Below are 71071 nucleotides of genomic sequence, written 5' to 3' on the forward strand. Positions count from 1 at the left end.
GAAGCTCGCATTGCTGGAGAACGTACCCCCTTTACATCTATTTTGTAAGTCAACGACCAAGTGTACAACTCCCTACTCTGAGAAGAGGTCGGATTTTCACATCTATGACCAACCACTTCAAAAGTTCTTCATGAACATTTCCACCCAAAATGCAATTCTCAAACACCAATGGGTAACAATTTCGCATCTAACCAGACGATGAGCACCAATTTATCAGAGTCAAATTACGTAAGGACAAGACTATCTGATTTACGCGAATGTAAACCATCACATTCAGTCAACCAATCTCCAACTTGCACAATGCATTCTTAATTTAAATCATCATATCCAAAATCAAGCATAGCCGATAAAAGAGAAGGCACAAATAAATGGATCTAAAAGGACGGGAGCCAAAGACAGGGAAAGGGTTAGTTTCTAACGGGTACCTGAGTGAATTCATGAAGAATGTCTCTATGCCTAGCGAGCTTCTGGCTGACGGACGTCGTCGGGGTCGCGGCAGCCGCGCACCTGCTCATCGCTTCATTTACATCAAGCAGTTTCTCCAGGAGAGACTCGATCTCCATCTCCATCGACTTCCACTGCATATCCCGCGCGTGCCCATCGGTCGGCGACTTCGAATCCGAGTATCCTAACAACATGGACAGAAAGATCCAATCTTTCTCATTAAACGGGCTGCGAGAATTCCCCTCGGGGAAAAAAATTTCAGACAAAGACCTCGCCCGATCCCAAAGACAGGCACGAAAAACTACCCCCGGATTCGAGATCAGAGAGAGAGAATGATACCTCCGAGTTTGGCATAGGAGGAGAGGCGAACGTCGAGGTCTCCTTCGATCCGCCGGGCCTCTTTCCTCAGTTCGGCCCAATCTGCGCCAACCTCCTCCATGTAGGAAGCATGTACCGAGGTCCCCTCGAGTGGTCGAAGATCTCGCCGGAGACTTCAGCACAACCGGGATCTTCTGTATTCGCAACCACCCAAAAAGAGAGAGAGAGAGAGAGAGAGAGAGAGGCCTGCTTGTAGATGGACTGAGCTGACCTGCGGTTAGGTTTAGCTCGAAACGGCTCGACCCTCGAGCTTAGTTGGCTCCATCACGCCTGCTTGGAAAGTGGGTAGGCCTTTATTCTTGGATGCACTCTGCGGTACACTAGGCTTCTTGTGAAGTGAACTTTTTACATGTGATGTGGCAAGAACTGAATCACTTCAAAAACGAAGAATTTGGTGTAGAAGCCCCACAGAGGCCACATTCCATTCATTACAACAATGGTCAATGAGACCGTTCTATCTACTAAGCTAAGTTCAAATGAATTTAATCTTTAGTTTTATTCCTTGCCAATGATAAATCTAAACATGACAATATAAATTATATATTTTCAAAAACGAACGTAATTGATAGTTCAATTCAATTGTTCTCTACATTTTTTTTCTCCATTTTACATATGCAAGCTGGGATATGCAAAAGCCTGGACCAGTTTATGTGAAACCATGCAACTGATTTATTTAAAAGTTGAAGAAGAAAGGATTAATCATTTAGTAGTTTACGAGGAAACAATTCTAAATCAGTGTCCCCTTACATTGTTCAAAACTTCATCAAAATTCTTGCCATTCATCGGGAATGATGCATGAAAAAGTGAATTTCGATCATGATATTAGGGTTTTGAGGTGTATGGAGGGCCGATAGAATTGAAATAAACAAATGAAACTGATTTTGATGCTCAAACCCCATGTACTTCATTATGCAAGTGATTCAGTTGCCAACCTAAGAGCTCAATTCTTAGATCCACACTACTATAGGTTCTACAATTTCAAATATTCTTCAAGTCTTCATCAAGGACTTCGAGCATGAGACAATTATTTAGGGCATTGACATCAAGTTTGCCAACTGTTATGAACAATTTAATGGCAATCAAGCCTGCGCAACCACATCCGGAGCAAATGGAAAGGGTTGTTCTAAAACCTAACGATTTTCGTGTCGTAGTAGGATAAAGCAGAGGTAAACTAGAATTTTCATAGTTGCCGCAACTTAAAATAATCAATGCAGCAAGAATTGACATGGGAATCCACAATAACAAAATGGACTAACCTGAGCTCCAATCATAACAATATATATATATATATATATATATATATATATATATATATATATATATATATATATATATATATATATATATATATGTGGGGTTTTAAAGTGGAACCAATCATGGGTAGACCCCCAGAGTGAAGGATTTCCCTTCTTTTTCTCTAACTTGAATCTTTTTCTACTTAGTAGATTGAAAGTTTCATTAAATGGATAATGGTAAGGGCATAGGGAAGAGTTTACACTGTTGAAGAAGAAATTCTAAAATATCTCTGCCTAGAATTAAGAGAAGGAAGTTACAGTACTCCATAAAGAGGAAAAAAGAGAGCGGGAAGAGTTTTGTCTCCTTAACAAGGAGAAGAAAGGTCCATGGCCTGCATGCTATGTTCATTTCTTACTTTTAAATATTGATGAACTAGGTGTAAGTAGAATGAATGGGTTGAATGTATGCCTGATCGAAGAGTAAGCTTAAGCATAGTCTATATATGCTGATGTAGCTGATATTGCAAGAAAGGCGTCAACTGTGCTCATGAAGTTTTAAAACCATGTCATTCTATTTTAATAAAATTTAAGTGAGATGGCTTAGACTAATGAAACTCAGTACCGGCTTTGATGATTTTCACAATCCACCTTATTTGAAAACGCTTGAATGCCTACTTTCAAATGGCATGATTGCATTTGAGAAATGATGAATGATTTAGCTATATTATTTGATCGAATAATGGATTTTGGTATGTAACAGCTAGTCAGGAGATACTGGATACGACATATATGTGTATTGTTGAACAATTGTATTAAGTTCAATTTCTACTGAATATTTTGGAAGGCTCTATAAATCCAACCCACTAGTAAAAATGAGATTGTGAAACGAGATTCTGATTAACCATAAAGTGGCTGGAAGTGCCGGCCAAAGTTTTTGATCCTTGTAATGGAATTTCATGTTCTTATATATGGACGTTTCTGAAATTTTGAAGATATATATTATACTTTCATACTGCACTATTGGTTTAATGTTTTTTTCTATGATTTGGTTTGAGTTCTGGTTTGAAAATGCTTCCTACTTCGCATATATAGAGGTCCACGCAAAATTTTACTTATCTTGCGAATTTTATTTCTCACCGATCGATATGATAGTGGAAAACATGTGTAATACCATTCTGGATTTCATATGTCTAGTATATCTCTAAATTTCGATGTGAATCTTATGTAAGTTCATATTTTTAAAAAAATTGAAAAAATATTGAAATTGGTCCAACGAAATTGGTTCATATCCGCGCAAAAGTTTTTACCTGGTTGATGGTGATTCTCGACAACACTATGCTAAAAAAACCCTGTGTCGGATAACCTGGGATTTGAGATCTGGGGCTGATAAGATGGAACTCACAAATACTCGATTTTGCCGGTTTGCGTAAAAGATTTGAGATTCTCAATGATCTCAAATCACCTCAAATTTCAGATCTGAGGCTATCAAACGACCGATTAAGATTAAGGGGTGCATCTATGATGTTTTATTTGGAATTATGAAATTACCACTGTTATTAGCTAGTGTTGCAAATGGCCATGTTCTTGTTTGAAGATTTTATCATTTCCCACCCAACGCCTTGTCATTTACTTCTGATCTATTTGCAACCCTAATTAAGGATCTAGGGTTTTTATAGGACACTTTTTGTTTACCAAAAAAATTAAAGTTCATGACTACATATGGCGTGCCGGTAATGCCACTAAAGTGGCCTTTCGCACAAACATTTCTCAGGTCCATCCATTTGGTGGGAAGGCCATCTATTTAAGCGCTTACATCTTGGGGAACAAAATGTGTGATCGAAACATAATCAGTGCCCGCGAATATGTTCCTTGAATGGTCCGACAATTATTCGAATTACTCACGTCAAGCTCCCAAAGCCCTTTCCAGTTAATTTCTTATCTGAACTTTCTCTCTTCTTTTTCCCTTTTCTTGTTTAGCTGAACATTCCTGATTGTGATCGTTTAAGTGATTTTCCGGATGATTCTTGATTTAGAATAGCATGTGAGAAGTTCATGAAATTATATCTACTCAATAACCTCTCTCTCTCTCTCTTGGTTCTGGTGTGTGTCTATATATATATAAAGAGAGAGAGAGAGAGAGTAAAGTTGGTAAACCAGAACCATTAAAGTATTTTTTTCTGCAATTTAACCTTATAGATATGATCTGGTGAGAAACGTATATTAAGTTAATCATGTCTTGTTTACTTACATATATTTATTAATAATAAAAAATGAATAGCTTTTAACATATATATATATATATATATATATATATCAAACAACCGAACCAGGCCATACGGTAGCGACAAGTCCAGAAAACTCGGCCATTGATCTGATCATCATAAAAAGCAATATGCGTGTGTTAGCAGCCTTAAAATATGCTTCTGACTAACTGTCCACATGAAGATTTTGTTCAATGCTGGCCATAATTGTACAAGTTAATGAAGTATTCTATTCTTTGTGGAAACAGGAAATTAAACTGGCGGACAAGGTAACGTGTTATGAAATAAAATTACAACTTCAAGTTAAGAGAATCTTTTGCAAGCAAATCGACGGTCCAATATGGCTCGAAGAGGACAAATCTTCCTTTCTTTCCAGGCCTTTTGACATGGTTCCCGGAACTGCAAAATCACATGATCTTTTCTTGTGAAGCCCAATTACTCGTACCTCCATGCAAGCCATCCATGTGTAAAGCGTTCATTAGAATAAAGAACTGTATGATTTTTCGGGTAATATTCCCCAGCTAGAAGTGATGTAAAGTTGACCAAAAGAAAAAGAGAAACTTTTTACCTCTATTAAATATGATCTGCTACAAGCATATGCTTCCCTATTACTTTGCATTTAAGCGTGCCAACATAGTTCTTGAGATCAAATTTGCTGGGAAAGATGCGAATCTGAAAAAAAGATAAGAAGAGATAATTGTCTCAAGAGGTATAACATACCTTGTCATAATAGGGTACATGCAGACAGCATGTTCTTGCTTCGATTCTCATGAGAGCTACTCCCTTGAGCCACAAAAGATACGGCTGAAGATTGCACATTGTTCATCCAAGCTGCAATGCAGCCTAGGACTCAGGAGGGCTGGAGTCAGGGAGAGGGAGGCCCCTGAGGGCTCTTCTTGTCTATTATTAACCTTTCAGCCACCCATAAAAGGAGAAGATACATGTTAATGGAAGCTGTAACGGCTACTGAAGATAATCAGGATATCAGCAAATGCAATGGTTATCGTGCATGCTTCTTGTAGTCGTGAAGAGAGTCAAGGCAATAGTGGCGTTAGCAAAATTAAAAAGATTATGCAAAACCGATGCATGCCAGATTTTCACCAGGTAATTACACTAACATGTCTATAATTATAAAGGAAAGTCTTGAACACCATCGATCGATTCTAAGGTCGATGGTGGCCTCCCATGGACTGGGAATGATTCCAGCATGTTAAATATTGTTTTCCTTGTTTCTGTTTTTTTATATTTTTTAACATAACTTTCCCTCTTATACACATTCTGGTTTATGAATTTCAAGACGATAAGCAATGTTTTGCTTTGAATAAAATGAAGCAAAGACTCTGAAAGGAGATTTAGATCAGGAAAGGTAGGACCCGTATGGAAACACTATAAGGGGAGGGAAAACTCGACTACTGATATCTTTCTAAAGAGATCACAAGAAATGCGTAAAATAGATGAAGTACAAGAACTATATGTCAGATGACTTAGATCTATTTAGCAGACAACCAGCTTGGTAGTTACCTGGTGACCATGGCCAAAGGAACCGAAGGATCGTTAGATGTTTGGCGTTTGATGGCCTTGAATTTCGGTTTTAGGATTGAAATTCTAGAAACCAAATTGCAGTTCTAGTTTTTCTTTGTGTTTGATACTCTGGAATTTTGATTTCTAGAATTAAAAATGATGAGCTTGATAAAATAGGAATTAAAATTCTAAAATTGATGAATATATGTCTTAAAAAGATGAAAATCTTCTAAAATTCTGAAATCATAGTTCCACCCTTAGAGTAGAACCACAGTTCGGGAATTTTGATTCAAGAATGAGTCTATAATTCCAATTCCAAATTCTTTGTTTGGTAACTCATTAACATTCTAGAATCCTGCAATTCCTTCCTCATCAGACACCCCGTGCAGCTATCAGTTTGGATTAACTTGTCAATCAGAATTAGCTGGAAAGAAAAAGGAAAAAAAAAAAGGAGCTGGAAAGAGAAAAGAGCATTAATTTGTTACCGTGCTGTCTTTACTTTTTACTTTGCTCAAGTATTAGTCGTCCAAAGTACTTAAAAAGCTGGGGAGGGGACCTTCTATATACTGTAAATGCGAACACATTAATGCAAATGCTTTAGAATATATACGCTTGAGTACATGGCGTATTAATAAGGAGTTGTGGAGCTGCCCTCTGTAGACACTGAAATTAGGGGAGATGGTTTGGGATCAAGAAACCAGTACTCTGCCACATATTTTCCCGCTGATAAGATCTTCAACACCAGCCATGGCCATGGCCTTCATCCAGCTTAACAATGCGGTTGCCATCATACTTTCAAAAATGGCTACGGATAGTGGGATGAGCCAGTTTGTGATGGTCACGTACAGGCATGCTGTTGCCACCTTGGTCATTGCTCCCCTTGCTTTCTTTATGGAAAGGTATGTAGAGACTTTGCTTCTCAACATATCATAATATATTCATACAAGATATGAGATGAGCATCATGGTAATTCATTCTTCTGTACATACATTGCACAGTGCATGGATGTTGGGCTCTTAAAACTGTGACCATAAATAAGTAAATGAAGTAATACTCTTTTGGGACTCGATAGGTTTTTAAGGAGGGCTTGGGTTGAGGCCTTACTGTGATCGCCAGCCTTTGCTTTAAGAGTGAGATTGAACTCAGGGAGGCCCGACTGGCTCCACTCTGTATGCACCTTGCCTAGCTATTCTGACCGGAAGCTGGTTGTCTGCACTATATGGTGTACAAAAAATTACTCATCCGAGAGTCTAACAACTAAAATACTCCTGGTCAGTAAAAGGGAGTGCCTTTGAAAAAAGTTAAGAAGTTCAAAAAAAACATTGAAAAAAAAGACAACTCACTCTCATTCTGATCTAGCCTAAAGCCAAGTTAAGTGGCTCTTAACTCGGCTTATCAAGTTCATTAGTTAGGACCCAGCCCTAGCTCAACTGAACCCATGAAAGTTGATCGGCTAGAATGGTGGACGAACCCCGTCATGACCTAGAACGCTGTCGATGATTTTCTTCAACGGTCAACCCTTTACATAAGGCTGTGTGAGGGGTATCTTTTTTTTTCTCATATTTCAGTGCTTAAGTTGCAAGAGGTTCAAATATTCCATATTACTTCCCAATTGACCAGATATATGTGCGTACTTTTTAATTCATTTCCTCCTTTGTTGGCAAAATGATTGAGGAACAAGTGCATGCCCCAAGCTCACATTTAGATTTGTGTATACTTTTTAATTCCTTTTTCCTCCTTTGTTGGAAAAATGATTGAAGGAAGAAGTGTCCCAGGCTCACATTTCCCATTATCTGCCATATATTTCTTGCCGGCTTAATTGGGTAGGCATCTTGGTGCCACTTCAAAGACAAGGTTCACACCATTTTACTCACCATGAGATTGAGTTACGGGCATGATTGATTGTTAGGTTGATGGCATCTCAGAATCTGTACGTTGCCGGAACTACGTACACTTCTCCAGCCTTTGCGTGCTCCTTCATTAATTTGAATCCCGCAGTAACACATCTTATAAACATCATTTTCAGGTGATCTTGCAGTCTTCCGGAGCTCTTTATTGCTTAATTTAGTTCAGGGCAGTATTCAAATTTGTCTTGTTGGCCGTTAATGACAGAAAAGAGAAGGTAAAGCTTCGGAGTGGTAAAGAGAGGGAGAAGCTGCTGGGCATATCAGCATGCATTGGTGGAGCTGCTTTCATGATCTTCTTCAGGGGAATTCTACTGAAGCCATGCGCTAGGCACGTAGCGATTCTAAACTCCAAACTGCAGGAACACAGCAGTAATGGAAATTGGCTGTTGGGTTCGGCCTTCCTCTTTGGCTTCTGCATCTCTTGTTCTAGTTTATCCATGCTCCAGGTAATAAACTCTAGTGCGTATATGGTATACCCTTCAATTCAATGCCACCCATTCACATTTATCCAAAAGAAAAAAGAAAATGAAAGATCATGTTAAAGTTAACGAATTTGTTCCTGCTTACAGAAAAATAGGGAACCAATAAGCTTTGTTTATCATCTTTTTCGTGTAAAAGCAGAGGAAGATCAATAAGGAATATCCAGCTCCATACTGCAGCTGTTTCCTTATGTTTATGTCTGCCACGCTCCAATCCGCAATCGTTGCTTACGTAGTTGAGAGGAGCAATCTGTCCGCATGGGTTTTGTCTTGGGAGCTCAATTTATTCACAGTCACCTACTCGGTAGGCAGCAGCTTTTCTAGGATACATCTTTTTCCGTGCGATATGCTTAACTTCAGGAATCTGCTTGGCATATTTACTTCAGAATGTTCAAGATTACTGAAGGATACAATCTTTTACTTCATAAAGTTTGCCTTTAGCTTTTTTTAATAATCTTTTCCTGATACTTATCCCATAAAAATGTCCAAAGCATGAAACTTCAGTTCATCAGGGTTTTTTTTTCTTTGTAAATGCCGATATAATTAGCCGCTTTTGACCTTTTAGCCAACCACTATATATGCATTATATTTACTACATTGGCTTTAGGATTGAATAATTAAGCTTCCTCAATGTCGACAGGGAGCGGCACGATTTTTAGCTTTTTCAGAATAATATGCTTCATCATTAGCCTGTTAGAATGAGGGGCATGCAGAGTAATGAACTTAAACCATGGTATACTCATGATGCTTCATCAACTTGATGAAATTTGAGTTGCCCTTATTTGTTTACTAACACAAGACATTAATAGTTGCGGAAAGTATAAAGTTAGAAGGAATTGGTCAAAAGAAGTCTTCTTTGAAAAACGGCTACAAACTTTTCACAAGCACAGGCTCCTGAAACACAGAACGTACTGTGGAACAGGTATTCTTGGTCTCATTGGAAATTCTCCTGCTAAAAGCACCATGAAATCTGTATGTGCCACCAAAATAATATGCATTTGATTCCATTTAGTTTGATCCGTTTTTTTTTTCTTGCTTAGGTGCAGCCCCATTATCTCTCTGTTAAGACCGTGCAACTTTCTCAGCCATTTCAATTAGTTGATTTGGCGCATCAGTAGTCGTCAAGCATAATTTGGTAATTCCAGTCTACCAAAAACTCTTTCCTTTTGTTTTCATCATAAGCAACTCCGTTTCCAACAGTCAAAATTAAGTTTAAAAAATAAAAAGAGAAACGACTTTTCCCGCTGCTCATCAGCCAAGAACAGCCAGGATAGCATTGTCCTTGCTGAATGATTCATTTCAATTGATTGATATTGAAAAATGTTACACCAAAACCAAGAAATTAGAACCGTTTCGCAATAATGGAATGTTATCATGCATGTCAACAAACTAGCAAACGAAGGAAGTTTTGGCATTTTCCGGCCAAAAAACCGCTGAGCTGAAACTGCCCATGGTGGTCGCAACCAATTCTATCGACCACATGTACCAAGGCATATCACCAAGCAGCATTTTTTGTTTATGTGAATCTTTTAATTCTGTATATATTATTAGAGGAGGTGAAATCCTCCGGCCTTCTAGCCCTCCATCCAATTGCATCGAGCGGGTATAACTAAATACACTGCCCAATGCAATGCATTGTGAGAGAAGCTGCAGAATTTCTCCGACCAAACTTGGACTGAGAAATCTAAGGATTATATATATATATATATATATTAAGGACATGATTTCAAGAGGAATATAATTGTTTCATTGCATGTAATCAGGGGCTAGTTACCATATTGTTTGGATTCTGTCTGATGAGATGGTGCACCTCCAAGAGAGGGTATTCCTTCGCTCCACTGTTCAGTCCACTCTTGCTAACTTTTGTAGCAATCTTCAGTTGCATGCTCCTGGACGAGAAAATGCACATCGGGAGGTAGATTCTTCTCTTCTCCTCTGTCACTGAGGCCTGCCTATACATTTTTTCATAAAGAAAATTTCTCAAAAAAGGCACGCAGAATTCGGCCACAATCGTGCAGCATGTACCGAAGTTTAAAGAACAGCACCGTTAATGAATCACCTGCAAAAAATATAACTTAAATTGTCTTTAGTCCATACTATGTTTAGTAACCAAGTAAAAGACCTTCAATACAGGGGTAGATTCCCTTTTTACTGTTGACTATAATTCGAGGTTTTTCTTACATATTTGTTCTAAAAAGAGCCCCCTGTTCATATATCTGTGCAGGAATGGGATATGCACGATGACAGTTCATATCTGCTTGGTTTTCAGTCTCTAAATTCCAGTCTTTGTGTCTTAACTGGAATAACCTCATCGTTAAATTCTAAGAACACGTGATACAGAGCTAAGCCTGAAAAGAACCTATCTGTTTCACTCTTTGTTCACCAGCCTTAACTAATCTAAGAAAATTTACGGCCCCTTCTTAACCGTCCATACAATTACATTCACAACATGGAAAATGAACATTTAAGTATGGAATTTACCACCAAGAAAACTTTTCCGACGCTTGCATTTAATAAAGATTTCCCTCCATGAATAAATTTTCTTGTCGGACTCTTCAGCTTGTGAACTGCATGTGTTGCAGCCTTATTGGTTCGATTCTCATTGTGGTGGGACTATATGCGATTCTATGGGGAGAGACGGACTCTGTTTGAAAGGTAAGAACATGGATCTGGAGCCACAATTTTGGCCGTGATATTCTCCCTGGCAATGCAGGAATAAAGAGCTATCCTTTCTGTTAGGTTCTGGCTCGAAGACGGAAGGCACATTGTCCATGTACTCATGTGAATTCTCTGACCAGACCGCTTCAGAGTGAAATCGATCAAAGCAGCTTGCTGAACTAGCCATTCTTTTTTTGTGTCAGGAAATGTCGCCTTCAGTGGATGCTTCTGTTTACAGCTCGGATTGTTTCGGTGGCTAATTTTTGTTAAAGAAACTCAAAAATCAGCAATCAGCCTGCCAATTCAGCATTAAGATCCGTCTCTGACTTCATGTTCATTACACGTACAACATTCGAAGCAGCCCCGAGAAACCACTTGCTGGATCACCAAGAGTTCGATACCAAATTAAGGCGCATCTGGTTTCCATAAACTTGTATATGTCTCCCCAACCTTGAGCTTGCCAATCGAACTAACAGTGAACAAATATGAATCTATGATCCTAGTTTTAGTTTCATTTTGTTGCTTAATGCTCTCTTGATTTCTCACTTGACATAGGCTACAGTAATCCGAAGTTAGTCTGTCGTATCTCGTCTTTCTGGCTAAGCATATGGAAGAGATCAATGATCTCTCACTGTAATTTTTTACAGACGACGAGTACATATAGTTGTGGCTTTGCCTCTAGTTCCGCGGTTAAGGTAAACACCAGACCCATGAGACCCAGTATTGAATTGGATACTTTGACCCTTCTGACATCACCATGCCCCCAGACAAATGGTGGCCCATTACAATGACCACCGTCCATTTTACTGGTAGATGGTCATGGCTGTGGGCATTCAGAATGGTCTACATTTTCAGAGGCTCCGCAATTTTGATGGAAGGAATGATGCTGGAGGCGTCAGATCTATCTAGCAATAATATGCAGGCTGGTTAGTAGATGAGAGGCTGCTATGTCAATACTGAATCCGACTTGAAGCGGATTTAAGTATTGTTTGTGGTCTTATGTTAAGGCAAGAGCTATCATCTGGCCACCAACTTAGACTAAAATTGGACCCTTAGAGAGCAACAACAGCTATAATTACACTGTATTTATTGAAACAAAATCAATGTGTATTCGGAATTCTAAGAAAACTTTTTTTTTTTTATCAACGGTCTTCTTACCATAATTAAAATGCCTGGGTGAGAGGTCGAAGCCTCCCTCCTTCCCTTTACCTCGGAGTTCAGAGCTGTGAATGGACTGAGTGAACGTACGGTTAATCTATTCAGCTCGATAGTATCCTCCGCCACCCTTTGTAGTTCAGAAAAGTAGTACCCACATGAATTGAATTGACGGTCGAACTCTCACCAACCTGTCAGTCCAACCAGTTTTGCTACACTCCTCAGTGCAACCAATCAATCATAAGGATCATTAGCCATTGAGGGATCTAGCTGGCTAATTCCATGAAACAGCACCTAGACATGGTGGCTCCAGCATTACCACCCGCCTCAGATGGTAGGTTTGGACTTGACGGATGACTAATATATATAGATTAGTTAATGCAATAATTGAGGAGAAAATCTTATGGGTATGTGGTATATATGTGGCATTAATAGCTGAACAACAGAGCCATATGGCTACGTCAAAGGAAAATGACAACTCCCCCGATGTCCATCCATCTTACCTAACCGAACCAGTTCTTAATTTCTATTTCAAAAGTTATCAGAGGTCACAGCCATTGACGATGGACAGTAATGGCTGACGAGGGAGCAGCGGCCCACAAGCCTGCAAGGTGATGGACATTGACAGGGGCACAAAAATGCTTGTGTCATCCTTTAAAATTTCCGTCAACATTTTGACTGAATCAGTTGGATGGTAACATCCCAAAACACATACTTGGATGCATTCTTCTTACCAAAGCATTAACATTTCATAAATACGCCTCAAAAATTCGGGAATCAACCTGTTAATCAATCCTCCAGCTAGCATGTCATACCTCCATAGCAACCTTCTCTAAGATCGTCAAAACTTGTGTGAATGTGATTTAGCTCCCAGGCCTGTGCTTTAGGGAAGATATTCAAGTTTGCATCGCCGAGAATCCAGCATGTATCGGGACAGTTTTAGTGAACTGATCAAATATCTTTGGCTCATGAGGAGCACTCTAACTTGTTTTTTGGAGGGAAACACACAATGAAGGGTCTTGAAGGACTTTTTGCCATGAACTGGATAGTTAAGTTTGTGAATGTCTTTAAGAAACTTCAAATACTTGGAAGATGGCACTTGGCAGGGTTAATTGATCCGCTAGTAGCGAAGATTAATCTGAATTTACCCACAAACACGCCTGAAGGTAGCAAGTTACACTAAAATAAATGCAAAACAATTCCTTGGCAAGCTTGCTGTAATCTTTATAGTTGTCAATAATGTCATTGAGCGCACCATATGCATTTGCATCTAGAAATAAGGACGTACGGGAGTCCCATTTCTCGGTTCAGCTCGTCTAACATCCCAATCAGCTTTTGAGTTTTGCCCCTGAACCAAGTCATTGGCAGGAGGGAATTACGCAACTTCATCGATTGAGTGCACGAATTACTGGTATGCAATCAAGGGGACCAACTCCAGCTACCACAAATTTAATTTCCTCCACCCATTTCACGTAGCCTCTAAATAAACAAATACTGGGAGAAAAAAGAGCAATCATAATCATAAATCTAGCAGAGGCCAACAATTTCATTGATCTGGGTGGCTAATGCTAGATTCTCAATTGTTAATTTCCTGAAATTCTTGAGCTGTGTAGCTATGCCGGTGAGCCGGTGAGCATGATATCCTGAACAACTGCAGGAGAGGCTCGCTGCCATTGGCACCGACCGACGGAGAAGGTTGCAGACCATTCAGAAATATCATTTGAACCAGTTATCATGGAGAAACTTGCGCTCTCAATCATCATGTTGCGGTCGTCTTCAACCATCAGTCTCGGCAACTGCTTCCTGGTTTCCATGAAGTTGTCCACTTGAGTTCCCAAAGAAATTAATTATACCCATCTGCTCATTCCTTGACAGTTAGCACGCGTTCGGTTAATCCCTATCATATTCATTAAGAAAGAACAAAAACGGGAATCAACCTGTCAATTGGTTAATTAGTTTCAAAGAGTCATGAGGATGCATGTTCAGAACTTCAGAGGTCTACGTTAATATATGGAGCTTGATTTTTTATATGAATTATACTCGTTATAGGCATCGAGAGCAATATCTTAAGGCCGCCCGACCGGCCGGTGATGCAGATTAGAGATTGATTAATTCATGGCGGCTTCTTCTGCATTAAAGAATAAGAATCACATATTTTAAGTAATTAAAATCATACAAAGAAGAGCCAGTACTTTCTTCTAGTATCCCAGACGCGTAGTTGACGCCTTGAGTGATTGCTTGCGCATGTGCTTCAGGCGACAAATATGGAGGAGCAAATGGCTTACCCCTACTGCTTGACCTAATGCACCATCACAGTTTCATTTGAGAGATTAAATAAGTACGTGATTTTGGAGAACCAATAATTTGACTGTGATTTTTCACATCTAATTTTCAGAATGTTTGCATGTCAAATTGTAGTGAAAGGCAGAAGAAACTTCAAAATAATCTTGGGTGCAGTTTTGTCAAACCTACCATGTCAGCTGGAATGGTCATGCCACCGATGAAGCTTCCACTAGGCTTCCCTCTAAATGCAGTGAAATCAATGCCATATCTGCCTTGGCTAGAGTCGACAAGTAGTTATTGTTTCCTGCATCCACCCCCTCCTCCTTTCCCCTTGCTCCCGGATCCAAGACTGCTCCAGGGCCTGAGGATGTATGAACGAAAACGAGGCATGATCAGGCTTAGTAGTAAAACTGCTGCAGCGGAGTTGTATAGAGATGTGATTGAAACAGACACGTCTGTGGGGCGATCCATAGTTCCTTCAAATTCAAGTGGGAAGTAGGTTAACATAATGTAATTTTATACAACTCAGATTAAAAAGACAAAAACAAAGAGATGCAACATGTAACAAGGTCAGAGTGCAGGGGATTTGCATGGCTTCTCGGGAGCAAGCAGTCATTAACTGTACATACAAGTTCATTTTTTTCACCAGAAAATGAATGCTTTCTTCTTCCTAATCTCTGAGAACACCCATCTCAGTTGAGATAGTGACAGATTCATTCATTTGGACGTGTCTCGATCGGGAGTACAGGTAGTAGTTGAGAGTTCATAGACCAGGTCCATGTTTTTTTACGTGTCGGTGATGGAGGCCTCTCCCTGTCACTTTGCAGAAAATTCAATCGATGACGATCCGAATGCTTAATCATGATAAAGAATAAAGGGCGTTTGCAGAGCTGATTCGTGCTGACCGCTCCTTCAAATAACACAAGCGGCGTTCAGAAAACGTGCCTTCTACTTCTCCGGTCTTGTCGGCAGCTCAGTTACAGGAGACTTACATATACGCCGAGAAATATGTGATCCAATGTAGGAAAAATCGGTTCAAACTTGTAATGAAAGCCTTTTAAAAATAATGTGTCTTTGTTTTAAATCGGCTTGCGTCAGCCTTCAAATGACTTAAAACATTTAAAACAATTTCCAATTTTTTTTTTTTGGTGAGTGGTTTATTTTCATTGATCCTAATAGTTCATATGTAGGGATATTAATATATCGGATTCAGACTGTTTTGAAAAAATCAGATATGAAAAAAGTTGTAATATCCAATTAAGAAATTAGATCAGATTCGGATTTAAGAAATGATGTTGATCTAATTCGGATTCTGATATACATAAATATTTAATAAGATTCAGATCAGATTTACTTTTAAATAAATATCCTACAACCAATGCTCTTATATTTTGAAATTTCGCCAAATTCAGTTCAAAATTCAGATTTGGATTAAGATATAAGTGTAAAAATTAGATTCATCGATTGTAAAATCAGATCTCAAATTGGATTCAGCTTCATATATGATTTTTTTTTTTATAGTTGAATCTGAATCCAATGAATACATCAATATCCAAAAAATCAAATGTGATCCATTGACAACCCTATTCACACAGCTTGTTTGCAACATTTTATGAACTAAGAGGGTAGCACACTTTTGCAACATTTTATGAACTAAGAGGGTAGGACACTGAATTGTGACAGTAACAACGAGTTTCATAACACATTCCCCTTTGTAATAATTTCTTTCCCCTTGTAATAATTTCTTTATTATTTTATTGGTATATATAGGCCAGTATGGGCCAACCCGACCTTTGAAAAGGCTTGATCAGTCGCTGCCTCATTGTGGGGAGGGCCCGTTACGCACTTATAGTAGATTCCATTGTTGAACACAGGAATTTTTGCAACCGGCATATGTAAAGCGCATTTATGCTCAAAATTTGTACACGGTTCAATCTATCCAATCAGGGTACATAAAGTATATATATATATATGTGTGTGTGTGTGAGAGAGAGAGAGAGATAACACCAACAGATGGCTCGGCAGCAATGCTCTGGCGGTTTTTTTTCATCTTTTTTTAACATTCATTTTAGGCACTGTTGGGAAACATACTCAATTCGGTCTTGATTGGGCAGGCATATAATAAATTCACCATATGATAAGGACATATCATCAAATGAAAGTCCAACCCGAACCTCAAAAATCAAAGTGAAAACTAACTCTTGACCAATTAAAGTGGTGGATAGGAAGACCTTGCAGATTCTTCTTGGCCGGCGTAGAAGGTGAAAGCCGGCCGGAACTTAAGAAAGGTATGATGCTGAAACTTTCAATTAACTGCTAATTTCACTATACGTTCCAACTTCTTTGGATCCAAGTAAGAACATCAGCAATGCGCCTATATATATTAGAAAATCATATGGAGATGTTTTGGAGTTTACTGAGGATCCTCTATATAATCTTTGTATGTTAGCAATGGAGTGACATAGATTACTGAAATCATTATTATTATTATTCTAAAAGGAATTATATATAGTTATTATATTATGTGATAGGCCCATGTTGCCCCAAAGGCACTGTCGCTCCTAACCCGTCGTGATCAATAATTGATATCCACAATTACAAGCTTTTGCTTTCGGGACACAGTGGTTAAAGAAAAACAATTAGTGAATTTAATAGTTGGGTATCAAGGATTATAATGCAGCTACTTGGGCGGCATGCATGTGGCTGGAGCAAAAAAAAGAATTAATGCAACATACCAATAAGCTGTTTGTTTCATGGAACTGATCTTTATTGATGAGCCTAGATGCTTCATAAATCACATAATCTCTTCCTAGTGAGAAAGACGATGTGAGGTGCATGAATTATTAAGTTATCGAGTCTTTCTTTTTGCAATAACCAAACTGAATTATTTTGCTCCTACAAGAGGGCTGCACTGGTTTGATACTCAACCACCATATTGAGCAGCGAGCACTCTACTCTTGCCATTATTGAAATAAATATGTTTGGTGAATGATTGTGTTTGGTTGGTGCCAAGAAAATTTGAAGTATAAGAATTCCTAGCGATGATGAGTTTAATGAGAAAGAACAGTTTTTCTATCTTAAATATAGTTCAGTAACTGATTAGGTACCATTTTTTTTTACATATCCCCGGCCGTAGTTTGTTCATGACGGGTTAAAGCAAGGGAAACCATCTTGCAGTGCTTAAATTTACGCAGTGTTGTTTACCTTCTGGAAATAAAGTTCAGCTGAAATGCTTTCCGAGCTTGCCACCAAAGTTTGATGTACTGTACATGATTTGGTTAAAGTGTACACGTTCATCTGGTTATACGCATAAAATGCATCTGTCTGTAAGGTCAGTGTAAATTAGATCTTGACAATTGGTAATCTAATTCTAAAATCCTTCACTAAAGTATGCATATTTTTTTCTTTTCTCCCTTAATTTTTAAGAATGATGTAGATTGATCGTGAGTTGTCAGATAAACTTGATTGAACATGAGGTGTCTAAAAAATGGATGACAAATTATAAATTTCGAGTTTTGTATGCTATTCTTCTCTAGCCAAACCCAACAACCAATATCTTCACTCTCCAGGTAACAATTTTCATGTACCTAAGGGTCATAGTGCAGCTGGTTGGAGGTTCTGTCATCAATTCGATCTTCATGGACATTATGTCCGGGTCAGTCAACTAAAAAATACACTACCAATTTGAAAGTACACCACCCCACTCCAGACCCTAATGCAACTCGATGCCCCTAGAGGTGAAGGAAGGAGAGGTTCCACTCTTACAGGCAATGGGATATTCCTCCCACTCACCCAAAAAAATGTGTATGTTCACTTAAGTTGCCTTTGTCCCAGTCCCGGTCTGCCTAAGAAAATGTAGAGAATTAAGGGTGACATGAAGGTTCTATGCTTAAGATGGTTCCTAAAAAAAAGATAATTAAATCTCTAGTGGGAACCCAAGTATTAATGGAAGACTAAAACCCACAATAAGTGATTAGACGATGGTAATAGAAATATAGTCTTTTGGAGTCTCTATCAAAAGTAGGCAACCGAAGGATAAGAATGAATTAAAAGCAGAAAATAGTTCCTTCATTTCTGATCAAGACAGACTCTCGAGACAACCACTTAATTCTGTTCACTCTACTGTTAATTCAATTTTAGTTAACATCAAATTAAGTGTTTCTTCTACAAAAATAAAATTTTAGTGAATGGTACACAGATTTTTAGTTATCGCAGGAGCGTGTTTGCATATGCTAGTACACAAAATTTTTCAACTCCATCCTTGTTAGTTGAGGTAACGCAGAAGAGGTAGCAACCTCATATCCCAGGCACCAGACTTACTTTCAGTGTTTGTTATTTTTGGAGTTACATTTCTATTATGCTTCAACTTACATGTCAATATTTAAAATTGACATCTCAAGAATTTGAAAAGAAACCCTCAAACTACCACCAGTTCTCACCCTCATCAATTGTGCCAATTCCCTAAGGACTACATCTCCATTAATAACTAGAAACAATTTATTATACAAGACCTAACAACCAAACCTTGCACTGTGCACCAGAAGGCATTTGGTAGCAGGAATGTTGCATTGGTTGGAGGGCATTCAAGTTTGTTTCAATTCACTTGAAAAAAATATATATACTTATAGAATAATGTGTTCTTCATGTTACCAAACGCCCCCTCAAGTATCTATCGAGTACCAAACAAGGCCTTGTGGTACAAAAGTTAAGGCTGAACGGTGGGCCGTGTACCTTGTCGGCCGTCAAGTAAATGACACATTCATGAGAGACTTTCTCGTCAAGAGCCGGCGCTCAAGTTAAAAATTCCTCCATATTGGCTGAGCCCACAATACTCAAGTCAGTCCGACTTTGGGCCAGGCCAGGTTCGATCTGTGGCTGTGCTACTGGAGCATTAGCTACCAGGCCAGCCGGCTGCCGCCCAACAGGCCAATCTCCATCCCTGACACAAGCAAAAAAAATCCGTCGGCGTCCAAAAGATGCCTGGTTTTCAGCACAACTTCGACATACGTAGGCCGCTGGAAATGTTACTGCTATTCAGTCCACAGTGAGATCTCATGTCTATCCTGCTGGTGTTCAGTTAACAGTAAGATCTCAAATCTATTTGCAGCACATGCACCCACAGCGCTGCACATGGAATAGGAGTATCATTAAAACAAACATGATATTCCTTAGGAAAAGATGACACAGAGAGCCAACAATATCCGATCGGAAACAGTAAGTTTGACATGATGCTTTAGAGGCATTAATAAGTGAACAGTCCTTCTTATGTACTACTCGTAGTAAAGGATATGTAATGCATGTCATTTTCATTTCTCGCAATATTTGTCACCAGCTTTCTCTTTTTCTGCGCAGATCATTTTTTCCGCTTTGTTTCGCGTGTGGCCTTTTCTATCCTTTTCATTGGGACGTGTTGGCTTTCGGCCATACCGTAACCCAGACTGATTCTTTGTTTTGAAATTTAACAAATGAAACTTTTCATTTAGGGATGAAACATGTCCGATTAAAGTTTATAAAGTTTAACTAGGGCCGAAATATCATTTTTTTAAACTTTTATATTATCATTTTTTAAAATTTTTATATAAAACAAATGAATTTTTTTAAAATTACATGCAATTTTTCTTAAAATATTTTTTTGAGATATTTTTAAATTACAAGCAGACCAGGCCCCAAACGGGCCCTATCTTGCTCTGCCCCTGCTGTTATCCTAGTGTTCCATTCATTCCTTGACGTTTCGCTAATATTTTATTAAGAATACAGCATTCAGTCCACCGTTTACATGAAACAACCTATGAGCATCTATTTTGCTTTAGTGGGAGGAATAGAAACAACATTACTTGACTACAAAAACACTAATAAAGGGTTCCATGAATCTGTTGTAAAGATGGGGTATAGAATACTAGAATATAATATTCCACGAATATTCCTTGTACCACTGTGTTAGTGTTTCTATCAACTACAGGCCACTTAGTAGTTGTTTAGCAGCAAAAACACTATGTGATTGCGAATTTATCTTAAGGGTTAGAACAAATTCATGACACATTAGTTCTAGTGTTACATGAATCTACCTCAATGATGAAATACTTACATAACATTTCGACTGTCAAAGCGCCAAATGATCCCTTATAAATGTGAATGAATTGAATTCATCACACACGCTAAAAAAAAAAATGCTTACTAAAAAAGGTTAGCCTTAGTATGTCATTTTGCAACCAAAAATAAATCTGAGCCTCCTTGACGGACAAAATTGCACCCGATTAGTATGTCATTATGTTAACCGCATCCAAATCCAAGTTTGGAAAACAAAATCTGAATCCAATTAAGTCAAATTCAGGAAGAAGCTGGATCCGACCCAAATTGAAAGGGGAACATAATAAGGATGAAATAAACGCAAGCAACCTAACAGTCACCTCAAGGATTTAATGTGAAGAAGGAGAAAAGAGGAGGACCTGTCCCGTCAGGCGTAGAGGTCGCTGTCCCATGTTCGGTGCACAGGGTGGGCTGCGATCAGATCTAACCAAACCCGAGATTGCAAACGCGAAAGAAGGGATCAAAGGAAGTTAATAAGCGTGTTTGAAGGGCACTTCCTCAAAAGGTGGGGGTCATGTGCCCGCGGCAGCAGCACATTCATAACACCACACCGGAGACCGCAGAACACTGGTGACCGGTCCCACCCTCTTTCAATCCTCATAACTTACAGGCCACGTCGGGGGACAAATTCTTTAAGATCGAACCGCATTGTCATATGCTAAGAACCAGCTTTCCAAAGATGTAGATATTTGATGTAAGATATGTATTTGAAACTAATTAATCTAAATTTGAATGTGAATCCATATCTGATTAGAAGTTATTTCTTAAATCCTGATCTGATTTTGTAATTGTAATTGGATGTTTTTCTTTTCATATTAGGCTTTTTTTGAAGCTGTTTGATTGGATATATGAACGGAATCTGTACTTCAGATCCATGTTTTTTTTTTTTCTCTAGAATGGTTTTTGTAATGTCAAATATATTGGTGTGTTTGTATGTGTGTGTTTGTGTACGCGCATGTGATATGTGATGATGCTAGTTTTCATATATTTTGGAGGGTTTTTTGGAAAAACAAAGTGACCTACATGTTTAAAATGTATCAATTGATATATAAAGTCCATGGTAAAAAGGAAATTAGACGTTTACATGTAAAATTTTGCCAAATTAGTGATTATCTTTTATGTACTTAGAAGAATTTCAATATATGTGAATTAAATGGAAATAGTTATCCTCCTTGAAACAACGGTTATGGTTGGTTACGTTTTATATGTAAAAGAATTAAATGAATCCGCTTTTTTTTTTATTGTCAGGCCCTTAAATACCAGATGGGTTGTCGGGATTCGATCAGAGTACGAATTAGTTAGGTTTCTTTATCGTCGAAAAGCATGACTAAGCATGCTGGAATTTCGATTCTGGAAAGATGTGAGTGAAAATTGTTCAAAAATAATGAATGTGGTAAAATCAATTCCAAGAAATAGATGCATCTGTCTCTCCATCTATCAATCAATCTACCTACATATCTACACACTTCCTCAAGTCTGATAAATCTTTTTCTTGTGCCTTTTTTATTGATTCCATCTTAGAGATGCCATCTTAAAGGTTGGTTTAGTTGATATTAACTTTTGAATCAGCAGAATTAAGTAGTTGACCATGACGACTTCGTTTGCAAATTCAATAAGCAATAATTGAGAATACATTTTGTAGATCAAAACAACCAAGTTTTTGGTCAATAACAAAACCAGAAAACGATTTGTAGGTTTTTATAATCATGTTTAACATGCATGTCTGTTTGCGTCGAGCATGAGTGCCACCGTCTCTTGTTGTTAGGGTTCCAACACGAGTCGAGTGCAGCTCGACTTGGCTCAAAAAACTTGAGTTCTATCTCGGCCCAAACGGAAGTAGAGTTTCATATAGCAAGTTTGAGCTCGATTCGTTTAACTAGTTTCTGTAACTGTTTTGATGCAACTCATTTAACTATTCCCTTATTATATTTCAGCATCCTTTATATAGTTGAGTTGAAATGAGTTGAGTTTTTATAACTCAAGCTCATAGACGTTTAACATTTGAAACATGCATTCAAGTCGGGTTTTGACGAGCGAATTGGAGTCGAACTCAAATTAGCTTGCAATCGTTCTATAGCCTTGTTGTAATACACGAACCGATGATACAACTTGGAGACACTAAACTTAATCCAAGCATTTCAATCATATTTTAACATCTTTATCATATATATATATATTAATGTTGAACAGTCATGGCGGTTTCCTCTCCTTAATGGCGGCGCGCCCTTTTAAGACCGAGTCTCTCGCCTGAGGAAAAGAAGAATAAAATCTGGGAGTAACCCTCGACTACCACACCCCCAATCAGGAAGCCTAACAGCGCGGGAAAGTTTTATATGCAGAGTGGCAGAATTGAGGCTTAATTAAGCTTCGCCATAACACCATTTCCGAGCCACCTTTCCCTTTAAAAATCGTCCTGTCATCCACTTTCTTACATTTTAAAACGACTCCTGAACATATTAGACGCCTTATTTACTGCAATCCACCTATCAGGTTGAACTCAACATTTCCGTCTTCATTACCTGCACAACCATATGTCGCTACCAACACATACCATGACGAGTGTACACGAATTTAATAGCAGTTAAGTTTTCAGAAACAAATATATCAAACATGCCTTGCTCATCCAGTAAATGAACATACTCACTACCAATATATTCAGTTGGAGTGCATTCTATTCGAGTTTACATGAAGGTATATATATATATATATACATATATATATATATGTATATAATGCGGAGAAACATGACACGCATTAGATTAAGGTAGGGAAGAGAGATTGTTAGGGATGGTGGGTTCAACCACCACCTACTTTTCATCTACGGCCAGCACAAGACTTAATGAACAATGAATTCTTACTTCTGCTATTGTTAGTACTTGCTGAGGGCTTCCTAGCTGCACCCCATTTTTCACCCGCCTTTTCTTGTAGCTCCACCTCACTTTCTCTCTCTCTCTCACACACACACACACACGCAAATCTGAAGTTTCGTGTTGATGGTGGGAACTCACCTCTCGTCTCTTCTCCTACAAACCATATAACCAGGGCCCATTAAAAATGGTTAAAGGGCGCTGCTGCATAGTATGAGAGGCGTCATTCTCGTTCTTTAAAGGTCTTAAGGAGCAGAATCTAGAGAAGATCGAGACCAGAGGGAGGGAGGGAGTATGGAGGCGACAATGGCGATCGGTGAGAAGAATGTGGGAGTGGTCTTTGTCATCGCCATGAGAGTGTTCCTCGACGTGCTGAGCTTCTTCGTCTTCTGCCTCCTCGATCTCCTTGACGCCATACTCTGCTACCTCTTCAAGGTCATCGACTTCCTGGTGGAGCACGAGTGGCGGCCCTGCTACTGCTCCTCCGGCCAGGACGCCATCGTCAGCAGCGGCAAGATCTTGGTGTCCGAGCAGGGCCGGTCTAAGATTGTCTGCCTCTGCGCCAGCGAGCTCCGGCTGGAGGACATCTCCGAGACGCTCTATTCGCGAACGTCGATGGTGTCGGAGATCAAGAGATCGACTGCAGCGAGAGTCATGGATCTCAAGGGGATGGCCAAGGACGGCTCGAACATGGTCACGGCGCAGGAGACGCACCGGAGTGGTGCGGTCAGGACGGCCTACCGCATCAACTCCACCATTGTCGAGATGCTTCAGGCCGGGAAGTTTGGCCGTCAAATGGCTCATCCCGTCCCCCGGTGGTCCGACTGCTCCTGCCACAAGTGCGTCTCCTGGTGCACCTCTCCCAAGGAAGCCCTCTATGTTCGTGCCGACGGGCTCAGAGGTGAGCTTCCAATGGCAAAGCTCGTATATCTCAATGCCCCGCTACTCATTAAATATACATACGCATTTATAAACTATTTATATCCCCGTTGCAGTGTTAACGGCGACTGTAACTTTTCTTTCATCTGATCATCTCCTGCTGAATTCTTTCCAATTGTAGAGCCGAAGAACAAGGAGTTCACGGACGTCCTTTTCATCCACGGCTTCGTCTCCTCGTCGGTCTTTTGGACGGAGACTCTCTTCCCCAACTTTTCCGACGACGTCAAGTCGAAGTACAGGCTGCTCGCCATCGATCTCATGGGGTTCGGCCGGAGCCCCAAGCCGAGCGACTCGCTCTATACTCTGAGCGAGCACATTGACATGATCGAGCGGTCCGTGCTGGACGCCTACAGGGTCAAGTCGTTCCACATTGTGGCGCACTCGCTTGGCTGCATCTTAGCCATCGCCCTCGCAGTCAAGTACCCCAACGCCGTCAAATCCCTCACCTTGCTCTCCCCGGTACGAACTCCAACCTTGAGATACGTCACTCCCTTGTCTAAACTCATTGATCTCTATGTAGCGTTCTAACATTGTAACTTTATATATATTTTGCAATCTTCATTTGGTCCATCATGATTTCTTTGAACTTAAAATCTTTTAGTAGAAACCTCATTTTTAAGTGAGCAAGAACCTATCACTTACTAAGAAGCTCGAAAGCCCCTTCATTTCTTTTACCTCCAGGGTTATAAGTCATTTCTTTTACCTCCAGGGTTCTAGGCTGCGTTGGGTTTTGTGCTGCGCCCACATCATTAAGTATGTGGTGTATATTTTAACTTAGTTATCGTACCTCACTAAATTAAAGATTTGTTTCTTCACATGTCGCTAGCCTTGACCAGCTACTCTATGCTTCATATTAAAACTTAAGTTTAACATAAAATTTAGGTCAATTTACATGCTTAATTTGCACAGTTCACACAAATATGGGCATCTTTTGCCCCCAAAAGAGTCGCCATATTTTGCCAAACAAAGACTCCAAGAAGAAAATAGTAAAGTTTTTTTTTTGGTTCCTGCTTTTCTTATAAAAAATGATTTCTTATGTATTTCAAAATTTTCTCTGGCGTATTTTAACATTGTAGTAACTACTTTTGTCAAAGTTCCTAGCTGTAAGATAAATAATGGACAAGTCACGTTTCTGTTTTTCATTATTTGTAATATTTTTTCTGCAAATTTTCGAAGTTTTCCTACCTAACACTACCTCCTCATAAAATTCTGACGACAGTATTTCTAACATTATTCGACTTGCACAGTCCTTCCTTCTAATCTTTGTTTGGGTTCTACATGTGCACGCAAAATGTTTGATGTTATTCCCTTTCTACGCGCAGCCATACTTTCCGGTGCCCAAAGGGGAGCAGGGCAGCCAGTACGTGCTCCGGCAAGTGGCGCCGAGACGCGTGTGGCCGCCGATGGCGTTCGGGGCGTCGGTGGGGTCCTGGTATGAGCACATCAGCAGGTTATGGTGCCTGATGGTCAGCAGGAACCACCGCCTCTGGGACTTCATCGCAAGGCAGGTCACCAGAAATAGGTAAATTATCCCAACATATATCATGCCCTTAATTTCTTCTCCTTCTTTCTGCTCCAACACGACATGAAAGGCTTTCTCCTCCAAATCGTATACTTCCTCATCATTCGACCTTTTTAATCTGAAAACGAATCTGATGACAAAAATCAGAACGAATAAAAATTTTCTAAGATTGGTCGCTGGCTTTCTTCTATCGTTTGTTGGACAACTCGCTCTATCTATACACATATCTATGCACATATGGCAACAGAGATATTAAAGAATAATGAAGGAAGAATTAGAATAAGGCATGGTTATACATAATTCAGCAAGTTGACCCGATGAGCATATCTATGTGGTTGTTTAATAGAAAGCAACATCTGTTGCCTATAAAAGCTATACCCACTTGAAGAACGTGAAGAGATTGTTATTGTTGACTTCTAATTTGTTTAAAAAAGTCCATATATGTGTAAATATTATTCTAATCAATGCATCTACTTTGGTTCGATTAATTTCACTCCTCTTACCATTGATAATTTGGATTTCGTCAGATCTCCTCCACTAAACAAAAAAAAAAAAACCATCCAGCCTCTTTTTTTATGTACATGTCTCAAAAAATTGAGATCCGGACACTATTAATTTGAAAGGGTCCTAAATTAATGCCACTTGAAAGGCTGTCTATATATATATATATATAGACAGATAGATTTCTAGTTGGAGGAAAATTGGCAATTGCTGATGAAGTTCTCAAGGACGTTGGAAAATTTTTATTTTTCATAACTTTCTTGCTCTTTGAAGATTCTTTGGCGTCCTGTGGCCAAAGTTGTTGGGACGGGAAGCTTTTCTTGTTTTAGCTGTACCAACTTTATCTTCCTTTTGAAGGCCTTCAGCGCCACCTCATGATTTCTTACCGTAATCATCTTTATATGTTTATCGGCCGCCGTTTATATCAGGAGACGTCGCAATAGGAAAAGACTAGGACTAATCGAAACGAAAATACAAAAACTACCAATGACAGACGGGATATTAAAAGTTTTCAGTACTGCTTTTACTTAGGTTGCTTTACCCGCTGTAATTTCTTCCTTTTGGTTTACTTTTCATAGAAGCTTCTTGTAGCGAAATTTCTTCTCATAGCAAATATTTCTCTGTTTCAAACCTACCATGATCACCCGTGAACTGTACGAAAAGAGATGTATTGGTGAAGAAAGCTTATAATCCACATGCATGAAATACTGAACTAAAACAGAAGTTTCGTCCAACTGGAGCGAAACAACCACCTGCAGATGACTATCTCTTTGGTCTAGTTCATATTCTCTCTCTCTCTCTCTCAGTTTTATATATATATATATAAATGCAGAGAGAGAGAGAGAGAGAGAGAGAGAGAGCTCTTTAATACTACGGCTACATTTGTTTAACAATTGCTTCATGCAACTAGACCAAATGAAAAGGAAATGTACAGCAGAAGACTGACATTGTAGCCAAGTCATACAGTCTCTCTCTCTCTCTCTCTCTTAAACATCAATCTCACTGTAACATTTACCATGCTGCAACAGTAAAAATACTTCCATCCAATCAGATATAATGAGTAGGAAACAACTAAGATATGTATTTATGTGTAATTATATGCTGGAAACCCATTAGTCCACACTCCTATACATATCAACATACAACCTATATATGTTTACTTAGTTATCATTTGTGATAGATACTCGTAACATTTTATTTATGTCTTTCTAAAGAAGTAAGTGCAAAGGGCATGACAACATGAAGGTAAAAAATTGAATCTTCTTTTGGTCTGTACATTTGATCGAAAGCATCTGGTCTTACAAGGACTGGGAATTCTTTTTCCATATTGGAGTGGGTCGCGCATTTAAGGCCTCGAGTTCAACAAACAGAAAAAACACCATGAGATTTAAAATCCGCAGGGGTGTGGCCCAGCCCACTCTGCATCCTGCAACAGTACTTTTGTCAAGTCAAGCTTCATGCTCCACTGCCAAGCTATCAACATGAAACTGACCGAAAAATAATTTCTGGATTTTTTGTCTCTTCTTCTTTGCCGGGCGGAACCCACAGGTTGAGGACGTACATGGTGGAGGGATTCTTCTGTCACACCCACCACGCCGCCTGGCACACCCTCCACAACATCATCTACGGCGCTGCCAACAAGATGGACGGCTACCTGGAGCGGTTGGCGAAGCTGGACCGCTGCCCCGTCACGGTGCTCCACGGTACCGACGACGAGGTGCTGCCGCTGGACTGCAGCTACGCCTTCAAATCGAAGGTCCCCACGGCCCAGCTGAAGGTCATCGAGAACAAGGACCACCTCACCATCGTCATCGGCCGGCAGAAGGCCTTCGCCAGAGAGCTCGAACAGATCTGGGCAACCACTGCCCACTGATCCCCATCTTCTGCAAGAATAGCTAGGCATGGAAATTACAGAGCTTCTGTTCTTGTTATTGTGTGCATGATGTGTGTAAGAGAGAGAGAGTGATAAAGAGAGAGAGAGAGTGATAAAGAGAGAGAGAGAGAGTAGAAGAAAGAAGGGGAGAAGGAAGCGGCTGCATGTATAAGCGTCGCACCCTGAAAGAGTCTGAACAGACTTTCAAAACAAAGGTATAATTTTATTCTTCATCGTTCTTTAAAGTTAATCGTGTTGTTACGGTCTTATGTGAACTGGGTACCAATCTCTCTCTCTTTGGATGCTACAAGTATTTTGTACTTAAAATCAATTCGTATATAAAATACATGGTAAAGTTAAATATTTTTAAAGAGCTTAAGCATTTAGCTTTGAGATCTAATGATCCGATCGATTTAAACAGAAGACTCTCTTGATTAAGACAAAATCAAGCAATAATTAACACGGTTAAAGCCGCCGGCATTACCACCGTTGGCGGAAATTCCGTCGCCATTATTTCCGTCGCGAAGAGATCTGATCTTTTCCCCTGAATCCAAACCATTATCTTAGTGGTTTTGCGTCGATCGACCAACCAGAGGTCTTTTGGCTTCTCTTCTTAATGGGAGGATCCAGATTCTTCCTGACTTTCTGGAAGGCACTTGGCGCGGATCCTGTGGATGAGGATGTGAAGGCCATGAACGACTGGTCTCGAACAGATCGCTCCAACTTGGGAGGGCCATTCATGGCATTAAATTTGCGGGGGTTGGACGTCACGTTGATCTCTGCAGGATGTGTCCGGGAATTGAAGTCGTTGTTAGGAAATGTGATGGCAGGAACACTTAAATGAGGCGCGGGATGGTAATTGAAGGAAGGCAGCTCAAGTTGGAAAGCCTGCGCTCTGTTCTGTTCACGGCCCCACGAGAAACTGCTTTCATGGTGCTTCGATCAAGTGCTTGAGCATCGCCAACTTCAAGTCACCACCGTCGCCGCCCGTCAAAGAGTCGAAACAATCCGAATCCTTTGGGCATTTTCATTCGCAACAGCGAAAATTTGCGAACGGCTCAGAATCTGCAACGCTGGTTGAATCTACCAACGAGGTTAAAAACGTCATCAATGGGTGCATTCATAGCTAAAAAAACTGTAGTCAATCAATTGTCGTTGGAAAGACATTATCTGTGATGATTTTTAACATCATAAAATATAAATCATTATATATATATATATATATATATATATATATATATATATATATATATATAGATATATATATATGGACAGAGAGAGAGAAAAAGAGAAAGAGTGAGAAAAAAATTAAAATCAACCAGCTACTTTTATGGTCGGATAGTTATTTTGTAATCTACATCGCTAAAACCATGTCACAAAATGTATTTACAGAAACTAATTATATGGCCATGGTTTTTAGTGACAGAATGCATTTTTTTGTGATGGTTTTAAGCGACAAAAATTTAAAAAAATAACCATTAAGCTACAGAGGTAGATGATTGTTTTCAATATATTTATTTGTAGTTGGTAAATATCACACTACTACTTTGATAAAATATAAAAACTAAACCCACTAAATTTGATTATCATATTAAAAGAAATTTGGTTAGAAACATATAGTAAGTTAGTCATTTTTAAAATTTTAATAATATTTTTTAATAACAAAAAAATCTTATATAACATTGAAATTTTATAGTAAAGAGTTTAATTTTTTATAAAAAAAACTTAAACTAAAGTAGGATTTATTTTAAATTAGTGTTTAGAGGTTCACACTTTATTTAAAATACTTTTTAATTAACACAGATTTAAGAGGTTTAGTTTTTGTCCCTTATCCAGATCAGATCGGATCTGATCTGATATTTACCAATATGTAGGGGGTGACCTTGGGTTTGATATTCTTCACAAGGAAGCCCTTTTCCTCTCCAATTAATATAAGTTCTCGCCAAGTGTCGGGAGTTGGGGCCTTGGTGCTATTAATGCAGACCATTTATTAATTTCTCTTGATAGACTTAGTTCGGGCATTGGTGCTACTCGTTACTCACTCAAAACTATATCGATGCTGACGAAGAAGCTCAGTGCAAACAACAAAATGTCATCCGCATTCAAAGTGGATGAGATAAGAGGACGCTTGTGATCAATATTGGATAGAAAAATTTCTCTTCTATTATTTATTTGGTGTAAGCCTGCGCATCGGGTGCCAGGTGGCCCGGCCCGATAATGAGTAGGGTCTAGGTCAGTCCAACATCCAAAACTCCAGCCTGGCCTGGCCCAACTCGAAAAACCTGAACTCGAGTTCAGTCTGATTAAACTTAAAAATATATTAAAAATTTATATAAATATAATTAATCATAATAAAATATTATAAATATATATAAAAATTAATAATTTTTTTTAAAAAACTCATTATCGGGCTGATGTGGGCTTATCAAGACAACCTAGCCCGGCCCGAGTTCCTTTTTTTCAGGCTCGGGCCTGAGTCAGGCCGGATACCAATTACCCGGCAGTGGCCCACGATGCCCAAGCTTGATCTGGTTTAGATCTCATATCCATGAAAAACATAAATGGCTAAAGCAAACACCCTCGCCTCAATCCCCTCTTAAGTCAGAGCTATTTCTCTTACCTTTCACGATAATACAAAGGACACCAAGGCAACACAAGCACAAACTCTATCATAGTTTTGTGTTAGGTTTTTTATCAAACATATAAAGGTGCATGTGCATATATATATATATATATATATATATATAAAAGTCAAATTATTGCTAGCTTAGAAAAAGTTTGGTAACAAAGACACTATCTGAATATCCCATGAATTTACCCTAAAAATGAAGGTACATTTATGAAGTACTTCTTAAATTTAGTCTAATCTTTGGCACAGATTGAGACTGAACGAAACCGTGGTGGGCTTATGAGTCCGGTTAGTAGCATTGATTGAGCTCACGTGGGTTCCCAAGTGAGGGCCTGAATGCACTCCTAGAGAAGCGGCAAAGGCAGTGGGCTGGCCACAGCAGCCCACATAAATTGCTTATTTATTTATGTATTCGTACCTCATAGACATTTCACTTGTTTCCACATTCGCTCTGATACAAAGCCTGCTGGGATGTGAAGAATGACCTCAGTTTCCGTTAACAATCAGAGCACTTTTGGTTATATATATATATATATAAACCCAACGTTGATAGGAATAAAAAGTTTAGTTTACTTCTGCTCTCAAAAGATTTGAGAGAGGAATGACAAATATTAACAGCAACGTTGCCAAAAGAACACCAATCTGAACATAATTTATAACATGTCATTTTTTTTATTGACAAGAGAGTGATGCATGCATATCGAGCAGTAGTGCCTGTGTAAAGCATGTAGGCACATGCGGTGGGCATGTGGCTCTGCAACCCACGAACCAAAAACGTCAAATTCACGTGATGCGGCCATTCTTTTCCTTACGAGTAAGTAATCGAGGAACAACAGCACATGCCTTTTATATATAAATTATATCTATAATTAATATATTATTTTGTATTATATATATATTTATATATAATTTCAACTAAAACCGAACCCAGATTTCTAGTAGTTGACTGAGCTCTGATCGTAGTGATAAGGAAAATGTTGTGCATCTATGGATGATTGGTCAAGGACTGCACTCGGATTATTATTTAACCTTCTCTCGGAACATATTCTAAATGTTCTATCTTCGACGACATTTTCTTTTTCATTTATTTCTCGAAACCCACCAAACAAGCAAAATAATTTAATTTATGCTGACATCGTCCCCGGTAGAGAAAGACGCCACGCCATCGAGCTCCCACGTTTGTTGACCGAGACCTAACCGAACTTGGTTCGGACCAGGAGGGTCACCACCTTTCCTCTTCTTCCTTCGTCGGCGGCGATTTGCAGAGGGAAGGTGGGGAGGGATTGAAGTTCCGAGTCCGACCGTGTCGGAGTGGTACCGCTGGCGTCTGACGTCTGGAAGAGGCTTTTCCCGAGTACGAGGGCGGGGAATAGCGGCCGCCGGAGAAGGGTGACTATGGCGTGGGACGGAAACCTCTTCAAGTTCTGCTCGGGGCTGCGGGTGCTCGGCTACCTTATGATCCTGCTCGTCGGGGGTATCGTCGCCGTCTCGTATGACGCTGTCGTCGTCGTCACCTGCGGCTCTCTGCTGCGACTCGGTGGCGTCAGGTGCGCTCTCTCCGTCGTCATCATCGCCGTCTTTCATCTGCTGGTGATTCTCGCCCTTGCATTTGCTCTTCTTTTTCTCTTATTTCTTTCTCATTGGGAAAGTAAAGACCATAATTGATGTGAAAGATTCAACTACTGGTTGTTTAGAGTTCTTCTCTTGATGAATTGTCTTCATGGTTGTGTGTGCTAGGAAAAGTCTTAATTAGTCAACTTGATGTTCGATCCAATATGTACTAGATGTGTAGGTCATTTTCTTTGTTTGGTTTGCTGTTGTTTCTGCAAACAACTCACAACAAGCATTAGGGAACTAGAAGAATATGAGACGAAGTTCTTTTTATTTTGATTGGGATGTTTTCTTAAGAATATCAAATGAGCTATGAACGAGTAGTAGAATACTGTAAGGAGTATGATCAGACATGATGATATGACAAATGGCGCTTGTATTTATTCTGTTCGGTACTGGAACAGCCATCCAAAACAGCATAAGCTTGGTCGACTCCTACCATTTTCCTCGATGTTCAATAATGATGAGTTATGACTGTCTGAGAAGCCGAAGTGGGGAAAATTTCTAAAGCCAAAATTGTTTTGTGCATTTGTCAACTGTCTAAGGCTGTTATCCTAAAGTTGATTGTTCACCTGTTTGTAGAATGTAGAGCTATGCAGAATTTGACTCTAGGAAACCTTGATATTATGGAAGCAGTATTCAAGAATGTAAACTCAGTTCTTTCCCATCAATCTGTGGATTATTCAACAGAAAGGAAATCAATCTAGTTGTATATGTGTTGCATTAATCTGCCTTCACATTGAAGAGGCAGAACAGTCAGCAAGACATGATAATTGAGTATATTCTTATAAACCATGTCATGTGGACTAAAACCTATGCTTGATATGGCATCCTGTAGCAGCATAAAACCAACATTTGAGGGCACACATTTATAAATTTACAGTTGAGGAGGGGCACTAATATGTAAATATATATTTTTATGTAAGAGTTTATAAAGAGAGAGAGAGAGAGAGAGAGAGAGAGAGAGAGAGAGAGAGGGTTGGGGGGACGGAGAGATGCCTCCATGGCACTGCTGCAGCTGAACCTTCCTGTTATGCTGCTTGAAATTCGTTTTTGTCGTGTGGGATTTAATTATTTATTGTTTTGCTTTACACCAGTGACATTTATGTGCATACGGGATTCTGTTTATTGAAGCAGCACATGATTAAGCTTTTATTTCTGTTAAAACTTTTATCCAACAATACGTGGCCATGTATTTTCATTATGGTGTTTGTCTCTTGTTTCAATTTTAGGGTTGCAGGTTTTTCTGCTGCTTTTGTTAGTTATTGACACAATTGAAGTTCTATGTTGCAGCTCCTTTTGCTGTTATGGAGCTATTTTTTGGTAGTCTTCACAGATCCGGGCTCCGTTCCACAAAATTGGCAGCCAATGGCAGACGAAAATCCAGTGGTTGCAAGTTCAACAGCTTCTTCAGAGTATGCAGACCTAGAAATCAGGTCTTCTGGATGGTCTCCATCTGGTGAGCCAACTCGAAGACCTGGAATACGCTATTGTAATAGCTGCCAGAATGTCAAGCCACCTCGCTGTCATCATTGCTCTGTTTGTAAGCTATTAAACTCTGATTTTAGATATGGCTTTAGTTCATCTCTCATCATTGGTTAATTTTTGCACTTGTAACTCCTCCATGATTTATTGACGCATGAAAGTCGCGCACTATCTTATAACAGGACAACCAGTTCTAACAAGGTCACTGCATGAAGATTAACTTTTTCCTGTTATTAACGGGAAGACCAGTTCTGACAATATAGCCTTCACCTATTTTCTTCTACTGGTGGCCATAATTGAATATGTAGAGATGAAAGTAGTTTCTCACATAGTTTATTGTTCATTCATTTTAGAATTTGAATGACTTTCCTTGCCATGTAGATTTGTAATGTGTCAAATACAGTTTAGCCATTTCCCTTGAAGCAAAAATACTTGAAGAGATAGATGTCAATTAGTTCTCCTTCATAATATCTTTATATTTTGTGTCTACTCACGGTCAATTGAATGGGTTATAAGTTAATTTGTGAACAAGTGTATTGAATTTCTGCATTCCATAATCCATTATTTTATGGCCCATATGCACTTCTCTATATTGGTTTTCGAAAATTTGTAGGGAGAAGGTTCTGCAATGGTACCATCATCAATGTCCACGAATCTCATGATTTTGGAATATCTGGTTTAGCTGTAAAAACCTGTTATGATTGTTGGCATTTCTAGTCTGTGTAAAAAATTATTATTTAGAAAATCATGAGCCAACTAGATGACTTAGTTAACTTCCGGCATGTAGCAGGTCAAAAAATGGGAATGATCTGGAAGTTCACAGGATTAAGCTGCCATTCAACTACTAAGCTGAGTCAGCTTCATTTTTGCATGGCCGAGCCAAGGCATGGGTTGGCTATGCAAGCACACATGTAGTTGGCACTTGGCATATTTGAATGAATCATGCAAAGTACTACATTTTGTATAAAATTACAATATTACTTATGACCTACTCGTAGGTGCATATATTGTAAATTTTTCTCACTGTATATGGCTTATGCAATTATATAAAATGCAATACTGATAACAATAGTAGAGATATTTTAGAAAGCATCAATTTTTGTAGGCGTCCTAAAATATGAACACATTTTATACAAAATATTAGTAATATAAGTTCAACAATAATCATATATGTGTATAGTTGTAGAACTTGCACAAATAAGAAAAGTTGTATTGATAATACAATGTGCAACATAATATATGTATGTGTTTGTAGGTAACTAAAATATGAACAAGTCATCCCGAATCTCTGGGCTTCTAGAAATTGTGAAATAGTTTCTCTGTTACTGATACTTTGCCATTAAAGCATGGTGGGCCTCTCCATAAAGTTGGTTGTTACCAAGCTTTATTTAAAACAATAGAAAGAATTTATAGTAGTTTATTATGAGAATCTATTGAGTTTTACATTGTTGTGCATGTAGGTCAAAGATGTGTACTGAAAATGGATCATCACTGTATATGGGTTGTCAACTGTGTCGGTGCACGAAACTACAAATTCTTTCTCCTTTTTCTGGTAATAAACTGAGATAGAGTTTATATTTTGGTTCTTCAAGTTTTTTATTGCTTATGGACCTGCAAAAGAATGTTGAGTTTTTTACTAAATATTTTTTCATTTTAAAATTTAAAATTGCAAAATTCATGATCTGTTGTCTTTGAAGTTTAAGGTTAGCCAAAAAAGTTCTATACTTCTGTGTAGCTGCCCTTTTACTGGCACATGTGGATTAAATGGACATGGTATTTTTTGCCACACCTATGTAGAAGTGATTGGGAGAAAGTTGGAGGGCATTCCTTTCCATGTCCAAAAAACGAAAAAGGATTTTGTTAGGTTCATTTTGTTATCTAAGCATATGAAAGGATAACTATCTTAAGAACAAGTCATTTGCTTTGTTAAACAATGGACCTAATGGTTACTGCTGTTGCTTGGCATGGTTTTGCTTCATTGGATGACCATATATGCTTTGTAGTACAATATTAGTATATGCAAAGGAAACCTATTCCCCCAACAGTGGAAAAGGTTGCACCCTATGTCACATAGGTACGGGTACGGACCATTTTCAAAAAGTTTGGGTGTGGGGGTACGGCCGTACACACACGCGGACATATATATATATATATATATATATATATATATATATATCAAAAAATTTCAAAATGAATAACATATTCATAAAACACAGTATGGAAGTAATTAATATACAAATATATCAGCTTTCTTGATTCTCCGTCGCATCATCAAGATTAGAAGGAGCAACAGGTCACACTTTTAAGATATATTGACATCGCTATGGTTATGGCTCACACTATTATCGAAGAGTCAAGTTATAGAGAATGAATGAATTTTCAAAACATTATATGGAAGATTTTAAATGAAAAGTTGTGAGGAACTATGTACAAGAAAGGTTTAGAGTGAAAAAGGAAACAAGAAAAGAGGGGGATTTTTAATTTTCAACTCAAAAACTGGACAACTTTGGACTTGGTCAAAGTTGACCGAGCCCGAAAATGGACAAAAATGATCTCAGGTACGTTGACCGTACCCGGTACTGCGTTGACCGCACCAGGGCCATACCCAGGACCATACCTGTACCCGTTTACCCGTGTGACATAAGGTGCACCATATATCATTCTCAAGATAGGGCATTGCTACCACAATATTAGCCCGCCGATCCTTTCCTACTTTGCATCGTTCGTTAGTTTTTCGGAAAATATTGATGCTTCCTCTTCTGATTTTTTCGAAGTTACACCCTCCTAACGAGTCATTTTTCAAGGAAAGCTTGTTTATTTGACACTTCAAATGATTTTTACAAAACTTTTTTCTAGTTCATTACGATTTATTTCTGCTTGATTGTGAGGAAAAAAGCAGGTGGCCTTCCTACTTCCTAGTCAACATGAAAACTAGGGGGTACACGTTTTAACGCACCCACTGCTAGAATTATGTGATACTTATAGGAGATAGTTGCAACAATTTTTATGATTTAAGCTGTCAAAAGTTAATAGTAACCGTATCTTCTATTTCTTTTTCCAGTACAAAGAGCGCATATATCACTAGCAGAATGTGAGATAGTTTTCTCTTGTTACAAACTGACAAGTAATGTGATTGCCTTTTCTAATCTAACTAGCTTATGAACATTTAAGCATACATAGACTCACACACAAAAACACATGAAATACATGATGATGTGGTACATGACCAATGATTAAATGGGGCAAATGTTGCACAGGGCCTTAGTATCTGAACGTCAATTGCTTCATGCAGCGAGCTTATTTGAAGAACAGAAAATTGCATTTACGACTACATATATTGGGGTATATTCATTTGCAAGGATAATATGATGAATGAAAATTAAGATTTCAATGGAGGTTGTAGTGATTTTTTAATGTGAGTGATTGTTTCCTAGATATATTTAGTTTCTTCCTTTGTGAAAACAACTAGTAATGTTTCTAATTTCTTGCTTGAAGATGCTGACGGTCGACATACTCTATTTTTATGTTGTGATGTCCAAATCGTTACTGATACCTGCAAATGCAAAAACTCTTTTGCAGCTGTATACGTTTCTGGAGACCACACTGGACACGCTGGTACTTTTGCCTGAATTTATCAGATTTTTTGGCGAGATTAATAGCCATTCTAGTTCCCCTGGCAACCTTGCTGTGACCTTCCTTGCTTTTGGTAAACTTCTTAGCTAAGATGCTTGAAATATTTTTCAAGGTTTCTGCAATTGCTATTTCTTTGAATGTGTACTTCTTTCCTTGCAGTAATCAATCTGGCGTTTGCACTGAGCCTTCTTGGTTTTGTGATATTGCATTTGTCTCTTTTATTAAGCAATACAACCACCATTGAGGTAAATACTGCTTTAGATTTTTGTCTCTCCCTGCTTGGTTTATCATCATATTAAAGCATGGCCTTTATAGGTTTACGAGAAGAAGACAGCCATCGGATGGAGATATGACCTGGGCAAAAGGAAAAACGTAGAACAGGTAAGTGATATTTCTCAACCTCTATTTCATTTAATTTGCCGATGGGGTACCAGAATAATCAAAGAATCAGACTTTTAAGTAGACAAGTGTCCTTCTATATTGGCCACTGTCAAGTTGACATTGAATGAGCTACGTAATATAAACCAATTGCTGCTTAGCCAAAGTGTGATGATTGAAGGATTCTCCTATCTTACATTAAGTTTCCTTGGCAACCTCATTAGCCGTCCCTTTTCTTATAGCTTAGGTTCTCCATTAAAGTACGTTATTCGTATGTTTGGTCTTCCATTGCAGTCATTCACCTGTGAATAGCATATTTGGAGCACACTCTCTGGCGTCAAACTGTTGGCAGGACTCTTGCATCACGTTCTTATTTCATGTTGATCAGCTCTGTCCTCATTTATCTCGATGTTGCGTTAAATTGTTTGTGCAGGTATTTGGCAAGAAAAGGGCATATTGGCTCCTGCCACTTTACTCAAAGGAAGATCTAGAAAAGATACCTGCACTTCAAGGTTTGGAATTCCCCATCCGTTCAGATGCAGAGGTTTGAGCTGCATGCTCTGTGTATTAGTTATTTGTATCATCATTCATTGTATCTTTAAGTTGTTACAAATATTAGCTATTAATATTCATAAATACAAATTGTTGATTTTATTATGCATGTACACTTACAAACAATAAACACATGGTTCCGTCATGAGAAAAATAAAACCTGATGTTCACGTTGGTGATATTGAATCTAAAAGTTCTCCCAGGTACGGATTCGCAACTGATGCAGTCATCCAGATGTGTTTTCCTCTGTAACCGGACGAAAAATGCTGGGCCGTATTTTGACTCAAACACCGGCTCTTTGTGGAGCCTAGGCCGTGGCAATATGGATTTCTCTCTATTGACTTTGCTATTTATAATGGTTATGAGAGAGATGGCTGATTTCATAAGAAATTGAGATATGTGTAGACGACTCTTCTCAAGGACTCACTGCTTGGTCGATTTGTCCTGGTCATGGTCTTGCTTGCAGCATGGAAATCATTCTGGACAAAATGCTGGAGCCACGAACTTCCCATCTTGTCATGCTCCAACGCACATATTGTTTTCTTGACAATTTTGATACTTATACCATCCAAAACACGACGAAGTTTTTGAACTCCAGAAATCAAAGACCAGAGGCTTGTTCAAGGCCAACGTACAATCTTTATGAATGGGGATGTCTCATCAAGAGAGAAAAAAAATAAAAGCAACAACGAAAACACTTGTCTTAATTTAGTGCTGCAGTACATGTTACGCCCAAAACATACAGCTAACGGCGCTAACAAGAACTTTATGAACCCGACTACTGGTTTGAATTAAGACCTTCGAGTTGGAAGTGGCCGTATACCGGTGTACCCGGTGCGTCTCTTGGCATGATTTAGATGAATTTAAGTCCCAGAAGAGCGGACAATCTAAGAAAAAGAAAAGTGGAAAGGTACGTCTCATGGCATCATGGTGTAGCATCACAGTGTCCGGCCGGCTGATCCGGACTTGGTACCGGCCAGGGTTCCACCTGATGCTTGTTCCTCGGCAGGGTTGTCGGCAGTGGAGGGAGTGGCTCAGAGGCAAGGAACGAGATCAAAATCAAGGTTGGGGTCCCAAACAAGATTAGTCCGACCGGGATCAACCATTGTTGAGACCTGGCTTGCCGCAGACGAGTATACCAGAAGACCAACATCCAGGAACCGAGCACAATAGATAGTATGGAACAAGAGAAAACCACTCCAACCTTTATGAGATGTCCACAGCTTGTCACTTCGCTCGCAGCCATTGATGAACCCTACAACCAAAGAATCCACAAACAAATTAGAACTCATAAGCATCTAACTGTATATATATATATATATATATGTATATATATATATATATATATATATATATATACAGGTGCATGAGTTGGAGATGAATCCTTGAGAATGGCCCAAGCTACGTTAACGGAGGTACTAAAGCTCAAATCTCATGAACCACAGGGGCCATGCCATTCCCATGGAGCCTTCTGCTTGATGACGAGCTTCATTAGGAGGTGAAATTCTTTGTTCTTCTCTGGCGTTGTGACTCCGTGAGAAGAGCAGTTTGACTAGCTAACGTGGCCTGCTACAGCCGATAGTCATGTCATAGCCACCTTTCTTCTTATTCAGTCTTTTGGAGGTAAATCACACAAAGACAGTAAGCTGCGGAGGAGATGGGTGATCATATTATTCTGCACACACACACACACACACTCACACACGTATATTGTGGGAAATGGGGAATCACTGCAATTTTCATGGTGGCAATCGCCTCCACCGGCTTGCCGCTTTACACCGTTCATGCTTATATTTGACATACGATTACAATTAATCTACGGAAGGACTGCTCGGAAATTGGTAACGAATGAATTTCCCGTTCCCTCAAACAAGGGCTTAACTCACCTGATTGGAACAGCTTGTGAACGAACAAAAAGTTGAAGGGATGTCAACAGTTTGAAACTGATATTGGGTGCGGCCTTTCTGGAAGACGAGAACTGTTATTCCACCGAACCGCATGATAAGTAGTTGCTGTATTCTACTGTCTGAAGAAAAAAACCGATGGTGTAGGATTGAAGAACAAGGATAGATCACTTAACTTATTGTTGGATCGTACTAAATATGATGATGACAAAATCCATCCTTCTAGAAAGCAGTGGTTATATTTGCCATCTTGTCTATTCCTCGTGCATAACTTTAAGTGGTTGAAGTGCATTCTTAATCCCAAAAAACCTGGACTCCGTGAAGAATTTGGAGCATCAGACTTGACACCCAAAAGGCATCTAGTTCAGTTCCTCATATGTCTAATTCTTTAGGTTTTTATCTGGTATCAGAATGGATCCATGCATGTTGTTTTCACTAACTACCAACCCATACAATGACAACACTAAGGAAAAGCTCAGTCAACAAAATGGCAAGAATATTGAAACTTGATCTAGAGCCTTCAACTTGACACTCTTTATATTCCTCTTTTGCTACCTTTCACCAACTTCCGAAAATAAATTTCAAATTCTATTAAAAATCAACGTTGTTTTCTTGCTTGAGAAAAAGTATAGCCGGTGCAACATGGACTAAATGTGTCCAGTACTGTTGAGTTTACCTGCACAATCCAATTACGCAATTCCCATGAGAAGAATGAAAGTTTCTCTTTCAAATACTTGAATGGCCTCTTTCTTGCTTTCTCATCCACATCTTTGTGAATTTTGTCCTCATCAAGAATATTGAGAAGAGCCATTTGGAGGGAGAAAAGTTTGCAAGCCATCCATATTATCATGATTTCATCTCTTGAAGGATGGAGCGAGCATGAAGGAATTAATCTGAATCGGAGTGGACACCGTAACTGGGTTCGACTCCGATACGGTAGAAAGCGAAACGGATCAATATTTGAATAATAATAGTCTAGTCTCTTGATCAAATATATGCACCAAAAAAATATGAGAATTACGAAGACGTGTTCTTGGTATAGCCAAACTACAATACACAGTCCCGTTCGGACTTGAATGGAGAAAACTATATATGGATACATCGGGCTACTTATCATGGATGCAGACGTTCTCTAAAAGTTTATATTAGATTTGGTCACAAAATTTTAAGCTAAAGTGACGTCCAGAATTAGATTTTTCATTTTTTTGGCCAAATTATGTTTATTGATCACGACATGGGAAAAATAAGAAAAATGATCTTCTGTGCGTGCGGTAAAGGGAATCCTGATACGAGGACCATCTTGATTGTAGGCTCTGAGAAATCATTTGAGATCGAGTATATGTTTCTTAATATCCACAGGTACGATGCCATGTTTGCATCTAAAGTCTCATCGATTGCCGGATCCATGGCATGAGATCATCGATACTTGGACTGGTTGAACTAAAACTGGTTTGTCTTATGAAACAGGATTGGTAATATCTGATTGTCTGGGTCTATTGTTATTTGCAGAAACAATTGCATGCATGAAGCATAGACCAAAAGACCACTAAAGAATTCTCGGACACTTCTTGCCCATGGACGAGTGGCTGGCAGACATTAAACGGCTGAAGATTTCTTTCCATGGTAGAGACGATGACAGGCTTCCTTCAAGATGTGCTAACAAACTTCCCCTCAAGTTGGTAGGCAGACATTAGTCTGCCCCAACTTGTCCATAATCGTCATGTGTCTTTCTTTCCCCAAACTTTTTGTGAAGATGTCAGCTAGTTGGTATTCGCTTTTGACGTGAGAAGTTGTGATGGTGCCATCTTGGATTTTTTCTCGAAAAAAATGGCAGTCAACTTCGATATGTTTGGTTCGTTCATGGAATACGGGGTTCGCGCCAATATGAATAGCGGCCATGTTGTCACACTTAAGTTCCATGGGGGAGTCAATTTCAACCTTCATGTCCTTAAGGAGGGACTTAAGCCAAATCAATTCACATGTACATATGGCCATGGAGCTGTATTCAGCCTCAGCACTGGATCGAGCTACAACGGCTTGCTTCTTACTTCGCCAAGTTATCAAGTTTCTTCCAATAAATGTACAGAAGCCTGATGTTGATCGTCTGTCATTTGGGTCTCCAGCCCAATCTGCATCACAATAGCCAAGAAGATGTTGAGGTTGATTTCGTCGCATTAGGATTCCCTTTCCTGGTGTCCCTTTTAGATACCTTAGGTTCCAATGAGCTGCTTCAACATGATGGGATCTTGGCTGGTGCGTGAATTGGCTAATTACACTAACAGCATACATGATGTCAGGCCGTGTAACAGTCAAATATATAAGTTTTCCAACTAGTTTTTGAAAACTTTCTTTGTTTTTGACAATATCACCATCTTCTTTCCTTAGTTTGCAGTTCATCTCAAGAGGCGTATTTGCAGGCTTGGCTCCAAGATATCCGGTGTCTTTCAGTAGATCAATTATCTATTTGCATTGACATATAAAAACTCCTTTGTCTGAGTGAGCCACTTCTATTCCAAGGAAGTACCGCAAAAGACTAAGGTCTTTGATTTCAAACTCACAATTTAAAAATTTCTTTATAGACTGCATGATCTCAGAATCATCTCCAGTAATAATAATATCATCCACGTACACTAGGAAGATGGTCACCTTGGTTTTTCTAGTGAATGTGAACATGGTGTAATCGGCCGAACTTTGCTGGAATCCGTACTTGATGAGTGCTGTCCTTAAAAGAGCGAACCAGGCACGAGGTGATTGCTTTAATCCATAAAGAGCTTTCCTTAGTTTGCAAACCTGTCCAGATTGGCAGTTAATTCCTTGAGGGGCTTTCATGTAGACTTCTTCTTCTAATTCGCCATGGAGAAAAGCATTTTTTACGTCAAGTTGAAGGAGTTTCCATCTTTTTGTAGAGGCGACTGCAATGAGCGCTCTAACCGTGTTCATCTTTGTGACTGGAGCAAAGGTTTCATTGTAATCGATTCCTTCTGTCTGAGTGAAGCCCTTTGCAACGAGGCGTGCCTTATATCGCTCCACTTCTCCATTGCTCTTGAACTTTATTTTGTAGATCCATTTGCATCCTATCAATTTCTTTCCCTTTGGTAGAGGAACAAGATCCCAAGTATGATTCTTTTCAAGTGCCTTGATTTCTTCTTCCATGGCTGCCCTCCATCGTAAATCTGCATTTGCTTCATTAACTTGATGCCCATAAGTTGCAAAAATATATGACTTGTAGTTATGAGAGAGAGCTTCAAACGAGAGATAACTTTCTATTAAATGAAGGTTATCAACAGATAAGTAAGTATAGTAATCACTTAACTTGGATGGAGGCCGAGTTACTCTAAAAGAACGTCTTAGACCTGTTTGAGGTTCGACGATGGTGGTGGCTTCGCCTTCTTCCAAAGTAGTACTTTCGGGGCTGCTGTTGTCATTGGGAAAGTGGGTCATCCCTGTTTAACATGGAGATGTTTGATTCTCGAAAATGTCTGTTAGAGGTCGAGGAACGTCTTCAGCACTGTTTTCAGCAGAATTTTTGTTATTTTCCTCCCCCTTTATGCAACTATCAAAGAAGTGTTCATTTTCATAGAACTTTACATCCCGGGAAACAATCATGCATTTAGAGAGCGGATCAAAGCAACGATACCCTCTCTTATTGCTAGAGTATCCCAAGAAGACACACTTGATGGCACGACTCTGAAGTTTATGTCTAAATTTTTCTTGTACATGTACGTAACATTTGCACCCAAATGTCCTGAGGTGTTTGAGTGAGAGAGGTTTGCTTAGAAGACATTCAAGAGGAATTTTTCCATTGATGATGGAATTTGGGACACGATTGGATATATAACACGCTGTCTCTATGGCTTCACTCCAAAATATAGGGGGGACATTCATGTGCATCATAAGAGCCCGAGCTATATTTAAAAGTTGTCGATTTTTCCTTTCTGCCGTGTCGTTTTGCTGAGGTGTCCCGGCGCATGTATATTGAGGTTGTATCCCGTGTTTCCTCATAAAGTTCTTCAATGTATCATTAACGTATTCACCACCATTGTCAGAGCGAAGCATTTTAATCTTAGCACCATATTGAGTAAGAATGAAAGCATAGAATTCTTCAAAGATATTTGGCGCCTCACTTTTATTTTTGAGAAAATAAATCCAAGTTACATGAGTCATATTATCGACGAAAAAGACATAATACTTAAAACCTGCATGAGAGTCTTCTGGAGCAGGTTCCCAAACATCCGAGTGGATTAGATCGAAAGCTTTTCCAGACCTTTCATGAGTGGGATGAAAAGGAAGGCGTGTAAACTTCGCAAATTCGCATGCATCACACGCTTTATTATCTTCAATAGTGAGGGAGGGAATAAGACGACTGAGATTCTGATCGCATATGTGTCCTAATCGAGCATGCCAAATTTGATATTCCGTCCTTTGAGTTAATCTTGATTTTGTGAAGAAACTCAAACTGTTGTTGTCCACAACGTAGAGGTCGCCATGGCATCGGTCTTTACCAATCACTTTCTTCGTGCTCGGGTCTTGAAACGTTATGTCTTTCTTGGAGAAAATAACAAGACAATCATAATCTTGAGCGATTTTGCTAACAAACATAAGATTAACAGCAAGCTTGGGAACAAGTAAAGTAGAGCCACTATGCTTCTCAAAGAATGTTGTTTTTCCAATGCCGACAACTTCTATAGATGACCCATCAGCAGAAAATACAGTGCGATGAAAATCCTTATTTAGATCGGCAAGTCTTGTGGGATCATTAGTCATATGATCAGTAGCACCAGAATCAACTATCCAAGACTTATGATCAGTGGCAGTCAACATGGCATAAGGCTTACCTTCAAAGACGTCACCCACTGGTTGGGAAGATACTAAATTTGTTTTTGCGAATTTCTGAAAAAACTTTTCCAGGTCCTCTTTGGTGACAAAGTTTGCAAGGTTACCGTCTTTGTCTAGGATTGAAGAAGATCCCTTTTCCTTCCCTGATCGTCCCACGAGTTCCCAGCAGTGGTCGCGCGTGTGGCTCAATTTCCTGCAGTGAGTACACTTAAGTTTGCTGCGAGTTTTCTGTGTGTTTGAATGGTACCTTTGCATGCCTTGGATGGTGTCCGATTGTGAGAGGTATGGCATTTTTTCTTGGTTGTCTCCTATGGAATCCGTTTTAGGAGGGATGCTCATGACTCTTCGCCTTGACACCTCTCTTTGAATCATTTGGCAGACTGCATTGAATTTAGACAGCGGCATAGTGTTGAGGATTTGAGTCCTTAAGGACTCATAGTCCTCACTTAACCCGGCGAGGACCTTGAAAATTTGATCTTCTTCGAATCGCTGCTTATAAATGGCTGGATCATAAGTTGCAGGCCGATATTGGAGGAGCTCATCATATAGGCTTCTCAGTCTTCCAATGTACCGTTGCACATCTTGATCACGAAGGGTGAGAGTGACAATTTCGCATTGTATTTGGTATACACGAGCAAGATTATTTTGCTCACTATACAGTTCGTTCAGAGTCTCCCATATTCCGTGCACGGTATCTTGGTATGTGAAAAGATTTGCTATGGCTGGTTCCATAGAGTTGAGCAGCCACGCCATAACCATGTCGTTCTCAGCCTCCCATTCATCATATTTGGGATCAGTAGTGGCTGGAACTTGGATTTTTCCATTAATGTATCCAGCCTTTGATCTTCCACTAAGAAACAAGCGAGCAGCCTTCGCCCAACTCAAGTAGTTAGCACCATTGAGTGGGGTGGAGGTAATTTTCAGAGTTTTATGTTCGGTGGACTTAGCTCCCTTGGATGCTTCGTCTCTAGCCACGTCAGCCATGATATTGAAGCAATGAAATAAGAGGAGATCACACCTGGAAAGGTTTGTCTAGCGAGTCTTGCTCCCTTGTGACAGCAACTGCACCACTTGAGAAATACCGATGTTCCGGAGAGATCGCCAAATATTCATGGCTCTGATACCATGTTAAAAAATCATGGAGGAAGAAGAGGAAATAAAAAACAAGACTCAAATTTTAACGTGGTTCGGCATTAAAGCCTAAGTCTACGAGAAAAACAGAGGAAGCTCTGTTTTTTGTCTCTCTTTCATATATTCACCCCCTTTGATAACGAGGGAGTCATCTCCTTATATGAATTACAATGGATTACAGCCCCTTCTATCAAAACAGATCCCAACGACCAAAAAATCCTTGGAAATCAGGGAATTACATAAAACAAGGCAACAACATTTATCAGGAAGAGAAAGACGAGATTGGCAGAATTAGATTGATGCCAATCTCCTTCTGATACCAACATTAGCCGTTGAGGATTTCTTTCCAAAGAAATTGCTGAAGATTTCTTTCCATGGTAGAGACATGACAGGCTTCCTTCAAGATGCACTAACATATACCACCCATAATGTCTTAGTAGGCTTTGTAAAGCAAGTGGGCAGCTTTTTACTACTTGATTAATAGAAGATGGCACTTTAGGGTAGATTCATGGAACATTAGAATTAGTTGTCCATATATGTACCACAATTTTTAGGGCAAATTCATGGAATACTCACAAATGTTTCATTTGCCAAACAACTAAGCCTAGGCATTGGGCCGGACCGTGAGTGGGTTTCCGGTTTTAGGCCCAACTTGGGCCTGGGCTTGGGCCCGGGCCAAAAAAAATGGCACCGGGCCTTCCCGATAATTCCAGTTGGGTCTGATAGGCTTGGGTGGGCCCAATAATTTTTTTAATATTTATTTATTATAATATTTTGTTACGATTAATTATATTTTTATATTATTTTATATTAAAAATATATTATTTAATTTAATCACGCATGGCCTATGTTTGGGCCAGAGTTTCGAGTGTCGGGCTGGCCTGAGCCCAACTCATTATCAGGCGGGCCGCCTGGCCTGATGTCCAGTTTTACAAACGACTCCTCAAGCGACTCACGATTGGACTCACGTAAGAAATCCTGCCTGAATTAGTTAGATCTTTGTATGGAAAAGCTATCTTTCACATAAATGGGGAAACTACCGGGATCAAGATCGACTTCTTGGCCCAAGAAGAACATTAGAACGACAATCCATGACGCACACCTACCAACAGTTTAAGCTGCATGCAGACAAGATAGGAAAATAAAATTGATAGTGAATTTGACAATTCTCTCGATCAAGTCTGTATTTTGTTTTTTAGCTCAGCTCTGGATTTTTGTCTCCTCAGACTTCTAATGCGCTTAAAAAGAAAAGTAGTTCGATCGGTACCTCCAAAGAGTTTCTCTCCTGTAATCCTCCAGAAATTTTCATCTCCCTTGCTCACTTTTGACCTCATTTCTGGGTGAGATGAGTAAACAGAAGGAAATCCCACTGCTCGAGTGAGAAGCCGAATTCCCTTCCTTTCTCGTGTCCCCGACGAAGTCATGGCTCATGGCTCGCTAGCATTTGTGTGTCGACATGATCTCTTGACGCTCTACACTAAGAAAAACTATATACACAAGCCCATGGATAGGACAATAGTAAAATATGCCCAGAAAACTAGTTACCCCAAAAATGAAAAATTCGTCTTCTAAATTCTTTGATCTGCTGAGCAGCAATTCTACAAAAATTTGGATCAAAAGGTTAGTAATGTGTGAAAATATGGACATACATACATACATACATATATATATATATATATATATATATATGTCCATGTTTCCATTATTATCGTAAAACCGTTTCACGATTAATTTCGAACGATTTCTGTTGCGTGAAAGAAAGAATGACAGTGAATAGAAACTGCTCAAACAGCCAAAATAATCCAACTAAGCTTGGGAGGGAAACATGTGGAACAAGCTCTACATCATTATATGGTCTTTGTTCCCACATGCTTCCGTTCAAGTATCAAAATCCAAGGAACGAGTCTGTTCACATATGAATTATTTGCATAGACTTTATTGTCGGTTGGTAACCTTTTTTAAGTTAAATATTGATCAAAACGGTGTTGATATCATGAACTTAATTAAGAGTGCACCAGTCCCTAAACGGCGCTCCATATTACGTGTCATGTGTAGATTTTATTAGAAATAAAAAAAAATTAAGTCACCGATTTGATCACGTGAATTTGCTTAGTGCCTTTGAATATATTCCCGATTTAATCAGCTGGGGCCTCTCTCTGCAAAAATGACACATGGACGTCATTAATATCTTGTGCTATATGTCTTATTACAATTTTGTATTAGCCTAAGCCAAGAAAACATAAAAGCTTCAGAAATCTTTTTTTTTTTTTTGGTTGTTGCGTGAAGCATTGTTTTCGTGGAAAATTTAAATTAAACGAACCTCCCATTTTCGGTTGAACAGGAGGTTCTATCACCTGAAAAAACCCAAAAAAGAGGCTCAAAACTCGCTCTAAACCTTTGACTTGAGTGTCTTAAAACACTTTTCAATATTTCTTCTTACAGATAAGAAAAGAAGATGATGTATTTAATGGAGATGAGATGACGGATCGCTTCCGCAACTTTCTACTCCTGTTTAGTTGAATTGCTGAGGTTCAACCTTTGATTTTTCTCGACTTGATGGGTTTGGGGTCATGAGTCTGAACAGAACTTGCTAGCTGCTTTGGCAGAGTTCGACCTACTTCAGCATGGGCTTATTTAGATAAGTTTGTTATTGTTGTATGAATCTAACTTAAGGATCAGAGCATGTTCATAAAATGCAGAGTTACAGTGTGTTGTAATCTTTGGAACAGTTTTTTTTGGCAAATTCACCAAACAATAACAATTTATTGCTGTTGTTAAAAAGCTTATTCAGATCTACAAAGATTCCACTCGTCACTGGCGCTAAAAGTTTCTGATCATCATAATTATGTAACTAAATTTCTTTAATTAGTTGCCGAACGTCTACCCTGAATTTTCAGCGGGTTTGATAAATTTGAACATACTCTTGGGGCCCTTGTTATTAGCTTAGTTCTATGCTAAAATCTCAGTTAAATCAAAGAGAAGGAAATTAATGTCATTTTTGCTGACAGATTCTGGTGAGCAAGATATTAATCATATTCTATCACCAAAGTTTATAACATGGTTTTAGCCTCATCCTACTATATGTTTACATAAGATCATCAAAATTTTCTCCAAATTTTTGGGTCAACATTGACAGCTCTAAAAAAGCAAAACGTTTTCTAAGATGAGACATCACTACTTGAGAGAATAAACGTTTATAATGAACGGTCACGGCAGCAAAGAGGTGGAATCTAGCTAAAATGGGGTTATATATATATATATATATATATATATATATAGCTGCACCTCCAAATTAATCTTTAACTATCCGAAGGAAAATCTATGACCTCTGATCAGAAAATTGACGAATGTGAGTTCACTCAGTTGACATTGTAAGCAAATAAATGGACCTTAAATGATTTTTCTTTTCTGTTCTGAAAAGCTCAGAGATCACGTGACGGTGGTTTCCTTTTACATGGGGAGTCAGATACTGCCATTGATGTTCAATGCTTCCATCTTCTTTTCCAAAAGTTTGGCAACTTCTATTACATAAAAAATATTCCTTTCTAGAGAGAGAGAGAGAGAGAGAGAGAGAGAGAGAGAGGGAGGGAGATTGTTGCTCCCGAATTTTATAATAGGCAATGCATCAGTTCTGGTCAAATTTGGTTGTATATACAAGTATCATCGATGATGATCACTGGGTTGATCTCTCTCTCTGAGAGAGAAAGAGCAAGAGAGAGAGAGAGAGATTGTCGCTCCTAAGTTTTATAATAGGCAATGCATCAGTTCTGGTCAAATTTGGTTGTATATACAAGTATCATCGATGATGATCACGAGGCTGATCATCACACTCTCTCTCTCTCTCTCTCTCTCTCTCTATATATATATATATATATATATATATATATATATATATATATATATATATATTATATATGAAAGACCTGAAATTTTTCAGCCGTCGGAATCTCCGTCCTGATCCAGTGATCCTATACGTCTACACACACCATGTGAGGTTGCAGCAGCCTGCAGGTGAATCAGAGTGGTGTTGGATCATAAATCAACAAGATGGTTGTTCGTTTCTGCAATTTAATGTTCACTCTGTCATGTCAGCTTTCTTCATAAATTTTTCTTTCTCTAAATGCTCATCTCTTGCAGGACCAACAAATGCAGACAAATAACAACTATTTTTCTTCCTTTGGATGTCATTTACCAACAGTTTTACTATTGAAACTACTTATAATGTACAGGAGAAACGAGGAGCCCTGTCAAGGGACTTCTTGCATCATGTTTTGGGAAACCACTTCCCTTCTCATGAAGATTTTCTTGATTTTTGAGTTTGTTCTTCACAGTATGATTACGAACAGAAAAATGCATTATATTTCGGGTGATTAGAAAGATCCAGTAGAATAAAAATTGACCAAGTCCTCTAACCACTTGCACCCCCTACTTACAGACCCAATAATAGAGTATCATCAGCACTCTTGGGACCATGCAGGATTTGTCTTCTACTGCATTGCATTTCCACCTGCAGCACAAACTCGACCCAAGCCTTGTAGGGGGAGAGCCTGGTCGGGGCCTTTAAGAAAAAGGCCAAGTTTACTCGTAACCTACTTCTGAGGGTACTTGCCATGCACATGAACCTGTAGACAGCCCCCAGGATCGGGACTCGATGCGCATGCACACAAATTGATCACAAGTATACTCCTGGATCTCTTTTGTAATTTTGTTTCCGCATGGGTCAAATACATTTTCCAAAAACTTTATAGGGGCCAAATTAGAAATTCTAACAATTTTAAGAGGTAAAAAATTTGAATTTCAAATTCCACCTCTGCCCCAGACAAGTTTCTCAGGCCACCTTTGGATATGAATACCGTGTAGGTGAAACTTTAATTCAAGTGTTAGGAAAAGTTCCAACAGGAAACAAACACGAGCAAATGTGTCAGGACTTTTTAACAAGGTCTGGAACTTTAGCCAAGGGTAAAATCTTTTAGTTGTTGTACATGAAGATGTGCATGAAAAAAAAACTTCTATGCATAAACAAACATAAAACCAAAATACCTTGAACAAAAGTTTCAAGTCATCAGACAAGATGGCGTGTATAAGATCCTGAACTTTTATTCCACCTCCTCAAACCCACCCACTATTAAGTACCCAGTATTAGAATATCTGGGTACTTAAGACCATCCATCCAAAAGTTAACTTATAGTTTTTTTTTTTCTTTTCATACTCAATTAATGCGATGGAGCTTAGTGTATTAAACCCTTAATGGTCTACCAATAATTTTAGAGAGCGCATTGCTTTTAAGGTAGCTGGTTAAGTGATTTTATATCGAATAGTGATTGATAAGAACAGTTGCCGTTTCGAAAATGGCTAGTTGAGCACTCGTTGCTTTTAAAGTAGCTGGTTCACGGGCGAAAGTTACGTGATTTTATATTAATTAGTGATTGATAAGAACACTTGCAACAGCATGTGGAAAATAATATAGATGCACAAGGAAAACGCAGTCATGGCTCCCGTGGATATTCAAGACGAACGATTGGGAGTGGTCAAGATAGGAGGCAAGCGTAATCACAGCATTCTTTTCATATGGATTTTCTTTCGAGAGGGACGACTTTTAATGGTCAGATCAGAACAAAAATGTTCGGAACATGTTATCAAATTTGATCAGTGGATCATAATAACGTCAAAGACACGCTCTAAGATGATTGCTAAATTCCAATTCAGGGGTCAAAACTCATCGGTTTTCAATCTCTTTCCTTTTCCAGTTTTTCTTTTTCTCGTTGTTCCCGTTAACTGGGAGGCTTTTGACAAGCCACCGTTCTACCTAGATGTCTTGAAGTCAGTTCCCATTTCTTTTATTCGATTGAGGTATTTGAATCAATAAACTTGATCCAATGAGCTTTACATTTACAAGATATAGAATCTATATCCTAATAAGCTTGAAAGTCGTCCTTATTGAGTGTATTTCTTGTCTTTTTCTACCAGTGTCGTTCTCAGCTGTGTTTTGAACAACATCCAAAAGTTAGAGATGTTATTTCTAGTTCTTCAAGTATGTTCATGAAAATTTTCCTTTTGATTAACTATAAATGGATCATCGTAAAAGGTCTGGTCAAGTCAAAATTCTTAATTAATTAGGAAATTCATTCAACTACGTCTCCAAGTTTTGGTTTTTCTCAAGAAGATGTTAGCACGTTTATGGCGTACAAAATTCACCTTAACTAGTTAATGCTGTTTATATAATTATATCATTACCAAACCAAGAATGTAAAGGACAAAATTTTCTCAGAAAGAATAGCCTTCTCTGCATCACATTAGCCTTCGTATGATGGAATCGTATTATTTTTAAAAGATATGCCAAAGTTGGTGTTCATGAAAGAAACGGAAGAAGGCATTTGAATGTCAAAGTTTTATATCGCGAATCCGAATTATAAAAGATCTTGACGATGAACAGCAAGATCGAAACGAAATGCCTTGTCTATTAGTTCCATCTTGGCAAGTGTTTCTTCTTCTTCTTCTTCTTCTCCTTCCAACATCAAAGCAATCAAATTTCAGAGCTGACATCGATAAAATTGCTCTTCTCAGGGATGAATCCAACGGAGTCGCTTTCCGTGATTCTGCAGTTCATTCACGTAACGCTCAGGATTGAGTAGCAGCTAAGGAGACATCCATTTTCATGAGATCCACGTCTATCCCTCTTGTAAAAAATCATATATATATATGGAATGAGTCCAACGGCAATCGGTCGGTCTCACATTTTTTTGTATTATGTAAGTATGCAGATGCAACTCTGCTGGGAGACGGCTCCCTTCTCATAAGGATTTGTTCCACCAAGTTAGGCTTCCTACCTTTATTGACAAAAAATAAATAAATACGCTGAAAGTACGTGACTATTGCTGCTGTCAAACAGCTGGTAAAAATGACAGCTCTAAGAATTTAGGAAGGTTCATAGAACACTTTTTATGGTGTTCCATGAACCTACTGCCTTAATATTTAGAGCATATTTATCAATATTTAGAGCATATTTATTGAACAGTTTGATACTATTTTCATTGCCAAATGGCTCTTAGGAGCCCTAAGTGTACATCACAATCTAATTAATTGAAGTGTTGTGCACCTAATACCAGCTTGTTGATCATGGAAAGGATTTTAAGAGTCAAAATGTTCAATTTTTAAGAAATTCGAATTGTTAAACAAACAAAGTGTTTTGTTTCTGGAATGAAGAAACTGAAACTTGAAATTTTGAGGAATTATGATTCAAAAACATTTGTTATTGAATCAAAATTCCAAACCATCAAACACCCCCTTAGTCTAGCGTTTGGTCCTCTAAAATGACATAGAAATATCATTTAGGAATGAGGGCGATGGAACTTAGCCTTTTTGGCAGCAATAAAGAATTTGTGGGCTGAGACTTGAGACAAACTAATGCATGAAATCTTAAATTTAAAGGTCACCATTACGTAAAAAATTAATTTATTTGTAAGAATTGATACGTAACTAAAATAAACTATGTGGGTCTGTATAGGCAACTGCCCGCACCTATGTCCGCACTTAAACCCCAAGTTTGAATGAGATAGTTACAAGTTGAATATGAGATTAGTCATGCAGCTTTCCAGCTTTAATTTATCTAACGACCTAATACTATTTCTCTCACGTCGACGGCTGCTCAGTTCCACTAAAATAAGCGTTCCATTCATCTATGTCCTGGCAGACGACCAGGTCCAAAGGAGTTAAGAGCTCAACTGCAATGTTGTCACAATCAATCATTCTCGATCAGCATGAATCAGCCAGTTCGAATTAAATTCAATGGTAGCTAGACCAAGATTACCAACTTTTAAATATCTTATGATTTTTACTTTAAATATGTTATATATATACTTTTCCATCAATTTTTACTAAAAACAATTTGTTAACTTTTGTGTTTTGCTAATTCACAATTGATTCAGACGAACCATCCAATCGGCCAATTTACGTTTAGCTGGTCAAACTGATATGGCGTTTGAACAACATATTATCAATATGATTTTCGTGGGTGCTACTTTTGTAGACTGCAAACAGTAAGTGTGTAGCGTGTTGTCATTTAGGTCTCCAAGCAAACCCTAAATCATAGGAACATAAGTAATACATGTGTTTATATACAAGCAATAGGAAGGAAAAGTTTACAAAAATGTGCTCAAGTTAATTTAGACAGTAAAACAAAAGAAAGTAAAATTTGTGTGTGATTTCTAAATGTTTACTTTTTTATCCTAAAAAATGAGTTGAGATTTTTTCAATTTCCTCTGGACAGTTAAATGCATTCCTATTAATTACTGATTGTGTGCTTGTCAACTTTATTTGTTAAAGTGAGAAAAGTTCTATCCCATCCCCAAATAAAAATATGAAAAATTTTTCTAGTGAAAACTTTCTCCTTCCAATGTGTCCCTTGAGAAATCTTTCCTGCTTTTTTTTTTTTTTTTCTACCTTGCTGCCAAGTACTACTTTAGTGAGTTCCCTCCCATTAAGGCGTGTTCGCAGGGCTCGATCTCAGTTCAAAAATGAATACTATAAATTGACTCCAATTAAATGCATAAATGGACATCTTTGTTCGAAACAAACAAAAATCCTTAAAGTATTGATCTGGAATTTATTGCAGCAGTAAATACCACAGTAAACCATTAAAGTAACTACAGTAAACATCCCAACCTACTTCACAATAGCGATCCGACCCATTTTCCGTCCTCGTGGACAATGTCAGCCCTATTTTTTATTAACATACAAACCAAAAGGATCCAAGTAATCACGTTTCCAATTCTTATTTTCTAGCTACTGTTATTATAAATATGGAAAATTTTAGTCTTCTCAGTAAACCAAAAACATTCCCACTGAGAAGGCGACAAGTTCTCATGTTTCTCAAATAAAGCCACAATATATCTGGCCATATGTTAAGTTTCATAGCTTTTTTTTTTGTTGTAAATTAGATTACTATATTTATGTAATTGAAAGGACTGAAACCTTCATCCAACCCTTTGTTTCTTTGAGTACAGGGCATACTTGAGGTGCCACTTCCACCGCGGTTCAATATGCACATCTGTCGCATCGTTTTTGTGATACAAAAAGTTGATGTCATAAAGATTCAAAATGAAAACTGACTGTCTATCAACCCTTCTCCTCCATTGCAACGAGCAAATCTCCTGAGTTTCGGCATTGCATAGATGGCTTTCCTGGAAGTTAAAACTGGTTTCCACATGTAGGTAGAGTTCTTAACGATCTTGATGTGCAATTGCTTCGACGCCAATGTCTTGTGATCCACATTTGAAGAAGCTAACTAAAGTTTTCTTTCATTTTCCCAGCGTTGTCTCCTTCGTTTCTACTCACGTCTGTCCTCGGGCGCCATGAAAGGAGCCTCGTGTGGCTTGTATATTTCAGTTTTTCCAACCTTTTTTTGGATCTGATCTGGATCCTCTTGGTCACCACAGAGCCTCAACTAGACCCAATATCATTAACTACAGATCCGGATCCATTACGCTTGGTGCAGATCGTATCTCTGGCTTCCCTGGCACGCATTAAGGCATCACTTGCTTTTAGGTTTCCCAAAATTAGGTGAAGGTTGATGCATTAATTGGGGTGCCAAGAAGTTAAGTTTGGTGGGAAACCTTTTCTCATTGACAAATCCGATGGTCAACCATTTCTCAACGTCCACACAGTCGGAACTTCTTTCTTTCTTTCTCTCTCTCCCTCTCTCTTTTTTCTCCCCTTTTTCAATTTAATCCAATAAAAATGTGCTTCCAACTTTGAATGATCGTCCTTCTTCAATTATACATGTATTTTTTGCTCATGATACAAAAAAACCATACTCGAATCGAGAGACTCACTATATACATGATTTGACTGACTTGTGCAAAGAGTTGATGCTCATAATTCATAAAGCGAGAGAAGATGTTTCAAACTCTTATTAACATACTTCTAGTCTCTTACCTAACTCTATGACCTATGTATATGATTCGTATCTTAGCCAAGAAAAATCATTTAAACTCTTATTAAACCCATGACATAAATGATATCGACACCTAAAAAAGGTTAGAAACCAGAACAACCATCTATTTAATAACTCAATTTATAAATGCTTACATACGCAGACACTTGTCCACACTGGCTCGAAGAAACTCCATTGTATTGAAGGTAAATCGGGTTGTAACCAAATGGAGTTGGTTTTATGCAGCCGGTGAAAAAAAAAAAGTGCTCCTCAGCTAAAAATTTCTAACTTTACCCGGTCGTCAACATGTTAAACTTTTATTTTTCCTTCCATGAAAGTTTAGTAGTGTGGGGCTAAAGATCTCCAAATTTGACATGACTTGTTTTTCTGCACCAAGGCAAGGGAGGCGCGAGTTTTCATTAAGAGAGAAGCTTCCCTTAAAATATTTTGTTGTCCGCGTGTGAGGAAGAAGGCAGCCATGTGCAGTTGAACCGCAATTGCCACCTTGTTTGACTTGCATTTATGCAGCCAGCAAGCAACCCGCAACCAACACAACTAATAACAAGGACAGCGACTGCTCCCTCATCATAAATTAGCTAAAAATAATCCCAAGTTTTAATTTACAGAAAACCGTCCCACTTCTTTTCAAAACAGCTGTATGATGGTTCTTTTCTCTTAGCTGCTTGCTTTTCTTTAAATTCCAAAATGGATCTCCCTACTAAAATCAGTCATTTGACTGACATAATTTATAATAAATAGTGACCTAAAAAAAAATCGCACCTTATGATTGACTTAAGAATGTAAAATAAGAAAAGAATAGTGATTTATGATTGTTAAACGAATACTAGCCATTGGCAACTCAAAAATTTTAAGTTGAAGAAGGTCAAGAGTTCGAATCCAAAAAAGTACAAATCTCAAACAGTTTGAGCAGTAGCTTATTTGTAAATCATGTGTTACAATGTAAAGGTTTTTTTTTTGAAGAGGTCAGCTCCAAATGCATGAGCACATCATTCCTTTCAGGCCTACGAAAAGAGCAAGGAAAATGTGAGCCCATTCTCTGTGCTTAGGGCATGTAAGCCAGTTGATTTCAGAGTCGGGTCTAAATCATGTTCTGGATCTAATTTTGACAGGACTTGAACTCAATAATGAACTAAAAAACTTAATTAGAAAGCCAAGTAGAATCTTACTAGAACATAACCCGAGATTTTAATAAATGCTTCCGACCAAATTTGATTCGCAACCTCAGCAAATCTTAATGCAAAACTTAACTCTATTATTTAATCAAATACATTTTAGAGCCCGATTAACTCGGTTCAAATTTGAATGGGTCTTTTCGAATGAGCGAGATGGTTATCCCACCGCCCGAAGTAAGGACCAAAGACTCTCATTCTCTTAGTTGCTTTGGTGTCACAAGACACAGAGCATAGCACCCACGAAAATCGAATTAGAGACCTATCGTCCTCATCAGTCTTATAACCCAACCACCCAACCAGCTACGCTATGCCCTTTGAAGCGATTTAAACGAGGTATTTGAAATGAAACGTTGCATGGAGGTTGAATTCTGGACCGGGTCGGAAATGGGCCCGGATCATTTGAGACTCAGGTCAAATCAGGTGGAGGCTCACGCGGTCCGAGCCTGCTGAAAGGCACTTTGCTCCTGCTAACGGGACAGGAGAGGAGCGTGGTGGAGCCTTCAATTTAACTGCGGCCTACGCGGCAGGATTTGGACCGTCCATCTTCCCTGGCGACAGAGTCGACGGTGGATGCCTTGCTGCTCATCCTTCTTGGTAGGTCCCGCAAGTGGGCCCGGAGCAAACATGCTGGACTTGGTCCTCCCACGTGGCCAGACTGGTAACACCTCTGGTGAGTACCTGAATCAGGAACCGCTGCCTTATAATTTAAAATTTTCGTTTCTGCAACTGCACATCAAAATGAAGTCAAATCGTGAACGGCCTTAAGAACCACGTCGGCGTCATCTTCAAACTCGAAAACTTGCAAATCAGTTCGTAAATCAGTCTATTCTAATCGAACGTGCATAAGAACAACGAAATTAATCTCCAAAATTTTGCTTCATTGAATGCTTGATCTTCGTGATATACTACTCACGAATCTAGGGGAGGGTTCGATCACGTCCCTGCGACTAATCCTCTGGAAACAAAGCTGAAAATTTGATTTTAAAATGTAATCAAACAAGATCTTTCTCTCTCTCTCTCTCCCCATTGAATTTGGTTTTCCTCTGGTGGTTGAGCAATCTCATCTCTTTTCTGAGCTACTCCCATTAAATGGCATTCCGTTCATAACCAGCTTTAATTTCTTCCAGTTTCATCCACCGGTTGAGTAAGCCAAGCCCAAGTGGCCAACCCTTTGACCTCTCCCCTCCGGCCCTCCCTCTCTTTCACTCTCTAGGAAAAAGAGAAGGAGAGATTCTTGCGTGTTGTTCTTCTTCTGTTTTTAAGAAAAATTTTCATGTGTCCCCCTGATTTCTTCCTCCCTCTCGCTCTCTCTCTTCCCCTATAAATACCCATACTCGTATCCGCTTAACTATGTAAAGAAGACGGCCAGTTCCTGCAGAACTTCCTCTCCCTCTCTCTCTCTCTCCCCCCTTCTCTCTTTTTCCTCTCTGCAATATTTGGTTGGTTAGCTCCTTGAAGATGGGGAGCATCGAAATGGGCAGCGAGAGGCTGACGGCCGAGATGGCATTCGACGTGCAGTCGATGTCGGCCGGCCGCGCCATCGTCGTCAAGATCCGCAGGGGACTGCCGGACTTCTTGCAGTCCGTGAAGCTCAAGTATGTCAAGCTCGGGTACCGACACGTGATCAGCCACGCGATGTACCTAGGGGTGCTCCCCCTTATCTTGGCCGTCGCGGCGCCGGCGACGACCCTCGGCGCTTTCCGCAGCCTGGTGCTCGGTGTCTGGGACCGGCTGTGCCTAGACCTGGTGGCCACGGCGGCCTACGCCGCGGTGTTCGCGCTGGTTGCGGCGGTTTACCTGGCGAAGAGGCCGCGCAGCGTCTTCCTGGTGGATTTCGCTTGTTACAAGCCGGAGGAGGAGCGGATGATCTCCAACGACGGCTTCTTGGAGATGACGGAGAGCACGGGGTTCTTCAACGAGAACACGCTTCAGTTCCAGACCAGGATCGCAAAGCGGTCTGGCCTTGGCGACGAGACGTACCTCCCCAGGGCCATTACCGCCCGGCCGCCCACCCTCAACATGAAGGAGGCGCGGCTCGAGGCCGAGGCAGTCATGTTCGGCGCCCTTGACGCCCTTTTCGCCAAGACCGGGATCCGGCCGGCCGACGTCGGCATCTTGGTCGTCAACTGCAGCCTCTTCAACCCCACTCCTTCCCTCTCCGCAATGATCGTCAACCACTACAAGATGAAGGAAGACGTCAAGAGCTTCAACCTCGGCGGGATGGGCTGCAGTGCCGGCGTCATCTCCATCGACCTCGCCAAGGACCTCCTCCAGGCCAACCCCAACTCCTACGCCATCGTTGTCAGCACAGAGAACATTACCCTCAACTGGTACTTCGGCAACGACCGCTCCATGCTCCTCTGCAACTGCATCTTCCGCATGGGCGGCGCCGCCATCTTGCTCTCCAACAAGAAGAGAGACAGGGCGAGGTCAAAGTACGAGCTCGTCCACACCGTCAGAACCCACAAGGGCGCCGATGACAATAGCTTCAACTGCGTGTACCAGAGAGAGGACGACGAGGGCAACGTCGGCGTTTCCCTAGCTCGGGAGCTCATGGCCGTCGCCGGCGATGCCCTGAAGACCAACATCACGACTTTGGGGCCGATGGTCCTGCCATTCTCCGAGCAGCTACTCTTTCTCTTCACGCTGATCGCCAAGAAAGTGTTCCAGATGAAAGTGAAGCCCTACATCCCCGACTTCAAGCTGGCCTTCGAGCACTTCTGTATCCACGCCGGTGGGAGGGCAGTGCTGGACGAGCTGCACAAGAACCTTCAGCTGACGGAATGGCACATGGAGCCGTCCAGGATGACGCTCCACAGGTTCGGCAACACGTCGAGCAGCTCGCTCTGGTACGAGCTCGCCTACACGGAGGCGAAGGGGAGGGTCGGAAGAGGCGACAGAGTGTGGCAGATCGCTTTCGGCTCAGGCTTCAAGTGTAACAGCGCGGTGTGGAGGGCTCTCAGAGGGATCGACGCCGGCGAGGCCTGCTCCTCCAAAACCAACCCGTGGGCAGACTGCATCCACCGCTACCCGGTTAAGATTCCCCTTCCTTGATTGTTCATGGCAGCTGCTAGCTGCACAGTAGCACAGTGGCTTGGCCTCCTCTGTCCTTTTTTTTCTTCTTTTTCTTTTTTTTTTGATTTTCTTTGTTGGTATATTGCTCCATTAATTTATGGAGGAGCTTGGACGATGGGGATCATCAACAACTATTGTTATGTGTCAGGTTTAGTGTTGTTGATATTCGCTAGTAAACATGCTAGCACACATCAAGTTCTTAAGAAAAAGCCAAAAAAAAAATTATTATCATACTTGCAAGTGTTTGATTAGTAACACCTGTTAAAGTGCATTCTTTTTTTGATAAGGGAAACAAGCTAAGATTTGGCATCCTATTACTGTGAACTCTTTATGGCTATACAGTAGCTGAGATTTTGAGGGCCAGGTCCAAGTCGCAGTCGATTTAGTTATAATCCGCTATGGAATCCGATTATATGATTCCCAGCAAGTGAAAATAGTTTCTTTGTGACTTGGGAACTCGTTCTATAGATAGGAATACTAATAATCCACGATGAATGCTTCCGTTTCGAATTCCAATTTGCTTTTAAAAGATACTTAATGTTGGTTTCCCTGCTGCTTCTGAAGAGCATAGCCTATTCAGGTGCCTTTATCTATTTGCTACCAAATGAACAAAAATGTACAAACCTCAAAAAATTGGCATGTCAAAAAATCTTCAACCATTTTGTAGGCATCTTTCATCTACAAATTCAATGGCTATTTAATCATACGTGTTAGGATCTGTCTATGTGGAACTCATGGGTGCCGCCGATCTCTAAAAATAAGTAGCATTGAGGGGCCTCCATTGCCATTTAGGGTGATTCGACCTGACCCTGTGGTCATTCTCTTAATAATCAGGTTCATTCCTACACGGAACTCAGGTTCTAGCTTGAAAAGATTTGAACCTGTCCCCAACAAGCAGGTTTGCCTTTGGACTAAAAAAAGATAGAAACCATGACAGTTAACCATTTAGTCAACCTCCCTATAAGCCTTTGAAGATTTCCAAGAATAACTTTCTTATAACAGAACGTTGCATTTTTCCTTGTAGGTTGCTTTTGATCATATTTTAGGCCCATTCCCTGTTATGCATACTTCTTAGCGATGAAAACCATTAGTCCCTGATATGGATATTGCTTTTATAAGAAAGCAGAGAAATAGAGGTGGTGCTTGGCTACGATGCATGGTTTCACTGGTTCACTTACCATCGCTGACAACAGAAGCAATTACTATGGAAGCAGGGGAGTAGCAGGTGTAAGTTATGTATGGGCAATTGTTCACACAGACTAAAACAAAAAAAAAAAATATAGATATTTTTGAGCAATTTTTCTCATTTACGTATTGATACCTCTTAAAAGTTTAAAATTTTATAGTTGGTATGTATCCTTTAGCCAGAATTCTTTGGCTCCGACCTTGCCCACTGAACTAAAGAACCATGGTCGACCTTACTCTAGAAGGCATCACAAGTGAGGTTTGTGAAGATATGCCGATAAGGAAGAAAGCTGGAACTCGGTGTTAGTTGGGAAGAATGAAAGAGACAGAAGGTGCTCATGTTCGGCTGTAAATCATTTCAGAATTCATGTTATGGTTGCACAAAATAGGGTTACAGACAGCGAAGGAGCTTCGAGGAAAGCGTGTTAAGGCATTTATGACTATCGCATGGTTGACTCTATTTCGCATTTTTGAAGGGCATGCTCCATTTTTGTTAGGTTATGAAAACAGGCAAGCATATGGAGTATTGATTGCTCTCTCTCTCTCTCTCTCACTATATATATATATATATATATATATATATATATATATATATATATATATATATAGAAGGAGACTCATCTTTGGTATCTTCAATATGGAGAACTTTTGACTTCCTTTCTTTATATTAAATGCTATTTACTAAGCAATTGATGAGGAGACCAAATAAGGGGAGTAGCGTTGCCTATGGCCGCTTGGGCCATATAATATTTTATTTGAGTTGTCCCTTATTGCGTCATTATATATATCTAGAAGAACAGCCCGTCATTACTAAAAGACATACAATATTACTGTTTATGCCTTTGAATACTTAAAGTTTTTAAAAACTTTAAAGGTGGCAGTTTGGGAACAGTCTCATGCATCTAACCCAAAAATTGGTTCAATTCACTAGACATTTTAAAAAACATTAGCAGTAAACATATTGTTACTGTTCCAAACAACCCCTCAAGGCCCATTTGGCATTAAAAACAACATGTGAATCTTTCATGAATTTACCACAAAAATGAGGTAGATGCATGGGACGCTTGTTCAAGTGTTTCATGAATTTACTCCAAGTTTGAAGTAGATTCATGAAATATTTACATATTGTTCTTAACTGCCCCTTAGTTCTTAAAAAAGAAAATCACGAAATTGAACGCTTGGAAAATAATCAATTTGAGAAACCAGAAAGCATTTGCAATTACTAAAGACAACACGAATTTCATAATCATATCACAACAAGAATAACCCATGTCAAAATAACATTTTATCACAAAGTCGTAGCCGATCGAAAAAGGCAAACTAGCTAGAAAAGCATTCTTTGAACAGCAGGAGTTGGAGCCCTGATCACGGAACTGAAAGCTTAAATGGCGATCTTTACCGAGATAGTTGATCGTTGATCAGATCATTACAAACAATGATGCAGGGAATTCATTAAACAACACAACTATTCGTTTGTGATTACCAACTTCTTTTATCTACATTTAAGAGCATGATAAGCAAGCCCAATGAGTTGCTATATATATTTAAAAAACAGATTATTTTTTCATGCATTTAAGCAGTAACAAGAGGCAACTTCATGGGGGCAGTTCAGAGCCAAAATCGGCGTGTGGGGAAGGAAGGAGATTTATCAGGAAAGGTGGCTTCGCTTCCTTGTAAGTGAAATGTCCATTTCTCCAATTTATTCGATTTCATGTCGCAAACAGGAACCGGTAAGTTAATGCTGATCAAAACTTCTTTTCTCCAAACATTGGCAATAAGTTCCGTTGATAAACCTTGAATTTTTTTTTCTCTCAATGTCAGCAACATATTTACATAGACTTTCAAATAAGAACATCAATTGTTTAACTTTACCTCCTAATTCAGGTTAAACTCAACTAGATCAAACGAAATAAGAGTAACACCCCTTCCCTTATAGACATGGGTAGGAAAATTTGACTTGGGTTGACAATAATAATTCAAGTTCAGTCGCTTTAGGAATCGAAGAAATGCAGAAGCGGAAAAGGTACATATCGTAGATATGAGATGACATACTTGCATACGCCATATGTTATCTCGCAATAAATTCCAATCGAATTTCATGCTGGTCAGACCCGGTGTTAGTTGGATCCGACTTTAGTTTTATAAGACTACTTTCAAGTCAAAAGTTACTTATAATGCCTGGCTGTCTGGCTGCTTCAACTCGAGCCTGGTTTGACTTCTCCACTAAAATGAGTCAACCCTTTTTCTTTATTTGTAAGTTGGGGCTTGGCAGATTCCTGCCTATTTATTCTAAGGAAAAAATAATCAAACCCAAGAGTCAAGTAGCCTTCTTGGTCTCAATAAACCACAAACATGTTTATTTTATATTAAAAAAACAGATATAATGAAATGAATAAGTTCCATTTCAACTATATATATATATATAAGAAATTTAAGTTAATTATTGACATTGCTTAAGAGTACTTCCTCCTTTTTGTTCTCATATATTTTAATAGCCAGAGCTTTCATTTGAACTATTTCAGCATGCACCGCCCTCTTTTATAAATGAGTTAATGTTCTAGATCGAAGTTCAACGCTCACTTATCTAATCAAACACTGTCAAGAACACTTAAGTACAACTTCTGAGGTGCTCTAGGTAGGTTGTTGGGGCCCTGTGAGAGCATGTGTGAAGAGAACATGCATATTGTCCTTTAGATCTTAAAATTTCGGATTATTTTAACCGAATTATAACCTATGGGGCGTGAATTACGTAGTTGATTCCATAAAATATAAACCTTTGAACCGCTGGAATCTACCATGTCTACAGAATTTTATAACGCCAAAAAAAAAAAAAAATGCCGTGTATAAAAACATCAAAACTTTTACTACTTTATGTTTGAACCATGATTGGTAGGCGAATTCAAGATTTAGAAAGCAGTTTTTAATAGTCATTAACATAATGAAACCTTCTCTAGTGAATCCCAACTACCCATTTGCAGCCCTGCCATTCCGGATCGGATCCTCTTATCACAAACCATTAAGGGCTGACACAGAACATGTAAGGCTGCCCAATGCCGGCTGTCCTTATTAATGGCTTATCTCACATGTGGGACTCACCCCCACCCCACTTGAAAAATCCTAACCAGGGTTATAATGAGATGCCATTCATCATCCTGAGCCAAGCAGTGGGGTAACAACAGACATTGGTATCGGCGTATCGGTTTTCATATCAGCCGATACGTATCATTACCTATTGGATATTGCTTTATTTTCAACTGCTTTGAATTTTTTAAAAATAATTCAAGATATTGTAGATTGATTTCAAAGATTTTTCTTTAAAAAATCGACATGGGCACTCTATCATGTTATATTGGCATGCGTCTGATATTATAAGTATTGGTCGATGCATGACAACTGTAGTAGTACTTTGGGTCAAGTTTAAACTATTGTCTGTGGTTCTTTTGTATTTGGTACCAGAACTGTTCTGATAATTGTGTAGTCCACCGGTGGTGGAGCCAGAAATTTTTGATCGGGGGACAAATCCTTCAATATTTGGTGGCTGAGAGGCACCAGATATATAAATAAATAGCTAATCACTACGAAACACTAATACATAAATAAGTAATTTCCGTGGGTATGCACAGATTACCCACACATGCCTTTGCCATTGAGGGCCACAGCTTATGGCTCTTTCATTGCCAAGAGGAAAGCATCACTCAAGGGAAGTTGAATTTATAAAGAAGGCTCCAAAACTTGTCAGGCTCGCAAGAGAGAGAGAAAGAAGAAACTATGACAACCAATTGGTAGAGTAGAAACAAAATATAATTATTTGTGTAGTTTTTTATTATTTTTTTTAAATAAGGGTAAACTCTAGAACCCTTCCATTTGGACCACTTTTCTGCAGAAAATCCCAAAATTGTGGAAGAAAATGTCGGCCTTTTTCATGAACGTGACCAATCTAATTGAAAACAAAGTGGCTGTTTGATGATGGTAACTCCTTGAACTTAAGTGTCGTGTCTTCAATGCAAGGTAGATTCATAAAACATTGCAATAAATAATATACGAATCTATTTTTGGAACGAATTCATGGGACACTCCTGAATGTATCTTCCTCACCTCGTAAACACAAATTTTCATTTATAGTTTAATTTAAAGTACTTCGAAAAGGGAAACAAATACGGCCATTTTGAACCACTGTATATCAGCTGATACGACATATCATTGAGCATACCAATAGGGCGTCAGTACTGATATTGACTACATTGGACATACAAGACATTAGTGTCACTTGGCCTTATCAATTAATGCATGGGATAGTGAGGCAGGCCATGGCTGTACAATTATAATTCCTTGAGCGTCGCTGTAACTATAAAAATTAAAGGTACTTTTACCTATCATGTCTAAAGATGTGCACTCCCAAGAGCTCTTTCTACACAATATTTGTCGATGAACAAAACATGATTGTTTTTGGCTGAAAACTTCCAAGGCAACAAGGCTCTATCTAATAATGCAGATTTCAAAAGCTCAATGATTCATACGCTTCAACTAACATTTGACGCGAGTAGCTTTTCCATGATCTCTTTAAGTGTGCCAAATACTGTATCTCTTGGAGTGTGAAACAAACATTTTTGCATTTGAGTCATCTGTGTGATTATCTGGAGTTCAATCAACTTGATTTGGTGGTCCAGTTGCAAAAGATAAAATTATTACATGTGGGTGCTTAAAAAAACATGACTGCATAACAGCTTAATGCCTGGGAAGAGGGGAAATAATTTAGAAAGAGACCCAAGTTGCCATTTGTTAATTAACTGCATTTACAGATTCATGACAGGAAAGGAAGAAAAGGAAGAGGGAAAAGAAAAAACAGGTCATTCCAGAAGTGTAAGACCCATATCGCACTGCTGCGGGGCTTCAACCTGATTAAATTACAATCATCCAGTTTTTTCAAAACCTTTTTCTTTATATCAAGGAAGCTTTCATCTTGTGTCAAAAACTTGAGCTCAGGTTTGGCCTGTATCTAGGGCTGCACACGAGCTGGCCCAGCTCGAGCTCGACTCGACTTGACTCAGAAAATTCGAGCTCGGCTTGCACTCGAGTTGAACTCCATAAAATAGGCTCGTGCTCGACTCAATGATGGTACAGCATCAAGCTCGAGCTTGATTCGATTAACTTGTTTAACTTGTTTCTATTAAGTCCGTCTCGTTTCTTCTAACTTGATTAACTCGTTTAACTATCCTTTCATTAGATTTCAGCATTCATTATTTAGTCAAGCAAGAGTCAAGTTTGAGTGGAGTTTTGATGAGTGAGTTCTAGTCGAGCTTGAGCTGACTCGACTCGTTTATAGCCTTACCTATATCGGCTTGTATCCACTACAATAAATTAAATGAAATTTTTTTTAAAATAATTTATTATTAGTAGTACAATAATATAAAGGCCGCTATGTTGCCACATCATCCAATACAGGCCTTATATATATATAGGCAGATATTTCAAGGAGAGCATTAAGTTTGGCCCCTTATTTTCACCAGACCTAAGCAATGTCAGCCAATGTGCACCGATATAATAACACAGTCTCAAAGTCTGCACCAGTTAATGGACTAGCTCCCGAAAAGAAGTACATCCACTCTCCAGTATCCTCAACCACCCTATTTAGTAAGGGCAATATCACGGGGAAGATTCAAGATATACAACCGTAGCTTGGAACTTGATCCAAGGACGTTTTTTTCATACTCTTCATGACCTTCCCTGCTGCGCCTGCATTTGGGTGATGGGGGGCTTTTGTAAGTTTGCGACAGACCTAAACTTTGCCCATAAGAAAAAAGCACAAGAACTTAATGCAAGAAAAGTCTGAAACGAAAAGGTTTGTTTGCCAGCCAAATGTCTAAGCAAAGAGTCTTTCGGAAAGTTGAAGAACAAGGGAGAATGAGTAAGTGATGAAAGTAGGGAAAGAAGTGTTCAAATGACAGTTCAAGGATGTGTTCTTACTAATTGCTACCTTCCTTCTTTTTCATCTCTTTGGTTTCACATTGAACATAAGACAAAGTATCTCCACGTTCATGGGCAGTAAACTTCCAAATATATACATGTGAAACCGAGACTTTCTTATGAACTTTCCAGAGTGAAAAGAAGCATGCGGCTTCATGTTTTCTGCGCGTGCTTCCCGGAAACCGATCTTTCGAAGCTTTTAAAGCTTCCGGACTCTGTGAGTTGATCAGTCCGTCAAGGTACAGTAGTTTAAGCAGGATGCCATTTTTATAAACAGTAAAAATGAGAAGAAATGAATGAACCCCTTTCTTGGAAACAAATTAATTAGAAGTGAATGGCAGGACGCTCAACATGTGCAGATGGTCCACATAAATGTCATACATTTGAAACGAGCATCAAGCGCGAGGTCAATTAAGTTCCACAGCTAAGGACGTATAAAAGCGAGCTACCTCTTTGAGTCATTGATTAAAGAAGTAAATGATGTCGCCTCAGACAGAAATTCAGTTGGAGAATGACTTGTGAATATGGAAAAGTAAGCCACGGGTTAATTGGTGAAGTGGCTGTGCCATGGCCACGGGTTCGACAGTCGATGTCTGGCTATTAAAAGCAATTGTACGTACTTAAGCAAGCAGAAGCACGGATTCTCCTCCTTAGAGTCCATTGTGATGGTTTTACCCAAGGGGTTTTACTGCTATTTTTTCCCTGAGTTGATGCCATGGAAGGCCATCTCTGTCCCGGGCTTAGCATCTGACTTATCTGACAGGAACAAAATAGGCTAAGCCCGGGAACCAATCTCGAGGTTGATGCTGTGAATGGGAGCTTGAGGGCTAACCACGTTCCATTAAGACCGGCCACAACCTAATTAAGCTCGGTAGGATGCAGATGCTACATGACAAATGACAATGCTGAACGAACTCAGTTTGACGCTAAAGGATGAGAACCTATTCACGAAAGTAACATGAATGACCATTAATTGTATGATATTAATTAGAATTAGTAACTTGCTAGATGAACCTCTTTGAAAGTTCTCAATGTAGTACGGAGATAAAAAAAAATATCAAAGCTTTTACTGAGTCCAAGCTTTTTTCTAATTTTGATAAAAATGGAGATGAGTGAAAATTCAACTCAGTCGCACGAATTGCTACCCCGACTGTTATTTGTTTAATACGTAGCATGTATCACACCTTCTGATCTCAATTACTATCTGAGGTTTTGGGACTGACAATCATAAGGGCTGAAGATTTTTTTCTTTTTAGGGAAAAGGATTTCTTTTTGGGGAAAAGGAAGCAGTCCTCAGCAATAACAGCTTAATGGGAGATGCGGCCCCTTACCTTTATTACCCTACCTTTATTAAACAAAATGAAGCAGTCCTAAGCCCTCATAAGAGTCAAAAGAAATCTCTTTTCCATACGATAAAATTATCATAACCAGAGGTTTAAAACTGGTGCAACCACAAACATTGCCGGGGTTGCTCGAATATCTACAGAATTTGCACTTGGACGACAAAAAAGCACATATTCCATATTCCTAGCGAAGGTGAATCACCAGATCTACCACGGCAAAAGAAAAAAAAAACCCTGCTCATCCGTGAAAGTCGCCTTTCTTTCAGTTGAAGATGAAAATCTGAAATATAGGTTATGAAAATATCTTTAGACTGTGTTAGAGAAAAACTAGCAGTAACGTAACCAACGAAAATGTGTGTTTCTGAATAAAGCTCATTATATGAATGCAACAAGCCTCGGTAGAAACCCCGTAATCAAGCAAAACCATCCACGAGGCTCATTATATGAATGCAACAAGCCTCGGTAGAAACCCCGTAATCAAGCAAAACCATCCACGAGTAGTAATGAATCTTTTAAGTTTTTTGCTTGCTCTTAAATTGAGAGACCAACTAGAAGCATGAGCTCTGTTTGAGTTGTCAAAGAAAAGTTTCAGCTCAGTGAATATACATCATTCCACTGTTTCCATGTTGCTGGTTACAAGCAGCCTCTCTTGGGAATATGAGCGTCTCAGATAACAGCCCCCAAGAAAACAAGAACAAAACTTTTTATTTCTCGTATCCATTTCCATGTTTATTCAGTAGCATCCAATTGCTCCGCTTGTGATTTTACCTCTTTCAGTCTCTCCAACGACGAAATTCTTTCATCAAGTGATTCATACAAGGATTGCACCTGCACCAAGGGTCAAAATCAGCAGAAAACCATGTAAACTCAGCGTGCTAGCTGTGCAAACTTTGGATACCAATTGCTGTTCAACCAATACCACCGCACCCATATAACATTTTAGAATAACAAAACATTTATAACGCCTTTTGAACTACATTGGGAACAGTTTATTTTGGTAGTTTTTGGAGTACCAAAGCAGACAATTTCTCTGTTATCACAAAAACGAGCAAAACCTTAGAACCAGAAATGGAGTAACGAGAAAACCTGAAAACAACAGCATGTACAACATACGTTAAACTTGTATTGTAGTATCACTATATTTAAACTAAAGATGCTTAGCCAGGCAAGTTTACTTCAAGATCTGCTTAACTACAAATTGCACTTGAATGATAGACATAATTTTTGGTCTATAAGAGCCAAGAGGATGTTTTGTGTTGGTGTCTCTGTGTGCATGCACGTGTATTTCCTTTTCCTTCTCTTTTGTTTCTGTTGTAGTCCTTTCTCTGTTTTCCTGTCTTTTTTACGTTTCCTGTTTCTTTCTGTTTGGTTCAGCCGTTGACTGTCTAAGAGTTCGCTGTTGGCCAGCTTTGGTAAGTGTGTAGGAGAAGAAGCAAGGTTTTCGTGATTGCTGTGCCCTTGTGGCTATTGTGTGTTCCTTGTTGGCATCTCATTGTGCCTTCAAAAGTTTTCCTGCGAGATCTCTTGTATTCTCCCTTGTGTAGCTAGATGGAAGACAGTTTGAAACTCTTTCCTTTCCCAAAATTTTGTCCACCCAAATTAGTTCTTAGAAAGGTGTGGATGGAAAACATTGAGCTTACCAAAAAAAAGAAAAAAGTCATTGTTAATTATCAAAAAATGGAAAGCATGGAAGACAGGACATCACTAGGTTGTAGCTTGCTTTAAGTAGTATAGATGCTTGCCTAATGTTAGTCTAGCAAAATTCAGATTGGCTCATGAACCTTGGAATTATCCTAAGGAGACACGCCTTGAAAGAGACTGTCCCTAAATGTAATATCCAAGAAAAAGTCATAAACATGCAACAAGGGGATAAATCCATCTGGGACTATCTTGGAGAGCTTACTAACATTTGAGGGTAAACTTGTTTTATTGAGCTAAATAGGCTGATCCACATGACTTAGCTATTAGACATCAACAACAAGAAAGACAAAAGAATTCTACAAATCCATTATCTTTCTTACTCCTGATCTATGTCACACCGGTACGCCACACAGACCCGCGTACCCATACTGGTCTGCCAGTGCGGCAAAGCAGGTACGTTTGGATCTGGT

The 71071-nt window shown here is 39.2% G+C and overlaps 7 protein-coding genes across 9 annotated transcripts in view; 4 read left to right on the top strand and 3 right to left on the bottom strand.

Moving 5' to 3' along the window:
• LOC116262721 (Golgi SNAP receptor complex member 1-2) overlaps positions 1–1019 on the bottom strand; it is a 3875-nt gene extending 2856 nt beyond the window's left edge. Inside the window, exons 1-2 of the mRNA XM_031642208.2 lie at positions 784–1019; positions 426–628 (exon numbers count right to left, since the gene is read on the bottom strand). Coding sequence (XP_031498068.1) covers positions 426–628; positions 784–883 — 303 coding nt within the window. The 5' untranslated portion in view covers positions 884–1019. The remainder of the gene's footprint in view (positions 1–425; positions 629–783) is intronic.
• A 4293-nt stretch (positions 1020–5312) lies between these two features.
• LOC116263277 (WAT1-related protein At1g09380-like) lies at positions 5313–11323 on the top strand. The gene is made up of 11 exons (XM_050080162.1): positions 5313–5422; positions 6500–6738; positions 7600–7662; positions 7749–7865; positions 7952–8192; positions 8368–8529; positions 9266–9339; positions 9777–9781; positions 9957–10140; positions 10808–11006; positions 11087–11323. Exons 1-10 carry the CDS (start codon positions 5315–5317, stop codon positions 10875–10877), a joined length of 1263 nt encoding a protein of 420 aa, XP_049936119.1. The 5' UTR covers positions 5313–5314; the 3' UTR covers positions 10878–11006; positions 11087–11323.
• Positions 11324–23312: 11989 nt separating this feature from the next.
• LOC116261831 (probable lysophospholipase BODYGUARD 1) lies at positions 23313–28411 on the top strand. The gene is made up of 4 exons (XM_031640715.2): positions 23313–24176; positions 24336–24673; positions 25537–25736; positions 27786–28411. The coding sequence occupies exons 1-4, from the start codon at positions 23570–23572 to the stop codon at positions 28108–28110; spliced, it is 1470 nt and encodes a 489-aa protein (XP_031496575.1). The 5' UTR covers positions 23313–23569; the 3' UTR covers positions 28111–28411.
• Positions 28412–31882: 3471 nt separating this feature from the next.
• Positions 31883–38507, top strand: LOC116261689 (probable protein S-acyltransferase 12). Of its 3 annotated transcripts, none has more exons than XM_031640482.2 (7): positions 31883–32286; positions 33631–33893; positions 35296–35387; positions 37415–37541; positions 37628–37713; positions 37784–37849; positions 38280–38507. In XM_031640482.2, exons 1-7 carry the CDS (start codon positions 32135–32137, stop codon positions 38394–38396), a joined length of 903 nt encoding a protein of 300 aa, XP_031496342.1. In that variant the 5' UTR covers positions 31883–32134; the 3' UTR covers positions 38397–38507. The 3 variants fall into 3 exon arrangements, with proteins under 3 accessions (XP_031496342.1, XP_049936285.1, XP_031496341.1); XM_050080328.1 differs by having other exon boundaries at positions 31886–32329; positions 33644–33809; XM_031640481.2 differs by having other exon boundaries at positions 31888–32329; positions 33644–33893.
• A 676-nt stretch (positions 38508–39183) lies between these two features.
• LOC116261690 (uncharacterized) lies at positions 39184–40433 on the bottom strand. The gene is made up of 2 exons (XM_031640483.1): positions 40285–40433; positions 39184–39653 (listed from the first exon to the last, which is right to left on the bottom strand). The coding sequence occupies exons 1-2, from the start codon at positions 40396–40398 to the stop codon at positions 39324–39326; spliced, it is 444 nt and encodes a 147-aa protein (XP_031496343.1). The 5' UTR covers positions 40399–40433; the 3' UTR covers positions 39184–39323.
• Positions 40434–58528: 18095 nt separating this feature from the next.
• On the top strand, positions 58529–60701 carry LOC116262893 (3-ketoacyl-CoA synthase 1). Its single transcript, XM_031642427.2, has one exon. It carries the CDS (start codon positions 58852–58854, stop codon positions 60445–60447), a length of 1596 nt encoding a protein of 531 aa, XP_031498287.1. The 5' UTR covers positions 58529–58851; the 3' UTR covers positions 60448–60701.
• An 8763-nt stretch (positions 60702–69464) lies between these two features.
• Positions 69465–71071, bottom strand: part of LOC116263143 (uncharacterized) — an 11551-nt gene continuing 9944 nt past the window's right edge. Inside the window, exon 2 of the mRNA XM_031642757.2 lies at positions 69465–69788. Within this exon, the coding sequence (XP_031498617.1) occupies positions 69690–69788 (99 nt within the window). The 3' untranslated portion in view covers positions 69465–69689. The remainder of the gene's footprint in view (positions 69789–71071) is intronic.

Source organism: Nymphaea colorata, chromosome 10, assembly GCF_008831285.2.
Source record: "Nymphaea colorata isolate Beijing-Zhang1983 chromosome 10, ASM883128v2, whole genome shotgun sequence".
NCBI classification, from domain to species: domain Eukaryota; kingdom Viridiplantae; phylum Streptophyta; class Magnoliopsida; order Nymphaeales; family Nymphaeaceae; genus Nymphaea; species Nymphaea colorata.

What these genes read in the sequence shown, in the direction of transcription:
- LOC116262893 (XM_031642427.2), top strand. Translation starts at nt 58,852, where the DNA reads ATGGGGAGCATCGAAATGGGCAGCGAGAGGCTGACGGCCGAGATGGCA.
- LOC116261689 (XM_031640481.2), top strand. Translation starts at nt 32,135, where the DNA reads ATGGCGTGGGACGGAAACCTCTTCAAGTTCTGCTCGGGGCTGCGGGTG. An exon ending in AATTCTTTCTCCTTTTTCTG is followed by an intron (nt 35,388 to 37,414) that starts GTAATAAACTGA and finishes ACTCTTTTGCAG; the next exon opens with CTGTATACGTTTCTGGAGAC. An exon ending in TGTGACCTTCCTTGCTTTTG is followed by an intron (nt 37,542 to 37,627) that starts GTAAACTTCTTA and finishes CTTTCCTTGCAG; the next exon opens with TAATCAATCTGGCGTTTGCA.
- LOC116263277 (XM_050080162.1), top strand. Translation starts at nt 5,315, where the DNA reads ATGGTTATCGTGCATGCTTCTTGTAGTCGTGAAGAGAGTCAAGGCAAT. An exon ending in CTTGCTTTCTTTATGGAAAG is followed by an intron (nt 6,739 to 7,599) that starts GTATGTAGAGAC and finishes AAATGATTGAAG; the next exon opens with GAAGAAGTGTCCCAGGCTCA. An exon ending in GAGAAAATGCACATCGGGAG is followed by an intron (nt 10,141 to 10,807) that starts GTAGATTCTTCT and finishes CATGTGTTGCAG; the next exon opens with CCTTATTGGTTCGATTCTCA.
- LOC116261690 (XM_031640483.1), bottom strand. Translation starts at nt 40,398, where the DNA reads ATGCGGTTCGGTGGAATAACAGTTCTCGTCTTCCAGAAAGGCCGCACC. An exon ending in TCACAAGCTGTTCCAATCAG is followed by an intron (nt 39,654 to 40,284) that starts GTGAGTTAAGCC and finishes CTTTGGTTGTAG; the next exon opens with GGTTCATCAATGGCTGCGAG.
- LOC116261831 (XM_031640715.2), top strand. Translation starts at nt 23,570, where the DNA reads ATGGAGGCGACAATGGCGATCGGTGAGAAGAATGTGGGAGTGGTCTTT. An exon ending in TCGTGCCGACGGGCTCAGAG is followed by an intron (nt 24,177 to 24,335) that starts GTGAGCTTCCAA and finishes TTCCAATTGTAG; the next exon opens with AGCCGAAGAACAAGGAGTTC. An exon ending in CCCTCACCTTGCTCTCCCCG is followed by an intron (nt 24,674 to 25,536) that starts GTACGAACTCCA and finishes TTCTACGCGCAG; the next exon opens with CCATACTTTCCGGTGCCCAA.